This window comes from Hypanus sabinus, unplaced genomic scaffold (assembly GCF_030144855.1).
Source record: "Hypanus sabinus isolate sHypSab1 unplaced genomic scaffold, sHypSab1.hap1 scaffold_1696, whole genome shotgun sequence".
Taxonomy (NCBI): Eukaryota; Metazoa; Chordata; class Chondrichthyes; order Myliobatiformes; family Dasyatidae; genus Hypanus; species Hypanus sabinus.
The window spans coordinates 177-72,029 of record NW_026779780.1 but is presented as its reverse complement, the minus strand read 5'-3'; the positions used below and the strand labels follow the sequence as shown (position 1 = coordinate 72,029).

Here is a 71,853-nt window from a genome sequence, read left to right as displayed (position 1 = left end):
AAGATCCTACAGGAGGAAGGGGGACGGGGGAGGGAGATACCACAGGAGGAACGGGGACGGGGGAGGGGGATACCACAGGAGGAAGGGGGACGGGGGAGGGGGATCCCACTGGAGGGACGGGGGAGTGAGATCCCACAGGAGGAAGGGGGACGGGTGAGGGAGATCCCACAGGAGGAAGGGGGACGGGGGAGGGAGATACCACAGGAGGAAGGGGGACGGGGGAGGGAGAACCCACTGGAGGAAGGGGGACGGGGGAGTGAGATCCCACAGGAGGAAGGGGGACGGGGGAGGGAGATACCACAGGAGGAAGGGGGACGGGGGAGGGGGATCCCACTGGAGGAAGGGGGACGGGGGAGTGAGATCCCACAGGAGGAAGGGGGACGGGGGAGGGAGATACCACAGGAGGAAGGGGGACGGGGGAGGGAGAACCCACAGGAGGAAGAGGAATGGGGGAGGGGGATAGCACAGGAGGAAGGGGGACGGGGGAGGGGGATCCCACTGGAGGAAGGGGGACGGGGGAGGGAGATACCACAGGAGGAACGGGGACGGGGGAGGGAGATACCACAGGAGGAAGGGGGACGGGGGATGGAGATACCACAGGAGGAAGGGGGGACACGGGGTCAGATCCCACAGTGGGAAGGGGGACGGGTAAGAGAGATCCCACACGAGGAAGGGGGACGGGGGTGAGAGATCCCACAGGAGGAAGGGGGACGGGGGAGGGGGATCCCACAAGAGGAAGGGGGACGGGTGAGGGAGATCCCACAGGAGGAAGTGGAATGGGGGAGGGGGATACCACAGGAGGAAGGGGGACGGGGGAGGGGGATCCCACTGGAGGAAGGGGGACGGGGGAGTGAGATCCCACAGAAAGGGGGACGGGTTAGGGGGATACCACAGGAGGAAGGGGGACGGGGGAGGGGGATCCCACTGGAGGAAGGGGGACGGGGGAGAGGGATCACACTGGGGGAAGGGGGACGGGGGAGGGAGATCCCACAGAAGGGGGACGAGGATGGGAGATCCCACGGGGGGAAGGGGGACGGGGGAAGGGGATCCACAGGAGGAAGGGGGACGGGGGAGGGAGATCCCACAGGTGGAAGGGGGACGGGTAAGAGAGATCCCACACGAGGAAGGGGGACGGGGGTGAGAGATCCCACAGGAGGAAGGGGGACGGGGGAGGGGGATCCCACACGAGGAAGGGGGACGGGTGAGGGAGATCCCACAGGAGGAAGTGGAATGGGGGAGGGGGATACCACAGGAGGAAGGGGGACGGGGGAGGGGGATCCCACTGGAGGAAGGGGGACGGGGGAGTGAGATCCCACAGGAAGGGGGACGGGTTAGGGGGATACCACAGGAGGAAGGGGGACGGGGGAGGGGGATCCCACTGGAGGAAGGGGGACGGGGGAGAGGGATCACACTGGGGGAAGGGGGACGGGGGAGGGAGATCCCACAGGAGGAAGGGGGACGAGGATGGGAGATCCCACGGGGGGAAGGGGGACGGGGGAAGGGGATCCCACAGGAGGAAGGGGGACGGGGGAGGGAGATCCCACAGGTGGAAGGGGGACGGGGGAGGGAGATCCCACAGGAGGAAGGGGGACGAGGATGGGAGAACCCAGAGTGGGGAAGTGGGACGGGGGAGCAAGATCCCCAGGGGAAGGGGGCAGTACAGATGGATTCCACAGGGGTGATTGGGGACGGGGATCACAAAATGGGAAAGGGGAAAGGGGGAAGGATATCCCATGGGGGGGGGAAGGTGGACGGGGGGAGGGGAGATCCCACAGGAGGGGGGATGGGGGAGGGGAGATCCCACAGGGGGAAGGGGGACGGGGGAGGGAGATCCCACAGGAGGAAGGGGGACGGGGGAGGGAGATCCCACAGGTGGAAGGGGGATGAGGGAGAGAGATCCCACAGTGGGGAAGGGGGACGGGGGAGGGAGATCCCACAGGAGGAAGGGGGACACGGGGGTCAGATCCCACAGGGTGATGGGGGACGGTGGAGAAGGGATCCCAGAGGGGGGAAGGGATAGGCGGGAGGAAGAACCCACAGGGGGGGAAGGGGGACGGGGTAGCAAGATCCCACAGGAGAAAGGGGGACGGGGGAGGGGAGATATCACAGGAGGAAGGGGGACGGGGGAGGGGAGATCCCAGTGGAGGAAGCGGGACGGGGGAGGGAGATACCACAGGAGGAAGGGGGACGGGGGAGGGAGATACCACAGGGGGCAAGGGGGACGGGGAAGGGTGATACCACAGGACGAAGGGGGACGGGGGAGGGGGATCCCACTGGAGGAAGGGGGCGGGGGGAGGGAGATCCCACAGGAGGAAGGGGGACACGGGGGTCCGATCCCACAGGGGGACGGGGGACGGTGGAGAAGGGATCCCAGAGGGGGGAAGGGATAGGCGGAGGGAGAACCCACAGGGGGGAAGGGGGACGGGGGTAGCAAGATGCCACAGGAGGAAGGGGGGCGGGGGAGGGGGATCCCACACGAGGAAGGGGGATGGGGGAGGGAGATACCACAGGAGGAGGGGGACGGGGGAGGGGAGATCCCACAGGAGAAAGGGGGATGGGGGAGAGAGATCCCACAGGAGGAAGGGGAACGGGGGAGGGAGATCACACAGGAGGAAGGGGGACGGGGCAGAGAGATCCCACAACAGGAAGGGAGACGGGGGAGGGAGATCCCACAGGAGAAGGGGGGCGGGTGAGGGGAGATACCACAGGAGGAAGGGGGATGGGGGAGGGGGATCCCACAGGAGGATGGGGGACGGGGGAGTCGAGATACCACAGGAGGAAGGGGGATGGGGGAGGGAGATCCCACAGGAGGAAGGGGGACGGGGGAGGGGAGATACCACAGGAGGAAGGGGGACGGGGGAGGAAGATACCACAGGAGGAAGGGGGACGGGGAGGGAGATACCACAGGATGAAGGGGGATGGGGGAGGGAGATACCACAGGAGGAAGGGGGATGGGGGAGGGAGATCCCACAGGCAGAAGGGGGATGGGGGAGGGAGATACCACAGGAGGAAGGGGGATGTGGGAGGGGAGATCCCACAGGAGGAAGGGGGACGGGTGAGGGAGATACCACAGGAGGAAGGGGGACGGGGGAGGGAGATACCACAGGAGGAAGGGGGACGGGGAGGAGATCCCACAGGCAGAAGGGGGATGGGGGAGGGAGATACCACAGGAGGATGGGGGACGGGGAGGGAGATACCACAGGAGGAAGGGGGAGGGAGATACCACAGGAGGAAGGGGGACGGGGGAGGGGGATCCCACACGAGGAAGGGGCACGGGGGAGGGAGATACCACAGGAGGAAGGTGAATGGGGGGAGGAGATCCCACAGGAGGAAGTGGGACGGGGGAGGGAGATCCCACAGGAGGAAGGGGGACGGGGGAGGGAGATCCCACAGGAGGAAGGGGGACCGGGGAGGGAGATACCACAGGAGGAAGGGGGACGGGGCAGAGAGATCCCACAGGGGGAAGGGGGATGGGGGAGGGAGATCCCACAACAGGAAGGGAGACGGGGGAGGGAGATACCACAGGAGGAAGGGGGACGGGGGAGGGAGATCCCACAGGCAGAAGGGGGATGGGGGAGGGAGATACCACAGGAGGATGGGGGACGGGGAGGGAGATACCACAGGAGGAAGGGGGAGGGAGATACCACAGGAGGAAGGGGGACGGGGGAGGGGGATCCCACACGAGGAAGGGGCACGGGGGAGGGAGATACCACAGGAGGAAGGGGAATGGGGGAGGGAGATCCCACAGGAGGAAGTGGGACGGGGGAGGGAGATCCCACAGGAGGAAGGGGACGGGGGAGGGAGATCCCACAGGAGGAAGGGGGACCGGGGAGGGAGATACCACAGGAGGTAGGGGGACGGGGGAGGGAGATACCACAGGAGGAAGGGGGACGGGGGAGGGAGATCCACAACAGGAAGGGGGACGGGGGGAGGGAGATACCACAGGAGGAAGGGGGACCGGGGAGGGGATATCCACAGGAGGAAGGGGGACGGGGGAGGGAGATACACAGGAGGAAGGGGGACGGGGGAGTGAGATCCCACAGGAGGAAGGGGGATGGGGGAGGGGAGATCCCACAGGAGGAAGGGGGACGGGTGAGGGAGATACCACAGGAGTAAGGGGGACGGGGGAGGGGAGATCCCACAGGAGGAAGGGGGACGGGTGAGGAATATACCACAGGACGAAGGGGGACGGGGGAGGGAGATACCACAGGAGGAAGGGGGACGGTGGAGGGAGATACCACAGGAGGAAGGGGGATGGGGGAGGGAGATCCCACAGGCAGAAGGGGGATGGGGGAGGGAGATCCCACAGGAGGAAGGGGGACGGGGGATGGAGATACCACAGGAGGAAGGGGGACGGGGGAGGGGAGATCCCACAGGAGGAAGGGGGACGGGTGAGGGAGATACCACAGGAGGAAGGGGGACGGGGGAGGGAGATACCACAGGAGGAAGGGGGACGGGGGAGGGAGATACCACAGGAGGAAGGGGGACGGGGGAGGGAGATACCACAGGAGGAAGGGGGACGGGGGGGGGGAGATACCACAGGAGGAAGGGGGACGGGGGAGGGAGATCCCACAGGCAGAAGGGGGATGGGGGAGGGAGATACCACAGGAGGATGGTTGACGGGGGAGGGAGATACCACAGGAGGAAGGGGAGGGAGATACCACAGGAGGAAGGGAGACGGGGGATGGAGATACCACAGGAGGAAGGGGGACGGGGGAGGGAGATCCCACAGGAGGGTGGGGGACGGTGGAGGGAGATACCACAGGAGGAAGGGGAATGGGGGAGGGAGATCCCACAGGAGGAAGTGGGACGGGGGAGGGAGATCCCACAGGAGGAAGGGGGACGGGGGGAGGGAGATCCCACAGGAGGAAGGGGGACGGGGGAGGGAGATACCACAGGAGGAAGGGGGACGGGGGAGTGAGATCCCACAGGAGGAAGGGGGATGAGGGAGAGAGATCCCACAGGGGGGAAGGGGGACGGGGGAGGGAGATCCCACAGGAGGAAGGGGGACACGGGGGTCAGATCCCACAGGGGGATGGGGGACGGTGGAGAAGGGATCCCAGAGGGGGGAAGGGATAGGCGGGAGGGAGAACCCACAGGGGGGAAGGGGGACGGGGTAGCAAGATCCCACAGGAGGAAGGGGGGCGGGGGAGGGGGTTCCCACACGAGGAAGGGGGACGGGGGAGGGGGATCCCACACGAGGAAGGGGGACGGGGGAGGGAGATACCACAGGAGGAAGGGGGACGGGGGAGGGGAGATCCCACAGGAGAAAGGGGGATGGGGGAGAGAGATCCCACAGGAGGAAGGGGAACGGGGGAGGGAGATCACACAGGAGGAAGGGGGACGGGGCAGAGAGATCCCACAGGGGGAAGGGGGATGGGGGAGGGAGATCCCACAACAGGAAGGGAGACGGGGGTGGGAGATCCCACAGGAGGAAGGGGGACGGGGGAGGGAGATACCACAGGAGGAAGGGGGACGGGGGAGGGAGATCCCACAACAGGAAGGGGGACGGGGGAGGGAGATACCACAGGAGGAAGGGGGACGGGGGAGTGAGATCCCACAGGAGGAAGGGGGATGGGGGAGGGGAGATCCCACAGGAGGAAGGGGGACAGGTGAGGGAGATACCACAGGAGGAAGGGGGATGGGGGAGGGGAGATCCCACAGGAGGAAGGGGGACGGGGGAGGGAGATACCACAGGAGGAAGGGGGATGGGGGAGGGAGATCCCACAGGCAGAAGGGGGATGGGGGAGGGAGATACCACAGGCAGAAGGGGGATGGGGGAGGGAGATACCACAGGAGGATGGGGGACGGGGGAGGGAGATACCACAGGAGGAAGGGGGACGGGGGAGGGTGATACCACAGGAGGAAAGGGGACGGGCGAGGGGGATCCCACAGGAGGAAGGGGGATGGGGGAGGGAGATACCACAGGAGGAAGGGGGACGGGGGAGGGAGATCCCACAGGAGGGTGGGGGACGGTGGAGGGAGATACCACAGGAGGAAGGGGAATGGGGGAGGGAGATCCCACAGGAGGAAGTGGGACGGGGGAGGGAGATACCACAGGAGGAAGGGGGACGGGGGAGGGGGATCCCACTGGAGGAAGGGGGACAGGGTAGGGGGATCCCACAGGAGGAAGGGGGACGGGGGAGGGAGATCCCACAGGAGGAAGGGGGACCGGGGAGGGAGATACCACAGGAGGTAGGGGGACGGGGGAGGGAGATACCACAGGAGGAAGGGAGACGGGGGTGGGAGATACCACAGGAGGAAGGGGGAGGGAGATACCACAGGAGGAAGTGGGACGGGGGAGGGAGATCCCACAACAGGAAGGGGGACGGGGGAGGGAGATACCACAGGAGGAATGGGGGTGGGAGGAGGATCCCACTGGAGGAAGGGGGACGGGGGAGTGAGATCCCACAGGAGGAAGGGGGATGGGGGAGGGGAGATCCCACAGGAGGAAGGGGGACGGTTGAGGGAGATCCCACAGGAGGGACGGGGGAGGGAGATCCCACAGGAGGAAGGGGGACGGGCGAGGGATATCGCACAGGAGGAAGAGGGACGGGGGAGGGAGATACCACAGGAGGAAGGGGGACGGGGGAGGGGAGATCCCACAGGAGGGGCGATGGGGGAGGGGAGATCCCACGGGGAAGGGGGACGGGGGAGGGAGATCCCACAGGAGGAAGGGGGACGGGGGAGGGAGATCCCACAGGGGGAAGGGGGACGGGGTAGAGAGATCCCACAGGAGGAAGGGGGACGGGGGAGGGAGATCCCACAGGAGGAAGGGGGACGGGGGAGGGGGTTCCCACAGGAGGAAGGGGGACGGGGGAGGGAGATACCACAGGAGGAACGGGCACGGGGGAGGAAGATACCACAGGAGGAAGGGGGACGGGGGAGGGAGATACCACAGGAGGAAGGGGGACGGTGGAGGGAGATCCCACAGGAAGGGGGACGGGGGAGGGGGATCCCACAGGAGGAAGGGGGACGGGGGAGGGGAGATCCCACAGGAGGAAGGGGGACGAGGGAGGGAATCCCACTGGAGGAAGGGGGAGGGGGGAGGGAGATCCCACAGGAAGGGGGACGGGGGAGGGAGATACCACAGGAGGAAGGGGGATGGGGGAGTGAGATCCTACAGGAGGAAGTAGGACGGGGGAGGGTGATCCCACAGGAGGAAGGGGGACGGGGGAGGGAGATCCCACAGGAGGAAGGGGGATGGGGGAGGGAGATACCACAGGAGGAAGGGGGAGGGAGATACCACAGGAGGAAGGGGGACGGGGGATGGAGATACCACAGGAGGAAGGGGGACGGGGGAGGGAGATCCCACAGGGGGAAGGGGGACGGGGTAGAGAGATCCCACAGGAGGAAGGGGGACGGGGGAGGGAGATCCCACAGGAGGAAGGGGGACGGGGGAGGGGGTTCCCACAGGAGGAAGGGGGACGGGGGAGGGAGATACCACAGGAGGAAGGGGGACGGGGGAGGTAGATACCACAGGAGAAAGGGGGACGGTGGAGGGAGATCCCACAGGAAGGGGGACGGGGGAGGGGGATCCCACAGGAGGAAGGGGGACGGGGGAGGGGAGATCTCACAGGAGGAAGGGGGACGAGGGAGGGAATCCCACTGGAGGAAGGGGGAGGGGGGGAGGGAGATCCCACAGGAAGGGGGACGGGGGAGGGAGATACCACAGGAGGAAGGGGGATGGGGGAGTGTGATCCTACAGGAGGAAGTAGGACGGGGGAGGGAGATCCCACAGGAGGAAGGGGGACGGGGGAGGGACATCCCACAGGAGGAAGGGGGATGGGGGAGGGAGATACCACAGGAGGAAGGGGGACGGGGGAGGGAGATCCCACAGGAGGAAGGGGGATGGGGGTGGGAGATCCCATAGGGGGAAGGGGATCCCACAGGAGGAAGGGGGACGGGGGAGGGAGATCCCACAGGAGGAAGGGGGAGGGAGATACCACAGGAGGAAGGGGGACGGGGGATGGAGATACCACAGGAGGAAGGGGGACGGGGGAGGGAGATCCCACTGGAGGGTGGGGGACGGTGGAGGGAGATACCACAGGGGAAGGGGGACGGGGGGTGAGAGATCCCACAGGAGGAAGGGGGACGGGGGAGAGAGATCCCACAGGAGGAAGGGGGACGAGGGAGAGAGATCCCACAGGGGGGAAGGGGGATGGGGGAGGGAGATACCACAGGAGGAAGGGGGACGATGGAGAGAAATCCCACAGGGGGGAAGCTGGTCGTGGCAGAGAGATCCAAGAGGTGGACGGTTGACGGGGCAGAAAGATCCACAGGAAGAAGGGGGACGTGGGAGGGAGTTCCCACAAGGGTGAAGGGGGACATGGGAGGGAGATACCACAAGAGGGAAGATGGATGGGTTAATATCCCACAGGGAGAAGGGGACAGTGGAGAGGGATCCCACAGGGGTGAAGAGGGACGCGGGAGGAAGATCCCACAACAGGAAGCGGGACGGGGGAGGTAGATCCGACAGGAGGAAGGGGGACGGGGGAGAGGGATCCCACAGGGTGGAAGGGGGACGGGGAGAGGGATCCCAAAGGAAAAACGTGCACGGGGGAGGAAGTTGCCACAAGAGGAAGGGGGACGGGGCAGAGAGATCCCACAGGAGGAAGGGGGACTGGGGAGCAGGATCCCACAGGGTGGAAGGGGGACGGGGAGAGGGATCCCAAAGGAAAAACGTGCACGGGGGAGGAAGTTGCCACAAGAGGAAGGGGGACCGGGCAGAGAGATCCCACTGGAGGAAGGGGGACGTTGGAGAGGGATCCCACAGGGTGGAAGGGGGACGGGGAGAGGGATCCCAAAGGAAAAAGGGGCACGGGGGAGGAAGTTGCCAGAAGACGAAGGGGGACGGGGCAGAGAGATCCCACAGGAGGAAGGGGGACTGCGGAGCAGGATCCCACAGGGGGAAGGGGGCCGGTGGAGAGGGATTCCACAGGGGTGCAGGGGGACACAGGAGGGAGATCCCTCAGGGGGGAATGGGGAGGTGGGGGGTAGAACCCAGAGGGGGGAAGTGGGACGGGGGAGCAAGATCCCACAGGGGGAAGGGGGCAGTACAGATGGATTCCACAGGGGTGATTGGGGACGGGGATCACAAAATGGGAAAGGGGAAAGGGGGAAGTATATCCCATGGGGGGGGAAGGTGGACGGGGGAGGGGAGATCCCACAGGAGGGGGGACGGGGGAGGGAGATCCCACAGGGGGAAGGGAGACGGGGGAGAGAGATACCACAGGAGGAAGGGGGACGGGGGAGGGAGATACCACAGGGGCAAGGGGGACGGGGAAGGGGGATCCCACAGGACGAAGGGGGACGGGGGAGGGGGATCCCACTGGAGGAAGGGGGACGGGGGAGGGAGATCCCACAGGAGGAAGGGGGACACGGGGGTCCGATCCCACAGGGGGATGGGGGACGGTGGAGAAGGGATCCCAGAGGGGGGAAGGGATAGGCGGGAGGGAGAACCCACAGGAGGAAGGGGGACGGGGGAGGGGGATCCCACACGAGGAAGGGGGACGGGGGAGGGGGATCCCACACGAGGAAGGGGGACGGGGGAGGGAGATACCACAGGAGGAAGGGGGACGGGGGAGGGGAGATCCCACAGGAGAAAGGGGGATGGGGGAGAGAGATCCCACAGGAGGAAGGGGAACGGGGGAGTGAGATCTCACAGGAGGAAGGGGGATGCGGGAGGGGAGATCCCACAGGAGGAAGGGGGACGGGTGAGGGAGATACCACAGGAGGAAGGGGGACGGGGGAGGAAGATACCACAGGAGGAAGGGGGACGGGGGAGGGAGATACCACAGGAGGAAGGGGGACGGGGGAGGGAGATCACACAGGAGGAAGGGGGATGGGGGAGGGAGATACCACAGGAGGAAGGGGGATGGGGGAGGGAGATCCCACAGGAGGAAGGGGATGGGGGAGGGGGATCCCACAGGAGGAAGGGGGACGGGGGAGGGAGATCCCACAGGAGGAAGGGGGATGGGGGAGGGAGATCCCACAGGAGGAAGGGGGACGGGGGAGGGAGATACCACAGGAGGAAGGGGGATGGGGGAGGGAGATCCAACAGGCAGAAGGGGGATGGGGGAGGGAGATACCACAGGAGGAAGGGGGATGTGGGAGGGGAGATCCCACAGGAGGAAGGGGGACGGGTGAGGGAGATACCACAGGAGGAAGGGGGACGGGGGAGGGAGATACCACAGGAGGAAGGGGGACGGGGGAGGGAGATCCCACAGGCAGAAGGGGGATGGGGGAGGGAGATACCACAGGAGGATGGGGGATGGGGGAGGGAGATACCACAGCAGGAAGGGGGAGGGAGATACCACAGGAGGAAGGGGGACGGGGGAAGGAGATCCCACAGGAGGGTGGGGGACGGTGGAGGGAGATACCACAGGAGGAAGGGGAATGGGGGAGGGAGATCCCACAGGAGGAAGTGGGACGGGGGAGGGAGATCCCACAGGAGGAAGGGGGACCGGGGAGGGAGATACCACAGGAGGTAGGGGGACGGGGGAGGGAGATACCACAGGAGGAAGGGGGACGGGGGAGGGAGATCCCACAGGAGGAAGGGGGATGAGGGAGAGAGATCCCACAGGAGGAAGGGGGACACGGGGAGGGAGATACCACAGGAGGTAGGGGGACGGGGGAGGGAGATACCACAGGAGGTAGGGGGACGGGGCAGAGAGATCCCACAGGAGGAAGGGGGACGGGGGAGGGAGATCCCACAGGAGGAAGGGGGACACGGGTGTCAGATCCCACAGGGGGATGGGGGACGGTGGAGAAGGGATCCCAGAGGGGGGAAGGGATAGGCGGGAGGGAGAACCCACAGGGGGGAAGGGGGACGGAGTAGCAAGATCCCACAGGAGGAAGGGGGACGGGGGAGGGGGATCCCACACGAGGAAGGGGGACGGGGGAGGGGGATCCCACACGAGGAAGGGGGACGGGGGAGGGAGATACCACAGGAGGAAGGGGGACGGGGGAGGGGAGATCCCACAGGAGAAAGGGGGATGGGGGAGAGAGATCCCACAGGAGGAAGGGGAACGGGGGAGGGAGATCACACAGGAGGAAGGGGGACGGGGCAGAGAGATCCCACAACAGGACGGGAGACGGGGGAGGGAGATCCCACAGGAGGAAGGGGGACGGGGGAGGGAGATCCCACAACAGGAAGGGGGACGGGGGAGGGAGATTCCACAGGAGGAAGGGGGACGGGGGAGGGGGATCCCACAGGAGGAAGGGGGACGGGGGAGGGAGATACCACAGGAGGAAGGGGGATGGGGGAGGGAGATCCCACAGGCAGAAGGGGGATGGGGGAGGGAGATCCCACAGGAGGAAGGGGGACGGGGGATGGAGATACCACAGGAGGAAGGGGGACGGGGGAGGGGAGATCCCACAGGAGGAAGGGGGACGGGGGATGGAGATACCACAGGAGGAAGGGGGACGGGGGAGGGGAGATCCCACAGGAGGAAGGGGGACGGGGGAGGGAGATACCACAGAAGGAAGGGGGATGGGGGGGGGAGATACCACAGGAGGAAGGGGGACGGGGGAGGGAGATACCACAGGAGGAAGGGGGACGGGGGAGGGAGATACCACAGGAGGAAGGGGGACGGGGGGGGGGAGATACCACAGGAGGAAGGGGGACGGGGGAGGGAGATCCCTCAGGCAGAAGGGGGATGGGGGAGGGAGATACCACAGGAGGATGGGGTACGGGGGAGGGAGATACCACAGGAGGAAGGGGGAGGGAGATACCACAGGAGGAAGGGGGACGGGGGATGGAGATACCACAGGAGGAAGGGGGACGGGGGAGGGCGATCCCACAGGAGGGTGGGGGACGGTGGAGGGAGATACCACAGGAGGAAGGGGAATGGGGGAGGGAGATCCCACAGGAGGAAGTGGGACGGGGGAGGGAGATCCCACAGGAGGAAGGGGGACGGGGGAGGGAGATCCCACAGGAGGAAGGGGGATGAGGGAGAGAGATCCCACAGGGGGGAAGGGGGACGGGGGAGGGAGATCCCACAGGAGGAAGGGGGACACGGGGGTCAGATCCCACAGGGGGATGGGGGACGGTGGAGAAGGGATCCCAGAGGGGGGAAGGGATAGGCGGGAGCGAGAACCCACAGGGGGGAAGGGGGACGGGGTAGCAAGATCCCACAGGAGGAAGGGGGACGGGGGAGGGGGATCCCACACGAGGAAGGGGGACGGGGGAGGGGGATCCCACACGAGGAAGGGGGACGGGGGAGGGAGATACCACAGGAGGAAGGGGGACGGGGGAGGGGAGATCCCACAGGAGAAAAGGGGATGGGGGAGAGAGATCCCACAGGAGGAAGGGGAACGGGGGAGGGAGATCACACAGGAGGAAGCGGGACGGGGCAGAGAGATCCCACAACAGGAAGGGAGACGGGGGAGGGAGATCCCACAGGAGGAAGGGGGATGGGGGAGGGAGATCCCACAACAGGAAGGGGGACGGGGGAGGGAGATACCACAGGAGGAAGGGGGACGGGGGAGGGGAGATCCCACAGGAGGAAGGGGGACGGGGGAGGGGAGATCCCACTGGAGGAAGGGTGACGGGGGAGGGAGATACCACAGGAGGAAGGGGGACGGGGGAGTGAGATCCCACAGGAGGAAGGGGGATGGGGGAGGGGAGATCCCACAGGAGGAAGGGGGACGGGTGAGGGAGATACCACAGGAGGAAGGGGGACGGGGGAGGGGAGATCCCACAGGAGGAAGGGGGACGGGTGAGGAAGATACCACAGGAGGAAGGGGGACGGGGGAGGGAGATACCACAGGAGGAAGGGGGATGGGGGAGGGAGATCCCACAGGAGGAAGTGGGATGGGGCAGGGAGATCCCACAGGCAGAAGGGGGATGGGGGAGGGAGATCCCACAGGAGGAAGGGGGACGGGTGAGGGGAGATCCCACAGGAGGAAGGGGGACGGGTGAGGGAGATACCACAGGAGGAAGGGGGACGGGGGAGGGAGATCCCACAGGCAGAAGGGGGATGGGGGAGGGAGATACCACAGGCAGAAGGGGGATGGGGGAGGGAGATACCACAGGAGGATGGGGGACGGGGGAGGGAGATACCACAGGAGGAAGGGGGACGGGGGATGGAGATCCCACAGGAGGAAGGGGGACGGTGGAGGGAGATCCCACAGGAGGGTGGGGGACGGTGGAGGGAGATACCACAGGAGGAAGGGGAATGGGGGAGGGAGATCCCACAGGAGGAAGTGGGACGGGGGAGGGAGATCCCACAGGAGGAAGGGGGACGGGGGAGGGAGATCCCACAGGAGGAAGGGGGACCGGGTAGGGAGATACCACAGGAGGTAGGGGGACGGGGGAGGGAGATACCACAGGAGGAAGGGGGACGGGGGAGGGAGATACCACAGGAGGAAGGGGGAGGGAGATACCACAGGAGGAAGTGGGACGGGGGAGGGAGATCCCACAACAGGAAGGGGGACGGGGGAGGGAGATACCACAGGAGGAATGGGGAAGGGGGAGGAGGATCCCACTGGAGGAAGGGGGACGGGGGAGTGAGATCCCACAGGAGGAAGGGGGATGGGGGAGGGGAGATCCCACAGGAGGAAGGGGGACGGGTGAGGGAGATCCCACAGGAGGGAGTGGGACGGGGGAGGGAGATCCCACAGGAGGAAGGGGGACGGGGGAGGGAGATCGCACAGGAGGAAGAGGGACGGGGGAGGGAGATACCACAGGAGGAAGGGGGACGGGGGAGGGGAGATCCCACAGGAGGGGCGATGGGGGAGGGGAGATCCCACAGGGGGACGGGGGAGGGAGATCCCACAGGAGGAAGGGGGACGGGGGAGGGAGATCCCACAGGGGGAAGGGGGACGGGGTAGAGAGATCCCACAGGAGGAAGGGGGACGGGGGAGGGAGATCCCACAGGAGGAAGGGGGACGGGGGAGGGGGTTCGCACAGGAGGAAGGGGGACGGGAGAGGGAGATACCACAGGAGGAAGGGGGACGGGGGGGGGTAGATACCACAGGAGGAAGGGGGACGGTGGAGGGAGATCCCACAGGAGGAAGGGGGACGAGGGAGGGAATCCCACTGGAGGAAGGGGGAGGGGGGAGGGAGATCCCACAGGAAGGGGGACGGGGGAGGGAGATACCACAGGAGGAAGGGGGATGGGGGAGTGTGATCCTACAGGAGGAAGTAGGACGGGGGAGGGAGATCCCACAGGAGGAAGGGGGACGGGTTAGGGAGATCCCACAGGAGGAAGGGGGATGGGGGAGGGAGATACCACAGGAGGAAGGGGGACGGGGGAGGGAGATCCCACAGGAGGAAGGGGGATGGGGGTGGGAGATCCCATAGGGGGAAGGGGATCCCACAGGAGGAAGGGGGACGGGGGAGGGAGATCCCACAGGAGGAAGGGGGACGGGGGAGGGAGATACCACAGGAGGAAGGGGGACGGGGGATGGAGATACCACAGGAGGAAGGGGGACGGGGGAGGGAGATCCCACAGGAGGGTGGGGGACGGTGGAGGGAGATACCACAGGGGAAGGGGGACGGGGGGTGAGAGATCCCACAGGAGGAAGGGGGACGGGGGAGAGAGATCCCACAGGAGGAAGGGGGATGGGGGAGGGGGATCCCACAGGGGGGAAGGGGGATGGGGGAGGGAGATACCACAGGAGGAAGGGGGACGATGGAGAGAAATCCCACAGGGGGGAAGCTGGTCGTGGCAGAGAGATCCAAGAGGTGGACGGTTGACGGGGCAGAAAGATCCACAGGAAGAAGGGGGACGTGGGAGGGAGATCCCACAAGGGTGAAGGGGGACATGGGAGGGAGATACCACAGGAGGGAAGATGGATGGGTTAATATCCCACAGGGAGAAGGGGACAGTGGAGAGGGATCCCACAGGGGTGAAGAGGGACGCGGGAGGAAGATCCCACAACAGGAAGCGGGACGGGGGAGGTAGATCCGACAGGAGGAAGGGGGACTGGGGAGAGGGATCCCACAGGGTGGAAGGGGGACGGGGAGAGGGATCCCAAAGGAAAAACGTGCACGGGGGAGGAAGTTGCCACAAGAGGAAGGGGGACGGGGCAGAGAGATCCCACAGGAGGAAGGGGGACTGCGGAGCAGGATCCCACAGGGGGAAGGGGGCCGGTGGAGAGGGATTCCACAGGGGTGCAGGGGGACACAGGAGGGAGATCCCTCAGAGGGGAATGGGGAGGTGGGGGGTAGAACCCAGAGGGGGGAAGTGGGACGGGGGAGCAAGATCCCACAGGGGGAAGGGGGCAGTACAGATGGATTCCACAGGGGTGATTGGGGACGGGGATCACAAAATGGGAAAGGGGAAAGGGGGAAGTATATCCCATGGGGGGGGAAGGTGGACGGGGGAGGGGAGATCCCACAGGAGGGGGGATGGGGGAGGGGAGATCCCACAGGGGGAAGGGGGACGGGGGAGGGAGATCCCACAGGAGGAAGGGGGACGGGGGAGGGAGATCCCACAGGGGGAAGGGAGACGGGGGAGAGAGATCCCACAGGAGGAAGGGGGACGGGGGAGGGAGATCCCACAGGAGGAAGGGGGACGGGGGAGAGGGATCCCACAGGAGGAAGGGGGATGGGGCAGAGAGTTCCCACAGGAGGATGGGGGACGAGGAAGAGAGATCCCACGGTAGGAAGGGGGATGTGGCAGAGAGATCCCAGAGGAGGAAGGGGGACGGGGGAGAGTGATCCCACAGGGGGTAAGGTGGACGGGCGACGGAGAGTACGCAGGTGGGAAGGGGGAGAGAGATCCCACACGTGGATGGGGGACGGTGGAGAGGGATCCCACAGGGGGGAAGGGGGAGGCGGGAGGGAGAACCCACAGGGAGGAAGAGGGACGGGGGAGCAAGATCCCACAGGGGGAAGGGGGACGGTGGAGAGAGATTGCACAGGGGTGATAGGGGACGGGGATCACAAAATGGGAAAGGGGAAAGGGGGAGGGATATCCCACGGGGGGGATGGGGATCCCACAGGGGGGAAGGAGGACGGGGCAGAGAGATCCCACAGGAGGCAGGGAGATGGGGCAGAGAGATCCCACAGGTGGATGTGGGATGGGGATGAGAGATCCCACGGTAGGAATGGGAATGTGGCAGAGAGATCCCACAGGAGAGAAGGGGGACTTTGGTAAGGAGATCCCACAGTAGGTAAGGGGGACGGGGGAGTGGGATCCCACATGGGGGAAGGTGGACGGGGGAGGGGGATCCCACAGGGTGTAAGGGGGACGGGGAAGAGAGATCCCACAGGAGGAAGGGGGATGTGGGAAGGAGATCCCACAGGAGGAAAGGGGACACGGGGGTCAGATCCCACAGGTGGATGGGGGACGGTGGAGAGGGATCGCAGAGGGGGGAAGGGGGAGGTGGGAGGTAGAACCCACAGGGGGGAAGTTGGACGGGTGAGCAAGATCCCACAGGGGGATTGGGGACGATGGAGAGGGATTCCACAGGGGTGAAGGGGGACATGGGAGGTAGATCCCACAGGGGGAAGGCTGACGGGTTCCCAAAATGGGCAAGGGGGAAGGGGAGGGGTATCCCACAGTGGGGAAGGTGGATGGGGGAGGGGGATCCTGCAGCGGGGAAGGGGGACGGGGCAGAGTGATCCCACAGGAGCAAGGGAGACGGGGCCGAGAGATCCCACAGGTGGATGTGGGACGGGGAAGAGAGATCCCACGGTAGGAAGGGGGATGTGGCAGAGAGATCCCAGAGGAGGAAGGGGGATGGGGGAGAGGGATCCCACAGGAGGAAGGGGGACGTGGGAGGAAGATCCCAGAGGAGGAAGGGGGAAACGGGGGTCAGATCCTACTGGGGGGAAGGGGGACGGGGATCTCAAAATGGGGTAGGGGCAAGGGGAGGGTGATCCCAAAGGGGGGAAGGTGGACGGGGACGAGAGATCCCACAGGGGCAAGGAGGACGGGGGAGAGGGATCCCACAGGGGTGAAGGTGGACGGGGGACAGAGAGCCCGCAGGTGGGAAGGGGGAGAGAGATCCCACAGGAGGAAGGGGGACGAGGGAGAGGGATCCCACAGGGGGGAAGGTGGACGGGGGAGGGTGATCCCATGGGGAGAATGTGGACGGGGGAGGGGGATCCCTCGGGGGGAAGGGGGACGGCGCCGAGTGATCCCACAGGAGGAAGGGGGACGTGGGAGGGCGTTCCCACAGGAGCAAGGGGGGCACGGGAGTCAGATCCCACACTGGGATGGGGGACGTTGGAGAGGGATCCCACAGGGGGGAAGGGGGAGGCGGGAGGGAGATCCCACAGGAGGAAGGGGGACGTGGGAGGGCGATCCCACAGGAGCAAGGGGGGCACGGGAGTCAGATCCCACACGGGGATGGGGGACAGTGGAGAGGGATCCCACAGGGGGGAAGGGGGAGGCGGGAGGGAGAACCCACAGGGAGGAAGAGGGACGGGGAAGCAGGATCCCACAGGGGGAAGGGGGACGGTGGAGAGGGATTCCACAGCGGTGAAGGGGGAGGTGGGGGGGAGAACCCAGAGTGGGGAAGTGGGACGGGGGAGCAAGATCCCACAGGGGGAAGGGGTACAGTAGAGATGGATTCCACAGGGGTGATTGGTGACGGGGATCACAAAATGGGAAAGGGGAAAGGGGGAGGGATATCCCACGGGTGGAAGGTGGACGGGGGAGAGGGATCACACAGGGGTTAAGTTGATCGGGGGAGTGGGATCCCACAGGTGGATGGGGTACGGGGCAGAGAGATCCCACAGGAGGAACGGGGACATGGGAGGGAGATCCCACAGGAGGAAGGGGGACGGGGCAGAGTGATCCCACAAGGGGAAGGGGGACGGGGCAGAGAGATCCCACAGGAGGATGGGGAATGAGGAAGAGAGATCCCACAGGAGGAAGGGGGATGTGGCAGAGAGATCCCACAGGAGGAAGGGAGATGGGGCAGAGAGATCCCACAAGTGGATGTGGGACGGGGATGAGAGATCCCACGGTAGGAATGGGAATGTGGCAGAGAGATCCCACAGGAGAGAAGGGGGACTTTGGTAGGGAGATCCCACAGGAGGTAAGTGGGACAGGGGAGTGGGATCCCACATGGGGGATGGTGGACGGGGGAGGGGGATCCCACAGGGTGTAAGGGGGACGGGGAAGAGAGATCCCACAGGGGTATGGGGGAGGGGGATCCCACGGGAGTAAAGGGTTCGGGGGTGGGAGATCCCACAGGTGGAGGTGGGATGGGGCAGAGAGATCCCACAGGAGGAAGGGGGACGTGGGAGGGAGATCCCACAGTAGGAAGGGGGACGGGGGAGTGGGATCCCACATGGGGGAAGGTGGACGGGGGAGGGGGATCCCACAGGAGTAAAGGGGTCGGGGGTGGGATATCCCACAGGTGGATGGGGGACGGGGTAGAGAGATCCCACAGGAGGAAGGGGGACGTGGGAGGGAGATCCCACAGGAGGAAGGGGACACGGGGGTCAGATCCCACAGGTGGATGGGGGACGGTGGAGAGGGATCCCAGAGGGGGGAAGGGGGAGGCGGGAGGGAGAACCCACAGGGGGGAAGGTGGACGGGTGAGCAAGATCCCACAGGGGGATGGGGGACGACGGAGAGGGATTCCACAGGGGTGAAGGGGGACACGGGAGGAAGATCCCACAGGGGGAAGGCTGACAGGATCCCAAAATGGGCAAGGGGGAAGGGGAGGGGGATCCAACAGTGGGGAAGGTGGACGGGGGAAGGGGATCCCACAGCGGGGAAGGGGTACGGGGCAGAGAGATCCCACAGAAAGAAGGGGGACAGTGAAGATAGATCCCACAGGAGGAAGGGAGACGGGGCCGAGAGATCCCACAGGTGGATGTGGGACGGGGAAGAGAGATCCCACAGTAGGAAGGGGGATGTGGCATAGAGATCCCAGAGGAGGAAGTGGGATGGGGGAAAGGGTTCCCACAGGAGGAAGGGGGACGTGGGAGGAAGATCCCACAGGAAGAAGGGGGAAACAGGGGTCAGATCCCACAGGGGGGATGGGGGACGGGGATCTCAAAATGGGGAAGGTGCAAGGGGAGGGGGTCCCAAAGGGGGGAAGGTGGACGTGGGAGGGGGATCGCACACGGGGGAAGGGTGACGGGGCAGAGAGATCCCACAGGAGGTTGGGGGACGGGGACGAGAGATCCCACTGGGGCAAGGAGGACGGGGGAGAGGGATCCCACAGGGGGGAAGGTGGACGGGGGATAGAGAGCCCGCGGGTGGGAAGGGGGAGAGAGATCCCACAGGAGGAAGGGGGACGAGGGAGAGGGATCGCACAGGGGGGAACGTGGACGGGGAAGGGTGATCCCACGGGGAGAAGGTGGACGGGGGAGGGGGATCCCTCGGGGGGAAGGGGGACGGCGCCGAGGGATCCCACAGGAGGAAGTGGGACGGGGGAGGGAGATCCCACAGAAGGAAGGGGGACACGGGAGTCAGATCCCACACGGTGAAGGGGGACGGTGGAGAGGGATCCCACAGGGGGGAAGTGGGAGGCGGGAGGGAGAACCCACATGGGGGAAGGGGGACGGGGGAGGCAAGATCCCACAAGGGGAAGGGGGACGGTGGAGAGGGATTCCACATGGGGGAAGTGGGAGGCGGGAGGGAGAACCCACATGGGGGAAGGGGGACGGGGGAGGCAAGATCCCACAAGGGGAAGGGGGACGGTGGAGAGGGATTCCACATGGGTGAAGAGGGACACGGGAGTGAGATCCCACAAGGGGGAAGGGAGATGGGGCAGAGAGATCCCACAGGTGGATGTGGGACGGGGATGAGAGATCCCACTGTAGGAATGGGAATGTGGCAGAGAGATCCCACAGGAGAGAAGGGGGACTTTGGTAGGGAGATCCCACAGGAGGGAAGGTGGACGGGGGAAGGGGATCCCACAGGGTGCAAGGGGGACGGGGAAGAGAGATCCCAAAGGGGGGAAGGGGGAGGCGGGTGGGAGAACCCACAGGGAGGAAGAGGGACGGGGGAAGCAGGATCCCACAGGGGGAAGGGGGACGGTGGAGAGGGATTCCACAGGGGTGATAGGGGACGGGGATCACAAAATGGGAAAGGGGAAAGGGGGAGGGATATCCCACGGAGGGGAGGGGGGTCCCAGAGGGGGGAAGGAGGACGGGGCAGAGTGATCCCACAGGAGGAAGGGGGACGGGGCAGAGAGATCCCACAGGAGAGAAGGGGGACGGGGCAGAGAGATCCCACAGGAGAGAAGGGGGACTTTGGTAGTGAGATCCCACAGGAGGTAAGGGGGACGGGGGAGAGCGATCCCACAGGGGGAAGAGGGATGGGGGAGTGGGATCCCACATGGGGGAAGGTGGACGGGGGAGGGGGATCCCACAGGGTGTAAGGGGGACGGGGAGGAGAGATCCCACAGGGGAATGGGGGAGGGGGATCCCACGGGAGTAAAGGGGTCGGGGGTGGGAGATCCCACAGGTGGACGGGGGACGGGGCAGAGAGATCCCGCAGGAGGAAGGGGGACGTGGGAGGGAGATCCCACAGGTGGAAGGGGGACACAGGGGTCAGATCACACAGTGGGATGGGGGACGGTGGAGAGGGATCCCAGAGAGGGGAAGGGGGAGGCGGGACGGAGAACCCACAGGGGGGAAGGGGGACGGGGATCCCAAAATGGGGAAGGGGGAAGGAGGAGTTGGATCCCACAGGGGGGATTGGGTACGGGGCAGAGAGATCCCACAGGAAGAAGGGGGACGGGGAAGAGAGTTCCCACAGGAGGAAGGGGGATGGGGCAGAGAGATCCCACAGGTGGATGTGGACGGGGATGAGAGATCCCACGGTAGGAATGGGAATGTGGCAGAGAGATCCCACAGGAGAGAAGGGGTACTTTGGTAGGGAGATCCCACAGGAGGGAAGGTGGACGGGGGAGGGGGATCCCACAGGGTGCAAGGGGGACGGGGAAGAGAGATCCCACAGGGGGGAAGGGGGAGGCGGGAGGGAGAACCCACAGGGAGGAAGAGGGACGGGGGAGCAAGATCCCACAGGGGGAAGGGGGACGGTGGAGAGGGATTCCACAGGGATGAAGGGGGACACGGGAGCGAGATCCCACAGGGGGGAAGGGGGAGGTGGGGGGGGAGAACCCAGAGGGGGGAAGTGGGACGGGGGAGCAAGATCCCACAGGGGGAAGGGGGACAGTAGAGATGGATTCCACAGGGGTGATTGGGGACGGGGATCACAAAATGGGAAAGGCGAAAGGGGGAGGGATATCCCACGGGGGGGAGGGGGATCCCACAGGGGGAAGGTGGACGGGGGACGGGGATCCCACAGGGGGGAAGGGGGACGGGGCAGAGTGATCCCACAGGAGGAAGGGGGACGGGGGAGTGGAGATCCCACAGGAGGAAGGGGGATGGGGTAGAGAGATCCCACAGGAGGAAGGGGGACGGGGGATGGAGATACCACAGGAGGAAGGGGGACGAGGGAGGGAGATACCACAGGAGGAAGGTGGACGGGGGAGAGAGATCCCACAGGGGTTAAGTTGATCGGGGGAGTGGGATCCCACAGGAGGAAGGGGGACACGGGAGTCAGATCCCACACGGTGATGGGGGACGGTGGAGAGGGATTCCATAGGGGGGAAGGGGGACAGGGATCACAAACGGGGAAAGGGGGAGGGATATCCCACGGGGGGGAGGGGGATCCCACAGGGGGGAAGGAGGACGGGGCAGAGTGATCCCACAGGAGGAAGCGGGACGGGGCAGAGAGATCCCACAGGAGGATGGGGGACGAGGAAGAGAGATCCCACAGGAGGAAGGGAGATGGGGCAGAGAGATCCCACAGGTGGATGTGGGACGGGGATGAGAGATCCCACGGTAGGAATGGGAATGTGGCAGAGAGATCCCACAGGAGAGAAGGGGGACTTTGGTAGGGAGATCCCACAGGAGGTAAGGGGGACGGGGGAGAGGGATCCCACAGGGGGAAGGTTGACGGGGGAGGGGGATCCCACAAGGTGTAAGGGGGATGGGGAAGAGAGATCCCACAGGGGTATGGGGGAGGGGGATCCCACGGGAGTAAAGGTTTCGGGGGTGGGAGATCCCACAGGTGGTGGGGGGATGGGGCAGAGAGATCCCTTAGGAGGAAGGGGGACGTGGGAGGGAGATCCCACAGGAGGAAGGGGGACGGGGGAGTGGGATCCCACATGGGGGAAGGTGGACAGGGGAGGGGGATCCCACGGGAGTAAAGGGGTCGGGGCTGGGAGATCCCACAGGTGGACGGGGGACGGGGCAGAGAGATCCCACAGGAGGAAGGGGGACGTGGGAGGGAGATCCCACAGGAGGAAGGGGGACACGGGGGTCATTTGCCACAGGTGGATGGGGGACGGTGGAGAGGGATCCCAGAGGGGGGGAAGGGGGAGGCGGGAGGGAGAACCCACAGGGGGGAAGGTGGACGGGTGAGCAAGATCCCACAGGGGGATGGGGGACGATGGAGAGGGATTCCACGGGGGTGAAGGGGGACACGGGAGGGAGATCCCACAGGGGGAAGGCTGACGTGATCCCAAAATGGGCAAGGGGGAAGGGGAGGGGGATCCCACAGTGGGGAAGGTGGACGGGGGAGGGGGATCGCACACGGGGGAAGGGTGACGGGGCAGAGATATACCACAGGAGGAAGGTGGACGGGGGAGGAATATCTCACAGTTGGAAGCGGGACGGGGGAGGGAGATCCCACGGGAGGAAGGGGGACGTGGGAGGGCGTTCCCACAGGAGGAAGAGGGACACGGGAGCCAGATCCCACACTGGGATGGGGGACCGTGGAGAGGGATCCCACAGGGGGGAAGGGGGAGGCGGGAGGGAGATCCCACAGGAGGAAGGGGGACGTGGGAGGGCGATCCCACAGGAGCAAGGGGGACACGGGAGTCAGATCCCACACGGGGATGGGGGACGGTGGAGGGGGATCCCACAGGGGGGAAGGGGAGGCGGGTGGGAGAACCCACAGGGAGGAAGAGGGATGGGGGAGCAAGATCCCACAGGGGGAAGGGGTACAGTAGAGATGGATTCCACAGGGGTGATTGGTGACGGGGATCACAAAATGGGAAAGGGGAAAGGGGGAGGGATATCCCACGGGGGGGTAGGTGGACGGGGGAGGGGGATCCCACAGGGGGGAAGGGGGACGGGGCAGAGAGATCCCATAGGAGGATGGGTGACGAGGAGAGAGATCCCACGGTAGGAAGGGGGATGTGGCAGAGAGATATCACAGGAGGAAGGGGGACAGGGGAGGCAGATCCCAGAGGAGGAAGGGGGATGGGGGAGAGGGATCCCACAGGGGGTAAGGTGGACGGGGGAGAGAGATCCCACAGGGGTGAAGGTGGACGGGGGAGAGGGATCACACAGGGGTTAAGTTGATCGGGGGAGTGGGATCCCACAGGTGGATGGGGTACGGGGCAGAGAGATCCCACAGGAGGAACGGGGACATGGGAGGGAGATCCCACAGGAGGAAGGGGGACACGGGAGTCAGATCCCACACGGTGAAGGGGGACGGTGGAGAGGCATCCCAAAGGGGGGAAGTGGGAGGCGGGAGGGAGAACCCACATGGGGGAAGGGGGACGGGGGAGAGAGATCCCACAGGGGGGAAGGGGTATCCCAAAAGGGGGAAGTGAGATGGGGAAGTGTGATCACACAGGGGGGAAGGGGGACAGGGGAGCAAGATCCCACAGGGGGAAGGGGGACGGTGGAGAGGGATTCCACAGGGGTGAAGGGGGACGGGGGTGGGAGATCCCACAGGGGGAAAGGGGGACGGGGAAGTGAGATCCCATGGTAGGAAGGGGGATGTGGCAGAGAGATCCCACAGGAGGAAGGGGGACAGGGGAGGCAGATCCCACAGGGGGAAGGGGGACGGGGAAGAGAGATCCCACAGGAGGAAGGGATATGGGGCAGAGAGATCCCACAGGTGGATGTGGGACGGGGATGAGAGATCCCACGGTAGGAAGGGGGATGTGGCAGAGAGATCCCACAGGAGAGAAGGGGGACTTTGGTAGGGAGATCCCACAGGAGGGAAGGGGGAATGTGGGAGAGAGATCCCACGGGAGGGAAAGGGGTACCGGGGAGGGAGATCCCCCAGGTGGGAAGAGGGACGGGGGAGGGGGATCCCACAGGTGGGTTGGGGGACGGCCGAGGGAGATCCCACAGTTGGGAAGGGGGATGTGTTAGGAAGATCCCACTGGAGGGACGGGTGACCAGGGAGGGAGAGCCCACTGGAGGGAAGGGGTACGGGGGAGAGAGATCCCACAGGAGGGGGGATATGGGGGAGGGAGCCCCCAGGAGGGAAGGGACACAGGGGTGAGAGATCCTACGGGGGGGAAGGTGGACGGGGGAGAGGGTTCCCACAGCAGGGAAGCGGGGCGGGGGAAGAGGGATCCCACAGGGATGAAGGGGGACTGGGGTGGGAGATCCACGGGAGGGAAGGGGGACGGGGGTGTGTGAGCCCTCAGGAGGGGTAGTGGGACGGGGAAGGGAGATCCCACGGTAGGAAGGGGGACGGGGCAGAGAGATCCCACAGGAGGATGTGGGACGGGGAAGAGAGATCCCATGGTAGGAAGGGGGATGTGGCAGAGAGATATCACAGGAGGAAGGGGGACAGGGGAGGCAGATCCCACAGGGGTGAAGGTGGACGTGGAAGAGGGATCCCACAGTGGGGAAGGGGGACGGGGGAGGGAGATCCCACAGGAGGAGGAGGGACGGGGGAGAGGCATCCCACAGGGGGGATGGTGGACGGGGCAAGGGGATCCCACAGGAGGAAGGGGGACGGGGGAGGGAGATCCCACAGGAGGAAGGGGGACGGAGCAGAGAGATCCCACAGGAGGAAGGGGGATGGGGGAGAGAGATCCCACAGGGGGAAGGGGGATGGGGCAGAGAGATTCCGCAGGAGGAAGGGGGATGGGGGTGAGAGTCCGACAAGAGTAAGGGGGGAAGTGGCAGAGAGATCCCACAGGAGGAAGGGAGATGGAGAAGAGGGATCCCACAGGAGGAAGTGGGATGGGGCAAAGAGATCCCTTAGGAGGGTGGGGGAATGGGAAGAGAAATCCCACAGGAGGAAGGGGGATGGGGGAGAGATCCCACAGGAGGAAGGGGGATGGGGAAGACATCCCACAGGAGGAAGGGGGATGGGGAAGAGAGATACTACTGAAGGAAGGGGGATGGGGGAGAGAGATCCCACAGGAGGAAGGGGGATGGAGAAGAGGGATCCCACAGGAGGAAGTGGGATGGGGCAAAGAGATCCCTTAGGAGGGTGGGGGAATGGGAAGAGAAATCCCACAGGAGGGATGGGGGAGAGATCCCACAGGAGGAAGGGGGATGGGGAAGACATCCCACAGGAGGAAGGGGGATGGGGAAGAGAGATACTACTGAAGGAAGGGGGATGGGGGAGAGAGATCCCACAGGAGGAAGGGGGATGGGGCAGAGAGATCCCACAGGAGGAAGGGGGATGGGGGAGAGATCCCACAGGTGGAAAGGGGATGGGGGAGAGAGATCCCACAGGAGGAAGGGGGATGGGGGAGAGAGATCCCACAGGAGGATGGGGATGGGAAGGGAGATCCCACAAGAGGAAAGGATGAGGGAGAGAGATCCCACAGGAAGAAGGGGGATGGGGGAGAGAGATTCCGCAGGAGGAAGGGGGATGGGGGTGAGAGTCCGACAAGAGTAAGGGGGAAGTGGCAGAGAGATCCCACAGGAGGAAGGGAGATGGAGAAGAGGGATCCCACAGGTGGAAGTGGGATGGGGCAAAGAGATCCCTTAGGAGGGTGGGGGAATGGGAAGAGAAATCCCACAGGAGGAAGGGGGATGGGGGAGAGATCCCACAGGAGGAAGGGGGATGGGGAAGACATCCCACAGGAGGAAGGGGGATGGGGAAGAGAGATACTACTGAAGGAAGGGGGATGGGGGAGAGAGATCCCACAGGAGGAAGGGGGATGGGGCAGAGAGATCCCACAGGAGGAAGGGGGATGGGGGAGAGATCCCACAGGTGGAAAGGGGATGGGGGAGAGAGATCCCACAGGAGGAAGGGGGATGGGGGAGAGAGATCCCACAGGAGGATGGGGATGGGAAGGGAGATCCCACAAGAGGAAAGGATGAGGGAGAGAGATCCCACAGGAAGAAGGGGGATGGGGGAGAGAGATCCCACAGGAGGAAGAAGCATGGGGAAGTGAGATCCAACAGGAAGAGGGGGCAAAGGAGCTGAGGACTCACAGGAGGAAGGGGTTAGGAAAGAGAGATCCCTCGGAAGGAAGGGGGATGGGGGAGAGAGATCCCACAGGAGGATGGGGATGGGAAGGGAGATCCCACAAGAGGAAAGGATGAGGGAGAGAGATCCCACAGGAAGAAGGGGGATGAGGGAGAGAGATCCCACAGGAGGAAGGAGCATGGGGAAGTGAGATCCAACAGGAAGAGGGGGCAAAGGAGCTGAGGACTCACAGGAGGAAGGGGTTAGGAAAGAGAGATCCCTCGGAAGGAAGGGGGATCGGGAAGAGAGATCCCTCGGAAGGAATGGGGATTGGGAACAGAGGCCCAACAGCAGGAAGCGGGATGCGGAAGAGAGATACCCCAGGATGAATGTGTATGGAAAGGACAGATCCCACAGGCGGAAGGGGGATGCGGCAGAGAGATCCCACAGGAGGAAGGGGGATGGGGGAGAGAGATCCCACAGGAGGAAGGGGGATGGGGGAGAGAGATCCCACAGGAGGAAGGAGCATGGGGAAGTGAGATCCGACAGGAAGAGGGGGCAAAGGAGCTGAGGACTCACAGGAGGAAGGGGTTAGGAAAGAGAGATCCCTCGGAAGGAAGGGGGATCGGGAAGAGAGATCCCACTAGAGGAAGGGGGATTGGGAACAGAGGCCCAACAGCAGGAAGCGGGATGCGGAAGAGAGATACCTCAGGATGAATGTGTATGGAAAAGACAGATCCCACAGGAGGAAGGGGGATGGGGGAGAGAGATCCCACAGGAGGAAGGGGATGGGAAGGGAGATTCCACAAGAGGAAAGGATGAGGGAGAGAGATCCCACAGGATGAATGTGTATGGAAAAGACAGATCCCACAGGAGGAAGGGGGATGGGCAGAGAGATACCTCAGGATGAATGTGTATGGAAAAGACAGATCCCACTGGAGGAAGGGGGATGCGGCAGAGAGATCCCACAGGAGGAAGGGGGATGGGGGAGAGAGATCCCACAGGAGGAAGGGGATGGGAAGCGAGATTCCACAAGAGGAAAGGATGAGGGAGAGAGATCCCACAGGATGAATGTGTATGGAAAAGACAGATCCCACAGGAGGAAGGGGGACGGGGGAGAGAGATCCCGCAGGAGGAAGGGGGATGGGGGAGGGGAGATCCCACAGGAGGAAGGGGGACGGGGGAGGGAGATACCACAGGAGGAAGGGGGACGGGGGAGGGATATCCCACAGGAGGAAGGGGGACGGGGGAGTGGAGATACCACAACAGGAAGGGGGATGGGGGAGGGAGATCCCACAGGAGGAAGGGGGATGGGCAGAGAGATTCCACAGGAGGAAGGGGGATTGGGAACAGAGGCCCAAAGCAGGAAGCGGGATGCGGAAGAGAGATACCTCAGGATGAATGTGTATGGAAAAGACAGATCCCACTGGAGGAAGGGGGATGCGGCAGAGAGATCCCACAGGAGGAAGGGGGATGGGGGAGAGAGATCCCACAGGAGGAAGGGGATGGGAAGGGAGATTCCACAAGAGGAAAGGATGAGGGAGAGAGATCCCACAGGATGAATGTGTATGGAAAAGACAGATCCCACTGGAGGAAGGGGGATGCGGCAGAGAGATCCCACAGGAGGAAGGGGGATGGGGGAGAGAGATTCCACAGGAGGAAGGAGCATGGGGAAGTGAGATCCGACAGGAAGAGGGGGCAAGGAGCTGAGGACTCACAGGAGGAAGGGGTTAGGAAAGAGAGATCTCTCGGAAGGAAGGGGGATCGGGAAGAGAGATCCCACTAGAGGAAGGGGGATTGGGAACAGAGGCCCAACAGCAGGAAGCAGGATGCAGAAGAGAGATACCTCAGGATACCTCAGGAAAAGACAGATCCCAAAGGAGGAAGGGGGATGTGGAAGAGAGATCCCACAAGAGGAAGGGGGATTGGGGAGAGAGATCCCACAGGAGGAAGGGGGATGGGGGAGAGATCCCACAGGAGGAAGGGGGATGGGGAAGACATCCCACAGGAGGAAGGGGGATGGGGAAGAGAGATACTACTGAAGGAAGGGGGATGGGGGAGAGAGATCCCACAGGAGGAAGGGGGATGGAGAAGAGGGATCCCACAGGAGGAAGTGGGATGGGGCAAAGAGATCCCTTAGGAGGGTGGGGGAATGGGAAGAGAAATCCCACAGGAGGAAGGGGGATGGGGGAGAGATCCCACAGGAGGAAGGGGGATGGGGAAGACATCCCACAGGAGGAAGGGGGATGGGGAAGAGAGATACTACTGAAGGAAGGGGGATGGGGGAGAGAGATCCCACAGGAGGAAGGGGGATGGGGCAGAGAGATCCCACAGGAGGAAGGGGGATGGGGGAGAGATCCCACAGGTGGAAAGGGGATGGGGGAGAGAGATCCCACAGGAGGAAGGGGGATGGGGGAGAGAGATCCCACAGGAGGATGGGGATGGGAAGGGAGATCCCACAAGAGGAAAGGATGAGGGAGAGAGATCCCACAGGAAGAAGGGGGATGGGGGAGAGAGATTCCGCAGGAGGAAGGGGGATGGGGGTGAGAGTCCGACAAGAGTAAGGGGGAAGTGGCAGAGAGATCCCACAGGAGGAAGGGAGATGGAGAAGAGGGATCCCACAGGTGGAAGTGGGATGGGGCAAAGAGATCCCTTAGGAGGGTGGGGGAATGGGAAGAGAAATCCCACAGGAGGAAGGGGGATGGGGGAGAGATCCCACAGGAGGAAGGGGGATGGGGAAGACATCCCACAGGAGGAAGGGGGATGGGGAAGAGAGATACTACTGAAGGAAGGGGGATGGGGGAGAGAGATCCCACAGGAGGAAGGGGGATGGGGCAGAGAGATCCCACAGGAGGAAGGGGGATGGGGGAGAGATCCCACAGGTGGAAAGGGGATGGGGGAGAGAGATCCCACAGGAGGAAGGGGGATGGGGGAGAGAGATCCCACAGGAGGATGGGGATGGGAAGGGAGATCCCACAAGAGGAAAGGATGAGGGAGAGAGATCCCACAGGAAGAAGGGGGATGGGGGAGAGAGATCCCACAGGAGGAAGGAGCATGGGGAAGTGAGATCCAACAGGAAGAGGGGGCAAAGGAGCTGAGGACTCACAGGAGGAAGGGGTTAGGAAAGAGAGATCCCTCGGAAGGAAGGGGGATGGGGGAGAGAGATCCCACAGGAGGATGGGGATGGGAAGGGAGATCCCACAAGAGGAAAGGATGAGGGAGAGAGATCCCACAGGAAGAAGGGGGATGAGGGAGAGAGATCCCACAGGAGGAAGGAGCATGGGGAAGTGAGATCCAACAGGAAGAGGGGGCAAAGGAGCTGAGGACTCACAGGAGGAAGGGGTTAGGAAAGAGAGATCCCTCGGAAGGAAGGGGGATCGGGAAGAGAGATCCCTCGGAAGGAAGGGGGATTGGGAACAGAGGCCCAACAGCAGGAAGCGGGATGCGGAAGAGAGATACCCCAGGATGAATGTGTATGGAAAGGACAGATCCCACAGGCGGAAGGGGGATGCGGCAGAGAGATCCCACAGGAGGAAGGGGGATGGGGGAGAGAGATCCCACAGGAGGAAGGGGGATGGGGGAGAGAGATCCCACAGGAGGAAGGAGCATGGGGAAGTGATTTCCGACAGGAAGAGGGGGCAAAGGAGCTGAGGACTCACAGGAGGAAGGGGTTAGGAAAGAGAGATCCCTCGGAAGGAAGGGGGATCGGGAAGAGAGATCCCACTAGAGGAAGGGGGATTGGGAACAGAGGCCCAACAGCAGGAAGCGGGATGCGGAAGAGAGATACCTCAGGATGAATGTGTATGGAAAAGACAGATCCCACAGGAGGAAGGGGGATGGGGGAGAGAGATCCCACAGGAGGAAGGGGATGGGAAGGGAGATTCCACAAGAGGAAAGGATGAGGGAGAGAGATCCCACAGGATGAATGTGTATGGAAAAGACAGATCCCACAGGAGGAAGGGGGATGGGCAGAGAGATACCTCAGGATGAATGTGTATGGAAAAGACAGATCCCACTGGAGGAAGGGGGATGCGGCAGAGAGATCCCACAGGAGGAAGGGGGATGGGGGAGAGAGATCCCACAGGAGGAAGGGGATGGGAAGCGAGATTCCACAAGAGGAAAGGATGAGGGAGAGAGATCCCACAGGATGAATGTGTATGGAAAAGACAGATCCCACAGGAGGAAGGGGGACGGGGGAGAGAGATCCCGCAGGAGGAAGGGGGATGGGGGAGGGGAGATCCCACAGGAGGAAGGGGGACGGGGGAGGGAGATACCACAGGAGGAAGGGGGACGGGGGAGGGATATCCCACAGGAGGAAGGGGGACGGGGGAGTGGAGATACCACAACAGGAAGGGGGATGGGGGAGGGAGATCCCACAGGAGGAAGGGGGATGGGCAGAGAGATTCCACAGGAGGAAGGGGGATTGGGAACAGAGGCCCAAAGCAGGAAGCGGGATGCGGAAGAGAGATACCTCAGGATGAATGTGTATGGAAAAGACAGATCCCACTGGAGGAAGGGGGATGCGGCAGAGAGATCCCACAGGAGGAAGGGGGATGGGGGAGAGAGATCCCACAGGAGGAAGGGGATGGGAAGGGAGATTCCACAAGAGGAAAGGATGAGGGAGAGAGATCCCACAGGATGAATGTGTATGGAAAAGACAGATCCCACTGGAGGAAGGGGGATGCGGCAGAGAGATCCCACAGGAGGAAGGGGGATGGGGGAGAGATCCCACAGGAGGAAGGGGGATGGGGAAGACATCCCACAGGAGGAAGGGGGATGGGGAAGAGAGATACTACTGAAGGAAGGGGGATGGGGGAGAGAGATCCCACAGGAGGAAGGGGGATGGGGCAGAGAGATCCCACAGGAGGAAGGGGGATGGGGGAGAGATCCCACAGGTGGAAAGGGGATGGGGGAGAGAGATCCCACAGGAGGAAGGGGGATGGGGGAGAGAGATCCCACAGGAGGATGGGGATGGGAAGGGAGATCCCACAAGAGGAAAGGATGAGGGAGAGAGATCCCACAGGAAGAAGGGGGATGGGGGAGAGAGATCCCACAGGAGGAAGGAGCATGGGGAAGTGAGATCCAACAGGAAGAGGGGGCAAAGGAGCTGAGGACTCACAGGAGGAAGGGGTTAGGAAAGAGAGATCCCTCGGAAGGAAGGGGGATGGGGGAGAGAGATCCCACAGGAGGATGGGGATGGGAAGGGAGATCCCACAAGAGGAAAGGATGAGGGAGAGAGATCCCACAGGAAGAAGGGGGATGAGGGAGAGAGATCCCACAGGAGGAAGGAGCATGGGGAAGTGAGATCCAACAGGAAGAGGGGGCAAAGGAGCTGAGGACTCACAGGAGGAAGGGGTTAGGAAAGAGAGATCCCTCGGAAGGAAGGGGGATCGGGAAGAGAGATCCCTCGGAAGGAAGGGGGATTGGGAACAGAGGCCCAACAGCAGGAAGCGGGATGCGGAAGAGAGATACCCCAGGATGAATGTGTATGGAAAGGACAGATCCCACAGGCGGAAGGGGGATGCGGCAGAGAGATCCCACAGGAGGAAGGGGGATGGGGGAGAGAGATCCCACAGGAGGAAGGGGGATGGGGGAGAGAGATCCCACAGGAGGAAGGAGCATGGGGAAGTGAGATCCGACAGGAAGAGGGGGCAAAGGAGCTGAGGACTCACAGGAGGAAGGGGTTAGGAAAGAGAGATCCCTCGGAAGGAAGGGGGATCGGGAAGAGAGATCCCACTAGAGGAAGGGGGATTGGGAACAGAGGCCCAACAGCAGGAAGCGGGATGCGGAAGAGAGATACCTCAGGATGAATGTGTATGGAAAAGACAGATCCCACAGGAGGAAGGGGGATGGGGGAGAGAGATCCCACAGGAGGAAGGGGATGGGAAGGGAGATTCCACAAGAGGAAAGGATGAGGGAGAGAGATCCCACAGGATGAATGTGTATGGAAAAGACAGATCCCACAGGAGGAAGGGGGATGGGCAGAGAGATACCTCAGGATGAATGTGTATGGAAAAGACAGATCCCACTGGAGGAAGGGGGATGCGGCAGAGAGATCCCACAGGAGGAAGGGGGATGGGGGAGAGAGATCCCACAGGAGGAAGGGGATGGGAAGCGAGATTCCACAAGAGGAAAGGATGAGGGAGAGAGATCCCACAGGATGAATGTGTATGGAAAAGACAGATCCCACAGGAGGAAGGGGGACGGGGGAGAGAGATCCCGCAGGAGGAAGGGGGATGGGGGAGGGGAGATCCCACAGGAGGAAGGGGGACGGGGGAGGGAGATACCACAGGAGGAAGGGGGACGGGGGAGGGATATCCCACAGGAGGAAGGGGGACGGGGGAGTGGAGATACCACAACAGGAAGGGGGATGGGGGAGGGAGATCCCACAGGAGGAAGGGGGATGGGCAGAGAGATTCCACAGGAGGAAGGGGGATTGGGAACAGAGGCCCAAAGCAGGAAGCGGGATGCGGAAGAGAGATACCTCAGGATGAATGTGTATGGAAAAGACAGATCCCACTGGAGGAAGGGGGATGCGGCAGAGAGATCCCACAGGAGGAAGGGGGATGGGGGAGAGAGATCCCACAGGAGGAAGGGGATGGGAAGGGAGATTCCACAAGAGGAAAGGATGAGGGAGAGAGATCCCACAGGATGAATGTGTATGGAAAAGACAGATCCCACTGGAGGAAGGGGGATGCGGCAGAGAGATCCCACAGGAGGAAGGGGGATGGGGGAGAGAGATTCCACAGGAGGAAGGAGCATGGGGAAGTGAGATCCGACAGGAAGAGGGGGCAAGGAGCTGAGGACTCACAGGAGGAAGGGGTTAGGAAAGAGAGATCTCTCGGAAGGAAGGGGGATCGGGAAGAGAGATCCCACTAGAGGAAGGGGGATTGGGAACAGAGGCCCAACAGCAGGAAGCAGGATGCAGAAGAGAGATACCTCAGGATACCTCAGGAAAAGACAGATCCCAAAGGAGGAAGGGGGATGTGGAAGAGAGATCCCACAAGAGGAAGGGGGATTGGGGAGAGAGATCCCACAGGAGGAAGGGGGATGCTGAGGAGAGATCCAACAGCAGAAAGGGGGAGTGGAAACAGAGAGCCCAGAGAATGAATGGGGGATGGGAACGTGAGATCCCACAGGTGGTTTGCTACCCGTGCCACGTGATGGTGAGGCTAGAAATAATGCAGCTAAATACGTGGCTGAGGGGATGGTACATGATGGAGGGGTTCATGTTTCTGGACAATTGGGCTTTTTCCAGGGGAGGTGAGACCAGTTCGAATTGGGCAGTTTGCACCTGAACTGGAGGGGAACTAACATCCTTATCGGTAGGCTAGCAAGTTCTGCTCTGGGGGTTTTAAACAAGGTTGCAGGGGGACGGGGCAGAGTTTTAGAGCAGATAGTGATGTGGAGGAGGATAATGGTCTTGCGTGGACTGCCTGTTTCGATGGTTGGTACGTGATAGAAATGTTCTCAGGTGCATCTATTTCAATGCAAGGAGTATTGTGTGTAAGGCAGATGAGTTTAGGGCGTGGATTGACACATGATGATCTCGACATTATTGCTATTAGTAAGACTTGGTTTGCAGGAGGGGCAGGACTGGCAGCTTCATGTTCCGAGGTTATGTTGTTTCAGACGTGATAGAGGGGGAGGGATGAAAGGGGGAGGAGTGGCATTACTCGTCAGGGGAATCTCACAGCTGTGTGCAGACGGGACAGCCCGGAGGTCTCGTCTACAGAGGCCGTATGGGTGGAGCTGAGGAACGGGAAAGCTGTGACCACACTAATAGGGTATTATTATATAAGGCCCAATCGGAGGAGCAAGTCAGTTGAGAGTTAGCACACCAATGTAAGAAACAGAAATTTGTAATCGTAGGGGATTTTAACTTCCCACATATTGACCTGGACTCCCACTCTGTGAAAGGGTTAGATGGCGTGGAGTTTGTCAAATGTGTTCAGGAAAGTTTTCTAAATCAATATATTGAGTTACCAACAAGAGAGGGTGCAGTACCTGATCTATTAGGGAATCAGACAGGTCAGGTGACAGAAGTATGTGTCAGCGAACATTTTGGGTCCAGTGACCATAATGTCATTAGTTTTAAGATAATTATGGATAAGGATAGGACTGGTCTGCCAGTTAAGGTTTTGAATTGGAGAAGGGTCAATTTGGTGGAAATGAGAGAGGATCTGTGAAGAGTGGATTGGGATAAGTTGTTTTCTGGCAGTGATGTATTCAGTAAGTGGAGTTACTGAACTGCGCTTACATCCTGAGTTTGCATGTTCCTGCCAGGATTAAAGGCAAAGTTAACAGGGATAGGGAACCTTGTTTTTCAAGGGATATTGGCGATCTGGTTAAGTAGGTGTTTAGCAGGTACAGGCAACAAGGAACAAATGAGATACTTGAAGAGTATAGTGAATGTAAGGGAATACTAAAGAAGGAAATCAGGAAGGCAAAAAGAAGACATGAGGTTGTGTTGGCAGATAATGTGAAGGTAAACCCGAAGGGTTTCTACAAGTATATTAAGAGTAAAAGGATAGTAAAGGACAAAATTGGTCACCTAGAAGATCAGAGTGGTTGTCTATGTGTGGAGCATCACGAGATGGGGAAGATCTTAAACAGTTTTTTGCATCAGTGTCTACTTAGAAAACTGGCATAGTGGATATGGAATTAAAGGAAACAAACAGTAGTGTCATGGAACGCGGCCAGTGAGTGAGTGGGCCAGTGAAGGAGTGGAAATATGAGGCTTTGACTTGAGAGATTCTGGCAGTTTTGGCAATTGGACTGTGCAAATCAAGACTACCAAGATTTGAATAGCTCAGACTCAGCAGAAAACAGCTGATTATCCAAGCAGTTTGAAAAGCTCGAACAAATAAATAGAGGGGTAGCTCAAGCTGAGCGGCCCGTAGAAAGTGGCCAGTGAGTGAGTGGAGATTTGAGGCTTTGACAGGTCTTTACAATGCCACCTGAGACGGTGATGTGCCTCTCCTGTGAGATGAGGCAGTCTTGGGGAAATCCCCTCTTCTGCAGAGTCACATCTGCCAGAAGTGCTTGCGGCTGGGCGATCTGGAAGACCGTGTGAGGAATCCGGAGCCGCAGCTGGATGACCTTCGACTCATAAGGGAGAATGAGGCTGCCATAGATGAGAGCTACAGGGGGGTAGTCACACCTAGGCTGCCGGAAGCAGGTCGTTGGGTGACAGTCCGAGGCGGGAAAGCGAAGGAGAGTAGACAGGAGGTACAGAGCACCCGTGTAGCCATTCCCATGAATAATAAGTTTACCGTCCTGGATGCTGTTGGTGAGGACGACCGACCAGGTGTGAGCCACGGTGGCAGGGCCTCTGGCACTGAGTCTGACCCTGTGGTGTAGAAGGGTGGGACAGAGTGGAGGAGAGCTGTCGTCATTGGAGACTCTATAGTCAGGGGAGCAGAGAGGAGATTTTGTGGACGTGAGAAGGAAACCCGCATGGTTTGTTGCCTCCCGGGTGCCAGGGTCCGGGTTGTCTCTGACCGGGTACATGACATCCTGGTACGAGAGGGAAAGCAACCAGAAGTCGTGATACATGTTGGGACCAACGACATAGGCAGGAAGAGGGATGAGGTCCTGAAGTGTGAGTTTCGGGAACTCGGCAGAAGGTTGAAGAACAGGACCTCAAGGGTGGTGTTCTCAGGATTGCTGCCGGTAATGCGTGATAGTGATGGTAAGAATTGGAGGAGATGGCAGTTGAGAAGTTGGTGCAGGGGGCAGGGTTTTAGATTTTTGGACAACTGGGATCTCTTCTGGGGAAGGTGGGACCTGTACAGATTGGATGGGTTGCACCGCAACTCAAGGGGGAGCAATATCCTTGCTGGTAGGTTTGCTAGCATGGTTCGGGAGGGTTTAAACTAATTTGCAAGGGGGATGGGACCCAGAGCGATAGAGCAGTGAAGAAACTGCATGGAGTAAAGCCAGATCTGACACATAGAGAGGCTTTGAGGAAAGGGCAGCAGAATAAAGGGTATAAAGGCAGTAAGGTTGAAGGGCTAAAGTGCGTGTACTTCAATGCAAGAAGAATCTGGAACAAAAGTGATGAACTGAGAGCTTGGATACTTATATGGAATTATGATGTAGTGGCCATTACGGAGACTAGGCTGGCACCAGGACAGGAATGGATTCTCAATATTCCTGGATTTCAGTGCTTTCAAAGGGATAGAGAGGGGGGAAAAGGGCAGGACAGGTGGCATTACTGGTCAGGAATACTATTACAGCTACAGAAAGGGTGGGTAATATAGCAGGATCCTCTTTTGATTCAGTATGGGTGGAAGTCAGGTACAGGAAGCAAGCAGTTACTCTACCGGGGTATTCTACAGGCCCCCAGGTTGCAGCAGAGATACCGAGGAGCAGATTGGGAGGCAGATTTTGGAAAGGTGCAAAAATAACAGGGTTGTTATCATGGGTGACTTTAACTTCCCTAATATTGATTGGCACTTGATTAGTTCCAAGGGTTTAGATGGGGCAGAGTTTGTTAAGTGTGTCCTAGATGGATTCCTGTCTCAGTATGTTGACAAGCCGACGAGGGGGAATGCCATACCAGATCTAGTATTAGGTAACGAACCGGGTCAGGTCAGAGATCTGTCAGTGGGTGAGCATCTGGGGGACAGTGACCACCGCTCCCTGGCCTTTAGCATTATCATGAAAAAGGATAGAATCAGACAGGACAGGACAATTTTTAATTGGGGAAGGGCAAATTATGAGGCTATAAGACTAGAACTTGCGGGTGTGAATTGGGATGATGGTTTTGCAGGGAAATGTACTCTGAACATGTGGTCGATGTTTAAGGATCTCTTGCAGGATGTTAGGGATTAATTTGTCCAGCTGAGGAAGATAACGAATGGTAGGGTGAAGAAACCATGGGTTACAAGTGAAGTGGAAAATCTAGTCAGGTGGAAGAAGGCAGCGTACACGAGGTTTAGGATGCAAGGATCAGATGGGTCTATTGAGGAATATAGGGTAGCAAGAAAGGAGTTTAAGAAGGGGCTGATAAGAGCAAGAAGGGGGCATGAGAAGGCCTTGGCGAGTAGGGTAAAAGAAAACCCCGAGGCATTCTTCAATTATGTGAGGAACAATAGGATGACAGGAATGATGGTAGGACCGATTAGAGATAAAAGTGGGAAGATGTGCCTGGAGGCTGTGGAAGTGAGCGAGGTTCTCAATGAATACTTCGCTTTGGTATTCACCAATGAAAGGGAACTTGATGACGGTGAGGACAATATGACTGAGGTTGATGTTCTGGAGCATGTTGATATTAAAGGAGAGGAGGTGTTGGAGTTGTTAAAATACATTAGGACGGATAAGTCCCCGGGGCCTGCCGGAATATTCCCCAGGCTGCTCCACGAGGCAAGGGAAGAGATTGCTGAACCTCTGGCTAGGATCTTTATGTTCTCGTTGTCCAGGGGAATGGTACGGGAGGATTGGAGGGAGGCGAATGCTGTCCCCTTGTTCAAAAAAGGTAGTATGGATAGTCCAGGTAATTATAGATCAGTGAGCCTTACATCTGTGGTGGGAAAGCTGTTGAAAAGGATTCTTAGAGATAGGATCTATGGGCATTCAGAGAATCATGGTCTGATCAGGGACAGTCAGCATGGCTTTGTGAAGGGCAGATCGTGCCTAACAAGCCTGATAGAGTTTTTTGAGGAGGTGACCAGGCTTATAGATGAGGGTAGTGCAGTGGATGTGATCTATAAGGATTTTAGTAAGCATTTGACAAGGTTCCACACGGTAGGCTTATTCAGAAAGTCAGAAGGCATTGGATCCAAGGAAGTTTGGCCAGGTTGATTCAGAATTGGCTTGCCTGCAGAAGGCAGATGGTCATGGTGGAGGTAGAACAATCAGATTGGAGGGTTGTGGCTAGTGGAGTCCTGCAAGGATCTGTTCTGGGACCTCTTCTTTTTGTGATTTTTATTAACGACATGGATGTGGGGGTAGAAGGGTGGGTTGGCAAGTTTGCAGACAACACAAAGGTTGGTGGTGTTGTAGACAGTGTAGACGATTGTCGAAGATTGCAGAGAGACATTGATAGGATGCAGAAGTGGGCTGAGAAGTGGCAGATGGAGTTCAACCCAGAGAAGTGTGAGGTGGTACACTTCCGAAGGACAAACTCCAAGGCAAAGTACAAAGTAAATGGCAGGATAGTTGGTAGTGTGGAGGAGCAGAGAGATCAGGGGATACATGTCCACAGATCCCTGAAAGTTGCCTCACAGGTAGATCGGGTAGTTAAAAAAGTTTATGGGGTGTTAGCTTTCATAAGTCAAGGGATAGAGTTTTAGAGACGTAATGTAATGATGCAGCTCTATAAAACTCTAGTTAGGCCACACTTGGAGTACTGTGTCCAGTTCTGGTCACCTCGCTATAGGAAGGATGTGGAAGCATTGGAAAGGGTACAGAGGACATTTATCAGGATGCTGCCTGGTTTAGAGAGTATGGATGATGATCAGAGATTAAGGGAGCCAGGGTTTACTCTTTGTAGAGAAGGAGGATGAGAAGAGACATGATTGAGGTGTGCAAGATATTAAGAGGAATAGACAGAGTGGACAGCCAGCGCTTCTTCTCCAGGGCACCACTGCTCAGTACAAGAGGACATGGCTTTAAGATAAGGGGAGGGAAGTTCAAGGGGGATATTAGAGGAAGGTTTTTCACTCAGAGAGTGGTTGGTGCATGGAATGCACTGCCTGAGTCAGTTGTGGAGGCAGATACACTAGTGAAGATTAAGAGACAACTAGACAGGCATATCGAGGAATTTGAGGTGGGCGGTTATATGGCAGGCAGGTTTTGAGGGTCTGCACAACATTGTGGGCCGAAGGGCCTGTAATGTGCAGTACTATTCTATGTTTTATGGAGCATATAGAGATTAAAGAGGAGGAGGTGCTTACTGCCTTACAGCAAATAAAGGTAAATAAATCCCCCAGGCCTGACATGATATTTTCTCGGACCTTGAGACAGACTCGTGTAGAAATTGCAGGGGTCCTGGCAGAAATAATTAAAATGTCCTTCGCCACAAGAGCGGTGCTGGAGGATTGGAGGGTAGCTCATGTTGTTCCGTTGTTTGAAAAAGTCTCCAAAAGTGCACCAGGTAATTACAGGCCAGTGAGCCTGACATCGGTGTTAGGTAAATTATTGGAAGGTGTTCTGAGAGATCGGATTTACAAGGAGTTGGATAAGCATTGGCTGATTAAAGATAGTCAGCATGGCTTTGTTCATGGCAGATCGTGTTTAATGAATCCTGTAGAGTTTTTCAAGGAGGTTACCAAGAATGCACATGAAGGAAAAGCTGTGGATGTTGTCTACATGAACTTTAGTAAGGCTTTTGACAAGGTCCCACATGGGAGGTTAGTTCAGAAGGTTCAGACAGTAGGTATCCATGGAGAGTTTGTAGATTGGATTCAAAATTGGCTGTGTGTGAGAAGACAGAGAGTGGTGGCGGATCATTGCTGCTGAGACTGGAGGCCTGTGACTAGTGGTGTGTCTCAGGGATCTGTGCTGGGACCATTGTTGTTTGTTGTCTATATCAATGATCTAGATGATAGTGTGATAAGTTGGATCAGCAAGTTTGCTGATGACACTAAGATTGGAGGCGTTGCGGACAGCGAGGAAGGCTTTCAAAGCTTGCAGAGGGATCTGCACCAACTGGCAACATGGGCCAGAAAATGGCAGATGGAAATTAATGCAGACAAGTGTGAGGTGTTCCATTTTGTAAGGACAAATCAAGGTAGGACATAGACAGTAAATGGTAGGGCACTGAGGAATGCGCAGGAAGAAAGGGATCTGGGAGTTCAGATACATAATTCCCTGAAAGTGGCGTCACTGGTAGACAGGGTTGTAAAGAAGGCTTTTGGCATCCGGGCATTCATAAATCAAAGTTGAGTATAGGAGTTGGAAAGTTATGGTGAGGTTGTATAAGACATTGGTGAGGCCAAATTTGGAGTATTGTGTGCAATTCTGGTCACTGAACTATAGGACGGATATCAGTAAGACTGAAAGTGTGCAGAAAAGATCTGCGAGGATGTTGCCGGCTCTTCAGGAGTTGAGTTACAAGGAAGGATTGAACAGGTTAGGACTTTAATCCTTGGAGCGCAGAAGAATGAGGGGAGATTTGTTAGAAGTTTAGACAATTACGAGCGGAATAGACAGGGTAGATGCGAATGGGCTCTTTCCACACGGATTAGGAGAGATAAATTACAAAAGGACTTTGCTTCAGGGTGAAAGGGGAAAGGTTTAGGGGGAACGTCCTCACTCAGAGAGTTGTGAGAGTGTGGAACGAGCTGCCATCTGATGTGGAAAATGCGGACACACTGTTAGGTTTTAAGAATAAATCTGATAGATGCATGGATGGGAGAGGTCTGGAGGGCGATGGACTGGGTGCAGGTCAATGGGACTAGCGGAATAAAGTTTTGGCACAGAGCAGAAGGGCCGAATGGCTTGTTTTCTATGCTGTAGTGTTCTATGATTTTACGATTCTATGAAGGAATATGGGGAGGTCAGTTGCCACAGGAAGAAGGGGGATGGGGAAGAGAGATCCCACAGGTGGAAGGGGGATGGAGAAGTGAGATCCCACAAGCGGAAGGCGGATGTGGAAGTGAGATCCCACAGGAGGAAGGGGGATGGGGTAGAGAGATCCGACAGGAGGTAAGGGGATGGGAAAGATAGATCCCACAGGAGGAAAGCGGAATGGGAAGGGATACCACTGGAGGGAAGGGAATGGGGAAGAGAGAACCTTCAGGAGGAAGGGGGATGGGGAAGAGAGATCTGACAGGAGGAAGGGGGATGTGGAAGATAGATCCCACAGGATGAAATAGGAATGGGAAGGGATACCACTGGAGGGAAGGGGATGGGGAAGAGAGAACCTAGAGGTGGAAGGGGGATGGGGAAGAGAGAACCCATAGGAGGATGGGGGATGGGGAAAAGAGATCTGAGAGGAGGAAGGGGGATGAGGCAGAGAGATCCCATAGGAGGAAGGGGGATTGGAAGAGAGATCCGAAAGGAGGAAGGGGAATTTTTGTACGCGTGTGTTGGGTCTGAACAGAGACCCAGAGGAGATGCGGCCTCGCTCTCTGTGTATCTGGTAGTGAGCAAAGTCACAAACAGGAAAGGGCAGGGGAGGGCATTCTCACAATGGTATTTCTTTCCTTCTCACTGAGACAGTCTGCAGACGGCCTCTTGTCCCTCACCGGGAAGGGGGTGTGAATCTCTGACCCACCTCCTGCAGTCAGTGTCGGTCTGGGTGTCAGTAACAGTGAGAAGGAACATTGTCAATGGACGTGTCACAGGCAGCAGGAAACACGGCCATTCCTGTGATTTACTACCATTAAACCAATGGCCGTTGTTCACTGATCTGATGAAGTCTCCAACATCCCTTCACAAGGAACCACAGAACCCTCCTGTCCTTGGGGAATTGCTGACCGATCCCCTGGGCATTTGTCACAATTCTTCACAATCTGATTTATCACAGTTTAACCCAAATCTCTTTACATTGAAATGACACAATAGAACAGTTTCACAGTTCCGAGTGAGAGATAAATCAAGTTACCTCAACGCCTGGCACTTGTGCAGCCCGGGTCCCAGCCGCTGGATTCCCTCACACTGAATGTGGCAGTTCCCCAGGTCGAGGTGTTTTATTGTATCACAGAATCCGATGACATGAGACAGGACCGCGCAGTCAATCGGGGTCAGTGTCAATCTACTGAATGAAAGTGTTTCCACAGATCCCAGTGTTTCCTGAGCCAGTCCACGATTCTGAGACTCAAACAGGTAGTGCAATGTGTTCAGGAGGCTCCTTTTACCAGCTTCACTCCCTGTGTTTCCAATCTGACGTTTAACCTCCTCCTTCACCCAGTCAATCACCCGGCAGGTTGTTTCATGAGGAAATGGACCCAGAAACTCCACCAGGCCCCGAGCTGTCATTGGAGAGGAGAGACCAGCAACAAAACGGAGAAATACCTCAAATCGCCCATCTGCCGTGTTGTGGACTTTAGTGAGGAATTTCAGGATATCCCCGGGATGTGGATTCAGGAATTGTGCGACTGCAGCTACAAACTCTTGGATGGTGAGGTGTGGGAATGTGTACACCACGCTTTGGGCAGAATCCTCTCTCTCCAAAAGCTCCATCAGGAACCCGGACAGGAACTGGGAAGGCTGCAGACTGTAGTTGACCAAATCTCTATCTGTAAACACAATCTTCTTCTCGGACACTCCTCTGAATGCCATCTGACCAACCCTGAGTAACACATCACGGGGTCTCTCAATCTCACGGCTGTGGTTTTTCAGGATGTTGTAAATATAGTAGGAGTACAGTTGGGTGATGGTCTTGGGAACTCGCTGTGGGTCCCTGACTCTTTGTGTGAAGAAGGGGCCCAGTGTCAGAGCGAGGATCCAGCAGTAGGAGGGGTTGTAGGTCATGGTGTACAGGATCTCGTTCTCCTTCACATAATTGAAAACAGCTTCCGCCACCATCTGATCTTCAAAATGTCTGATGAAATATTCCTTCCGTTCCTCATCAACAAATCCCAGGATTTCAGCCCGGACACTGATATCCGCCTTTTCCAATAAATGTAACGCAGTGGGGCGGGTGGTCACCAGCACTGAACACCCTGGGAGCAGCTTGCCCTGGATTAAACTGTACACAATGTCCGACACTTCACACCTCCACTCGGGATCTGGGCACTGGTGCTTGGGTTCTGTATCTCTCCGACTGTCCGCAAAATCGATTTTGTGTTTGAATTCATCCAAACCATCGAATATAAACAGTAATCCTTCTGGATTCTTCCACACCTCTCTCAGGAAATTCCCAAAGTAAGAATACTGATCCACAATCAGTTCCTTCAGGTTTATTCGACAGTCAATACTGTTTAAATCTCGGAATTTGAAACTGAAGACAAACTGGAACTGTTGGTATATTTTCCCCATGGCCCAGTCATAAACAATCTTTTGTACCATTGTTGTTTTCCCGATCCCCGGGACTCCGGCCACTGCTGCTGAACTCCCAGATTTGGATTTACTCCGGGAAAAGCTGCTCTGGAATAACTGATCAGTACGGACTTTTTCCAGCTGACTGCGGAGTTGTTTCTCTCTATAATGCTCATGGTCTCTGCCTCTTGCCAGCAGTTCATGTTCCACCAGTGTCCGATCTCGAACAGTAGAAATGACCGTGAGCTCAGCGTATCGATCAGCCAGCTGGAAAACCTTCACCTTCTCCGTCATCAGGATCGTGTTCACTCTCAGTGTTTCAGTTTGTGCCCGCAGAGTCTCCTTGTGTTTCTGTTGAACATCTTCCATGGGGACAGAGAACATATTCAAAACGTTAAACGGCTCCTCTGACAAAGAACTTTATAATGGTATTTCAGCATTCAGTGTTTGAGATTACATGAATAAATTCAATGGTTCCATGGATATTAGGACAGAAAGTAAAATTCTGTTCACAGACACGGAATTGTCAGCAATGGATGTCCCTGAAAATGTCCAATCCTCATGTTCTGGTTCTAGTTATTTGTGAAGGTGAACATTCCCCTGATTGCACTTTCTCAGGAAGCTTAAACAAGCATCACTCCCCACTAACATCTTAACTACATTCTACAGAGGCGTGGTTGAGAATGTGCTGACCTTTTGCATCACAACCTGGTACTCCAGCTGCAGTGCTGCCGACAAAAAAGCCTTTCAGGGGGTGGTTAGGGGAGCAGAGAAAGTTATTGGGGTCTCCCCACCTTCTTCCAAGATCTCTTTCAACGTCGATGCCTCCAGAAGACACGTTACATCATTAACAACCCCTCACACCCTCTCCATGAACTGTTTGTTCTTCTGCCATCAGGTAAACGTTACAGGAGCATCAAAACTAAATCCACAAGGCTACTAAACAGCTTCCTCCCACAGGCAGTCAGACTGCTAAATAGCTGCTCTATCTGACTCTGCTTTGGACACTTTTAACTTGCACCGGACACTTATAACTTGATTTAAAGCAACATGTGGCTGTTGTGTTTTATTATTTATTGTTGTGTTTATTATTTAGTGTTGTGTTTGTTATGTTATGATTGCACTGCTCCTGGGAAACGCTGTCTCATTCTACCCTGCAGAGCTGATGTACGGTTGGAACGACAATAAAGTTTTTGAATCTTGAATATCCTATTGCATTCCTGACTGCACCTCCCGTTACAACAACATTTCACTATATTTAAAGCATTGTTTGACTCATTAACAGACGATGCTAATGTTGATCTGGTGTGGAACTATGGAGAGCAGGTCACTGTGCATTTTGGCAAGGCTGCACACTGGGGAGTCACAGGTGTCCACTGCTCTTGCATCAAAACAGGAGCAGAATACGCGGGAAATACTCAAGTCGGGCAGAGTCTGGGGGAGAATCACAGTGAAGTTGCGGATCGATAACCTATCGGAATGACAGAGATGAAAATGGGTAGTTTTCAATCGCAGTGATGGAGGATTGGTGGAAAGGAATCTCTGTTAATGGAAGAAGCCACAAGGGTCTGTCTCAGTGATGTTCATTGTGTCCGTGGGAGAGGGTGGTGAAGTCTTGGCAACTGCTACTCATCAGTCTTGCTGTGGGGGTGTGGGGCTCTGTCTAATGAGGCCTCCGTCTGTCAGAGTTGACCATGGATGTCCTGCCCCTGCAAGCCGGGACACTCCGATATGGAGAGGAAGCTTCTGCCGATGTAGCAAGCTCCCTCTCTCCATGCATCTGATGTACACAAAGGAACGACATAGACTGACACAGCTTGGCACCAGAGGTGTCGCAGGAGATGCCAGTCTGCGTTGAACACCATTTAACACTGACTCAGGGACTCAGCTCCAGGCTTTCCCACTGGGTTTACTCCCAAACTCTTCCCCATGTGGGGTTACAGTTACAAGGCAGTGGAGTTTTGAGATCAGAGTTTTCTTGTTCCTGGGTGAGCTGTCAATCACAGCCAACAAGCCCCATCTGCCCAAAGTGACTGGTTGTAAGGCACCAGTAACCCACCTCTGCCTCTTCGCCTGTCAGAAGAAACGCTTCCACCGGGATTAGTGGCTAAACCGCACGTGAAGGCCAAGAGCTGGACAGAGGCTACTCGCCACTGGGAGCATTTAATAGGTCGTGGCAGCTCATCCGCACTGTCACCCCCCCTCCCCCCCGGTTATAACAATCTTAAGCAACCGAGGGGCGATGTATTATTGACAATGAATCGGTAAATTGGTTTATTATTGTGACATGCACCACTGTAAAATGGAAAACTTTTCTGCATACGATCCAAATAGATCATTACATCACATCGGTGCAATGAGGTTGTACAAGGAATAATGGAACAGAATAGTTCAGGGAAACAGTGTTTCAGTTGCCAAGAAAATGCAGTGCAGGCAGACGATAAGGTAGAAGGCCAAAGGATGATTGGGAGGTCAGCGTTGAGTTTTTTTGGGACTATGTTCCTAAACTGTAGAATTCAACAGCTTAAACTACAGTACTGTGCAGGTCTGAGGTGTATATTAGGACTGACACATTCTGTCTTTTGTTTTCTAGTTTGCACTTTATCCCGTTGTGATGCAGTTTGAACGGCATCGTCTGGATGAAAGGTGCTTTATAAATAAGTTATTATTATTATTATTATTATTATTATTATTATTATTATTATTATTATTATTATTATTATTATTATTATTATTATTATTATTATCATTATTATCAGCCTAAACTGGTAAAACTTGAGGTACAGGCTTAGCCAAGCACATACATGTCTCAATTGATAGGAGATTTCAGACTATTCTCGTGGTGTATAGTGTTATGGGTTTTCGAAGATTTACACAAGTATCGCCGTGTGGGCCTAATTTATTAATACTATTCTGTAAAGCCTTTAGGATGATACCAGTTATCGATATTACGATTGGGATAAATAATACCCTGTTCGTGTTCCATAGTCTTTCATTTTGCCCTTTCAATTCAATATATTTCTGGTATATTTCTTTTTTACTAATTCATTTCTGTAAGTTATGTGTGTTTGGAATGGCTATATATATTTAAAAGGTTGCTTTTGCTTGTTTATCCTGTAAAATTACATCCGAACACAGATCATATATTATCCTATCTGAAATAATGATCGGACGCAGTATGATATGAAGGACTTTAACTCCAAAAGTGGAAGAGGCTTGTATATTTAGTAAATTATGGGGTTTTTCATCAGTTGTAGTTTAAGCAATGTTTTTGTGAATGTTGTTCGCCATTTTATTTTGCTTGTGCAAGTAATGAGATTCAGTTGAACTTAAAGTCGGATTGTTTGTAGTTTCTCTTATAATTTTCAGCATATATCGTCTTGGACCTATTAGTCGTTTATTCTGTATTATTGATAACTACATGTGTCAACAACCTTGTCCTGTATTGCTACAATGATCCCTTCTGTTTCTGGGAAGAAGTCTCCAACTCTGAGACAGGAGCTCGACACTTCCTTGTCGACATCTATGTCAATAGAGCTAATTGTGGATTTCAGAAAAGGCAAGATGAGGGAACACGACACACCAGTCCTCACAGAGGGATTTGATGTGGAAAGAGTGAGCAATTCCAAATTCCTGGCTGTCAATATCTCCGAGTATCTAACCTGGACCCAATATATCGATGCAGCTACAGAGAAGGCACAACAGTGGCAATATTTCATCAGGAGTTTTCAACATCACTTGAATATTTCTACAGGTGTAACTTGCAGAGCATTGTAACTGTCTGCATCACCGTCTGGTTCACGAGGAACGGAGTAAGGTGCACACTCAACGATTCAGGAGCAACTTCTCCTCTACCATGCAGCTTCCGAATGGACATTGAACCCATCGATACTGCCTCACTAATCTCTTTTTAAATTTCTATTTCTGCACTACTTATTTAGTTTAATATTTCATATAATCACACAGACATGCACAGCTATATATGTTCAACTTCCAGGCCCTGAAGCCACTTCGCTGCTCAGCCAGATCCACCGTCTGACAGGCCACATGTCTCGCATGGACAACTCCAGGTTACCGAAAGCAGTACACTACGGAGAACTCTCTCAGGGCAAGAGAGATCGTGGTGCCCCGCGCAGGAGGTACAAGGGCCAAATTAAGCAGAGGCTCTCTCAGGCAAATATGGAGGTCAATGAGTGGCAGCCGCTGATTTTGAGGAAAAGTCAAGAATTTTGAGGAACCCAGAAGAGCGAGTGCTGAAAAGAAGAGGGGATACAAGAAGATTCCAACTACCCAAGCGCCTGCATCCCAGCTGTCCCTCTGTCCCAACTGCTCCCGAGTCCACAGATTCGGAATTGGCCCCTACCGTCACCAACAATCGTGTCGTCATCCAGTACCACCAAGCCCCACTCACAGACACACACACACACACACACCTATTTCGGAAGAGAACCGGATTTAGGGTATGCTTCATGATCATTAATGCTTGGTGGAACCCCGGAATGTCCATGCCCTCAAACCCTTTTGTTCCCCGGATCTGGAGTACCTGGTGCTGCTGTGTAAACCTTTCCGGCTGCCAAGGGAGTTCCCGGATGTTATTATCACAGCTGTGTAATAACAACATCCCCCGGTTGTGTGTTATTGTCACAGAGGGGAGATGATTTCCTTCAGAAATCGGTCAGGACTGCCCAAACCACAAAATTTGTATCAACAGTTCCGTGTGAACAGCACTTGCCGTGTGACTGACTGGTTACATTGCCAGTGATCAGCAGAAGCTCAAGAAATTCAGCTCCGATCTGTGTAAAGTCATCCAGGCAGCGAAAGGACAACACAGAGATCGTATTCAGACACAGCTCTCCACCAACAACACACACAGCTTATGGCAAGCTCTGCACCCCAATGCAGACTTCAGAGCTAAGTGCAGTGGTGCTGCCAACATCGCTGCCTGTCTCCCAGAGGATCTAAGTCTCTTTACGCTCGGTTCGATATCGCCAACACTGAGACCCCGGGGAGAGCCGACAAAGCGACCTGCACATTGGTCATCTCTGAGGCTGAAGTTCGCAGGTGTTTCCAACGAGTGGACAGTCGCAAGCCTGCGGGACCGGACGGCATCCCAGGGCGGGTACTCAGGATGCGCGCGGCACAACTGGCAGGTGTATTTATGGATATTTTTAATCTCACCCTCTCCTAGTGTAGAGTTCCCTCCTGCTTCAAATCATCCACCATTGTTCCTGTACCTAAAACGACTAAGGCAACATCCCTGAACGTCTGGCGTCCTGTCGCACTCAACTCAATAATAAGCAAATGCTTTGAGAGACTGGTCAAGGACTGCATCTGCAGCTTGTTACCACCCACACTGGACCCCCTACAATTCCCCTACCGACACAACCGATCAACAGATGACACAACAGCCACTGCTCTGCACACCTCCTTAAACATCGGGAGAAGAGGGATGCTTGTGTGAGAATGATGTTATTAGACTACAGTTCAGCATTCAATACCATCATTCCCTCCAGGCTTGACAAGAAGCTCAGAGACCTCGGCCTTCACCCTGCCTTGTGCAGCTGGGTCCTGGATTTCCTGTCAGATCACCGGCAAGTGATAAGAGTGGGCTCCCTCACCTCTGCTCCTCTGACCCTCAACACAGGAGCCCCTCAGGGCTGTGTCCTAAGCTCCCTCCTTTACTCTCTGTATGCGCGTGACTGTTTCGCCACCCACAGCTCCAATCTGCTAATTAAATTTGCTGAGGATACTATATTTATTGGCCAAATCTCAAATAATAACGAGGCAGCCTACACAGAAGAAGTCACCACCCCGACACAGTGTTGACAAGAAAACAACTTCTCCCTCAATGTCGCAAAAACAAAGGAGCTGGATGCAATGTCGCAAAGACAAGAGGAATGGAGACGGGCCAACCCCTATTGACATCAATGGATCTGGGGATGAGAGAGTGAACAGCTTCAAGTTCCTCGGCATTCACATCACTGAGGACCTCACGTGGTCTGTACACATCAATTGTGTAGTGAAAAAAGGCACAACAGCACCTCTTTCACCTCAGATAGAACCATAGAACATTACAGCACAGAAACAGGCCTTTTGGCCCTTCTTGGCTGTGCTGAACCATTTTTCTGCTTAGTCCTACTGACCTGCACCTGGCCCATATCCCTCCATGCACCTCTCATCCATATACCTGTCCAGGTTTTTCTTAAATGTCAAAAGTGAGATGTCAACTTCATCTGGCAGCTCGTTCCACACTCCCACCACTCTCTGTGTGAAGAAGCACCTTCCCCAATGTACCCTTTAAAGATTTCCCCCTTCACCCTTAACCCATGGCCTCTGTTTTTTTTTCTCCCCTTGCCTCAGTGGTAAAAGCCTGCTTGTATTCCCTCTATCTATACCCATCATAGTTTTATACACCTCTCTCAAATCACCTCTCATTCTTCTACATGCCAGGGAATAAAGTACTAACCTATTCAAACTTTCCCTGTAACTCAGTTTCTCAAGTCCCGGCAACATCTTTGTAAACCTTCTCTGCACTCTTTCAACCTTATTAATATCATTCCTGTAATTAGGTGACCAAAACTGCATACAATACTCCAAATTCGGTCTCACCAATGTCTTATACAACCTCACCATTACAGTCCAACTCTTATACTCAGTACTTTGATTTATAAAGGCCAATTTACCAATAGCTCTCATTACGACCCTATCTACTAATGACGCCACTTTTAGGGAATTATGTATCTATACTCCCAGATCCCTCTGTTCTACTGCCCTCATCAGAGTCCTACCATTTACCTTGTATGTTCTAACTTCCGAAGTGCAATACCTTCCGAAGTGCAATACCTCACACTTGTCCGCATTAAACTCCATCTGCCGTTTTTCAGCCCATTCCTCCAACTGGTCCAAATCCCTCTGCAAGCTTTGAAAACTTTCCTCACTGTCCACTACACTTCCAATCTTTGTATCATCAGTGAATTTGCTGATCCAATTTGCCACATTCTCATCCAGATCATTAATATAGATGACAAATAACAATGAACCCAGCACTGATCCCCATGGCACACCACTAGTCACAGGCCTCCACTCAGAGTAGCAATCCTCCACTACCACTCTCTGGCTTCTTCCATTGAGCCAATGTCTAATCCAATCTACTACCTCTCCATGTATAGCGACTGAATCTTCCCTACTAACCTCCCGTGCGGGACCTTGCCAAAGGCCTTACTGAAGTCCATGTATACAACATCCACTGCTTTCCTTTCATCCACTTTCCTGGTAACTTCCTCGATAAATTCTAATAGATTGGTTAAACATGATCCATCACGCACAAAGCCATACAGACATTTTTTTTAATAAGTCCCTGTCCATCCAAATACCTGGAGATCCTATCTCTTAGTCCAATAATTTACCTACTATGGATGTCAAACTTACTGGCCTATTATTTCACGGCTTACTTTTTGAGCCTTTTTTAAACAACAGAACTACTTGAGCTATCCTCCAATCCTCTGGCACCCGATCCGTGGATATCGACATTGTAAATATTTTTGCCAGGGCCCCTGCAATTTCAACATTAGTCTCCTTCAAGGACCGAGGGAATACCCTATCAGCTCCTGGGGATTTATCTACTCTGATTTGCCTCAAGACAGCAAGCACCTCCTCCTCTTTAATCTGTATAAGTTCCATGATCTCCCGACTTGTTTGCCTTGTTTCCATAGACTCCTTTCTAGTTTCCTTAGTAAATACAGATGCAAAATACCTATTTAATACCTCTCCCATTTCTTTTGGTTCCATACATAGCCGACCACTTTGATCTTCAAGAGGATCAATTTTATCCCTTATTATCCTTTTGCTCTTAACATACCTGTAGAAGTTATTAAAATTATCTTTTACCCTGAGCAAGCTCATGTCCTCTTTTAGCCCTCCTGATTTCTTTCTTAAGTATTTTCTTACTCTTTTTATACTCCTCAAGCATCTTATTTCCTCGCTGTTGCCTATACATGTTATACATCTCTCTTCTTCTTTATCACAGTTCCAATATCCCTCGATAGCCAAGGCTCCTTATTCTTATTCATTTTGTCTTCAACCCTGACAGGAACATACAAACTCTGCACTCTCAAAATTTCTCCTTTGAAGGTCTCCCACTTACCAATCACATCCTTGCCAGAGAACAACCTGTCCCAATCTACGATTTTTAGATCCCTTCTCATTTCTTCAAATTTGGCCCTTTTCAGGTTTAGAACGTCAACCCGAGGACCAGATCTGTCTTTATCCATGATCAAGTTGAAACTAATGACGTTATGATCACTGGAACGAAAGTGTTCCCCAACACAGACTTCCGTCACCTGCCCTAACTCATTTCAAAATAGAAGATCTAATATTGCATCCTCCCTAACTGGTACATTTATATATTGATTTAGAAAACTTTTCTGAACACATTTTACAAACTCTAACCCATCAAGACGTTTAACAGTATGGGTGTCCCAATCAATGTGTGGAAAATTAAAATCCTCTACAATCACATATTTCTGTCTCCTGCAGATGTCTGTTATCTCTTTGCAGATTTGCTCCTCCAATTCTCCCTGACTATTGGGTAGTCCATAATACAACCCTATTAATGTGGTCGTACCATCCTGTTTCTCAGCTTCACCCATATGGCCTCAGTAGACAAGCCATCTAATCTGTCCTGCCGAAACACTGCGTTAATATATTCCCTGACTAGCAAAGCCACCACCCACCCTTCATCCCTCTGTCTCTATCACGTCTGAAACATCGGAACCCTGGAACATTGAGCTGCCAGTCCTGCCCCTCCTGTAGCCAAGTTTCAGTAATGGCTATGATGTCATAACTCCATGTGTCAATCCAGGCCCTCAGCTCGTCTGCCTTTCCCACAATACTCCACGCTTTGAAATATACACACCTCAGAAGATTATTACCAACACACACAACCTTGCTATTTGTGACTTTGCATGAACTACCAACAACATTTATTTTTACCCCCGTTCCACTATCTACTCTGGCACTCTGGTTCCCATCTAGTTTAAACCCTCCCCAATAAAACTAGCAAACCTCCCTGCAAGTATATTGGTCCCTTGTAGTTCAGGTGTAACCCGTCTCTCTTGTACAGGTCCCACCTGTAGCTGAAGAAGTCCCGATGATCTAGAAATCTGAAACCATGCCCCCTACACCAGTTTCTCAGCCACGTGTTCATCTGCCAGAGCATCGCACTCTTACCCTCACTGGCACGTGGCACAGGCAGCAATCCGGAGATTACTACCCTCTATCTCCTGTTTTTCAAGCTCTCTGTACTCACGCTTCAGGACATCCTGAATCTTTCTACCTATGTCGTTGGTACCGATGTGTACCACGACATCTGGCTGATCACCCTCCCACCTCAGAATGCTGTGCAGGCGATCAGAGACATCCCTGACCATGGCACCCGGGAGGCAACATACCATCCGGGAGTCTCTGTCACAACCACAGTATCTCCAGTCTGAACCCCTGAATATGGAGTCCCCTATCACTGCCGCTCTCCTCTTCCTCCTCCCTCCGTTCTGCACTACAGAGCCAGACTCAGTGCGAGAGATCCGGCTGCCACAGCTTGTCCTAGGTAAGCCATCCTCCCCCCGCCCCCCAACAGTATCCAAATTGGTATACCTATTTTGGAGGGGAATGGCCACAGAAGATCTCTGCATTAACTGCCCTTTCTCCTTCACTCGCCTGACGGTAACACAATTACCTGTGCCCTGTTCCTTAAGTGTAACTACCTCCTGGAAGCTACTATCTATAATCTGCTCAGTCTTTCGAATGATACGGAGGTCATCCTGCTCCTGCTCCAGTTCCCTAACGCAATCTGTTAGGAGCTGCAGCTGGATGCGCTTCTTGCAGGTATCGTTGTCAGGGACACCGGAGGTCTCCCTGACTTCCCACATCCTGCAAGAGGAGCATTCCAACATCCTGCCTGGCATATTCTCTAGTCTGAACAAAAAAAAGGAAAACAGAAAAACAGATGGTTGAGGACGTTTGGGATGGGCTCCTAAATGCTAACGATTTTCTATATGAGCACAATTTGTGCATCCTGACTGGCTGCATCACTGCCTTGCATAGGAACTGTACTTCTCTCAATCGTAGGACTCTGCAGAGAGTGGTGCGGACAGCCCAGTGCACCTGTAGGTGTGAACTTCCTACTATTCAGGTAGTTTCAGTGACGGGGTAAAAAGTGCCCGAAGGATCATTCTGGACTGAAGGCACACCAAGCACAAACTGTTCCAGCTGCTGCCATCCGGGAAATGGTACCGCAGCGGAAAAGCCAGGACCAACAGGCTCCGGAACAGCTTCTTCCACCAGGCCATCAGACTGATTAATTCACGCTGATACAATTCTATTTCCACAATTGTATACATAAATACAGACTCACTGCCCGCACTTTATCGTAATCGTGCTGCTGGAGCAGAAAAACAATTTTCACGACGTGTCCATGATATTAACCCTGATCCTGAAATTTTTTATCTGGCTGTTGTCACATTTTTTTTTTAGATCTGTTATTCATCATCCTCATACTGTCCTCGTTCATATCAATCCAAGTGCGCTCTAGTGCACATGGTGTTTTCCAGTAATTGTTATTTAAGTACTTATTTTTTTGCATATTTTCCAGATCTGTTTCAGACCAGGAGATTTTATCAAAATTATACATCAATATGGGCACAGTGAGTGTTTACTACCTTCGTTATATTTTTACTTTTCAGCTCTGTTTTGCAGATTTTCTTGATCCTTGATGTAAATTCAAAGTTTGTTCAGCCTAGCAGTAAATGCAGATTTTCTTCAGCCTTGAAGTAAATTTTGTTGGAAAGTTTTCCTTTATCACACGATGATCTATCTTCTTTGCTTATTGATATCCTAAATATCCGTTTCATATTCTGTTGCATTGCATCCTGATGCTCTGTTTGATTTTCTACCGGTTCTATTGTACCTTTCTTTATGTTTAATCATGTTCTGTACTTTTCTAGTCTAAAGTTCATGCTTGTATATATGGAAATTAGTTCCATTATTTGAATTGTTTATTTCAGCTTTACTGATGCGAGCAAATAATTTCAAATCATCAATGTATAGACGTGTCAAGGTATAATTCGTATTTTTTTTCTGATTAGATACCTGATTTTTGTCTGTTTCAGTAAATTATGAGTGGGCTTAAAGCGAGACAAAACCATAGTGGGCTCAGTGAGTCGCTGTGGAAAATCCCTCCATTTATTTTGATAGTGGTCGTTGTTCCTCTCTGGTTGTTACTAGGACGATTATTTTAAGCGAATGCTTCATCATTTCTAGAAATTTCACAAGCATTGTATGAATTTTCTATATATTTGGAACTTCTCTTAAACACACGAGGAACAGAATCAGATGTGATTTTTTTTCTGATTGACAATATAACAGTGAAAGTTTTCTGCTTTCCACTGGGATAATGGGGTAGAGAGGAATTGAAGAGCAAATTCACTGAGCCGAATGGCTTAATTCTGCTACTAGGTCTTATGGTTTTAGGGAGCATCTGGAGTATTGTGTTCTCTTCTGTTTGTCCAGCTCTTGGAAGGATTGGAGAGGGTGCAGAATGGGTTCATCAGGATGTTGCCTGGATTCGGTGGCATGTGCTACAAGTAGAGGATTGATAAACTTGGTTTGTTTATTCTGGAGTTAGAATAGAGATCTGACTGAGGTGTACAAGTTTGAGAGATATAAGTCTGGGTCGATAGCCTGTATTTTGCTTGTTGTTTTTGTTTTCATATGACTGGTGTCTAATACCAGAGGGCATTTGGTTAAGGTGAGATGGGGTAAATTTACAGCAATTGTGGGTAGTTTTTTAACAGAGTTGTGGATGCCTGGAATTTACTGTCTGGGTCAACAGGGCTTTGTGAAGCGAACATCATGCCTCACGAGGCTAATTGAGTTTTTTGACGAGGTAACAAATAGCAATTGATGAAGGTACGGTGTAATATGTGCTCTAGATGGATTTTAGCAAGGCATTTAACAAGGTCCCTTACGAGAGACTCATCCAGAAAATCATGAGGCACTGGATAAGTGGAACCTTGGCTGTTTGGATAAATAATAAATAATTGGATGAAAGCAGAGAGTCGTAGTGGAAGGAAAGTATTCTGCCTGGAGGTCGGTGACTAGTGGAGTGCTGCAGGGATCTGTCCTGGGACCCCTGCTATTTGTGATTTTTTATAAATGACCTGGATGTAGAGGTGGAAGAATGGGTGAGTGAATTTGTGGATGACATGAAGATTGGAGGAGTTGTGGATGGAGCTGGTTGTTGAAGGTTACAAGAGGATATAGACAGATTTGGGCGGAAAAGTGGCAGATGGGGTTCAATCCGGATAAGTGTGAGGTGATGCATTTTGGAAGTACAAACCAGATTGCTGAGTACAAGTTTAATCGTTGGTTACTTAAGAGTGTGAATGAACAGAGGGACATTGGGGTTCAAATCCATACATCCCTTAAGGTCGCTGCACGGGTTGATAGGATAGTTAAAAACTCCTGTGGGATTCTAGGCTTCATTAATAAGGGGATTGAGTTCAAGAGTAGAGAGGCCAAGTTACAAATCTACAAATCTCTGGTGAGACCACACTTAGAGTATTGTGTTCAATTCCAGTCACGTCATTATAGGAAGGATGTGGAAGCTATGGAGAGGGTGCAGAGGAGATTTACCAGGATGTTGCCTGGTTTGGAGAACAAGTCATGTGAAGCAAGGTTAGAAGAGCTGGGACTTTTCTCTTTGGAGCGTAGAAGGATGAGAGGGCACTTGATAGAGGTCTAAAGAATTATGAGATGCAGAGATAGGGTGGATTGCTGGAACCTGTTTCCCAGGGCACCAACAGCAAACACTAGAGGGCATATGTACAAAGTTAAGGGAGGGAAGCTTAGGGGAGACATCAGGGGTTAGTTTTTTTACAAAGGGTTGTAGGTGCCTGGAACAACTTGCCAGGGATGGTGGTGGAGGCTAAAACATTAAGGGTATTTAAGAACCTCTTGGACAGACTCATGGATGAAAGAAAAATAGATGGTCACGGTGTATTGTGGGTTTAGTACTCTTTTTAAAGGAATACATGGGTCAGCACAACATCCAGGGCGGAAGAGCCTGTACTTTGCTGTAGTATTCTAGTGTCTAGAGTGTAGTGACTAGGGTCATGTCGGAGGCAACTATGTTATAGATGCTCCTAGTTATACATGAATGTGCAGGAAATGCAAGGAAATGGTCAATAATATAAGAAAGGATACCAAAGTATTTTTCCTTTCTTTCCCGGATATATAAAGAGTGGAAAAAGGGAGAGGGTCGATATCGGACCACTAGAAACTGCTGTTGTAGTTGCAGTAACGGGTGAAAAGGAAACGCCAGACAAATTCTGTGCAAGTCACTGGCAGAATTCCAAAAGGTAAAGAACATCAGCGAACAGAATTGCGTGTAGTGCTATTACAAAGGAAAAGGGGCTTGGAAGATGAAAGGTCTGAAGATAGAAAAGTCACCTGGACTGGGTCATACAGAGTATCAGGAGCCTGCCTGGGGTGTGTTGGGATTCCCAGAGCTTGAGGACCTGGAGTGAAGGCTTCAGCAGAAACAACAGCTGGATTAATAGAAAAGTATATTGTAGAATATTCAGGCTGCAAAGAGACACTCGTTGAACTGTTACTAAAATCCAGAGATCAGCGAATGATTAATGGCGAACTTTGATTCCCAGGCTTTGCCAAGACACAGACTAACACTTGAGCTGTGGTTTGAACTGTGCATTTGATCACTCACCTATCAGCTGAGTGGGTAATTCAGATAAACCTTGGCTGATGTTGAAGTATTCTTGTGGATCAGGACCTGTTTAAATATGAAAAGAAAATCCATGGAAACAGAGCTAAAATAATTAAAATAACTAAAATGTTTATCTCAATGTGCCTTTGTGTTCGGAGCGTGGTTTTAACATACCGAGTTCCTGTATTTCCCTCAGTATTCTGTCCAACTTCGGTAACTCAGTCCTCCACATCAGAAAGGATTCCCACATCGCCCTCCGGGCCCGGGAGCCTTTGCCATTCACCAGACTGAGGAAGAGTCTGGAACTCTCTGCCCGGTTTCCCTTCTCTGTCAGTTCAGTGACTTTCTACAAAAGGAAACAATGGACTTATTGTGGAGCAGACAGACAGACATGGAGAATGTGCAGGAAAGTATCTGTTCATGGCCCCAGTAGCTTCAGAACAGATGCAGTCACTGGGCTGCTCCTCATCCTCTCTGGGTTCAGTCATTAACAGAGAAACAGTAACTGAAGGAAATTCTAAATCAATATTGTGTAAGAATAAGGATTTACTGACACCCTGCAGTAGATGCAATGTGATTAATTTCCTTGATCTGTCAATGTGCAGCATTACATCAACTAGATGTGACAACAAGAACGGGAGAGAGGGGAGAGAGAGAGCAAAAACAAATGGATGGCGGGCATCACTGAATCGTGACAGACAAAAGTTTATAGTTGGGTGCTTAAATCCAAGGATAAATATTGAATCGAAAGGATACGCAGGTAGGTGAAAGTGTTGGGTCGAAGCTGCTGTCATTAAAAATGGAAAGTCCTGAGAAAGAGGTGATGTCGGATTAGACGATGAGGATGTTAAGAAACTGCGTATGTAAAATGACCCTGATGGAAATTATATACAGGCGTGTTAACAGTAGCCAGGATGTGGGCTACAAATTACAACGGGGGAGAGAAGAGCATGGAAAATGGTCAATGCTAAAATTTTCACAGGGAATTTCAATATTCAGGTAGATTTTGGAAAATCAGGTCGGTGCTGAATCCCAAGTGTGGAAATTTATAGAATGCCTATGAGATGGCTTCTGAGAGAAGCTTATGGTTGAGCCCAATATAGGAAAGGCGGATCTGGATTCTGTGTTGTGAATTGAACCAGATTTGATTAGGGAGCTTCAGCTGAATAAACCCTTAAGAGGCAGTGATCATAAAATAGCAAAACTCAGCCAGCAGGTTGAAAGGGAGAAGGTGAAGTTAGAGGTATCAGTGCTATAGTAGAATAAAGGAAATACTTCGGCATGAGAGAGGAGCTGGGCAATAATAAATTTGAAAATGACACTAATGGGGAAAATGGCAGAGCAGGAATGGCTGAGGTTTCTCGGAGCAATTCAGAAGCTGCAGGACAAATGATCACAAAAATTAAGAATTATTCTAAAGGGAGGATGATCAACCGTGGCTGACGAGGTAGTCAAAGCAGCACAAAAGCAAAGGTGAGGGCACAGAGTATTACAAAATATAGCAGAAAGCTGGAGGACTGGGATGGTTTTACAAATCAACAGAAGGCAATTCAAAAACCGTAAGTAGAGAAAATATGAAATAGGAAGGCAGGCTAGAGAATGATGTAAAATAGCTTACCAAAATGTACGTCTGATATATGAAGATTGAAAGAGAGGAGAGTGGCTATTTGACCACTGGAAAAATTGGACCACTGTCAGGGGACAAGGAAATGCCGGAAGATATTGGTCGGCATTTTGCATTAGTCCTCACTGTAAAAACACTAGAACGTGCCAGATATTTGAGAATGTCCGGTGGCAGAAGTGAGTGTATTTGCAATTATTGAGGAGAAGGCGCTTGGTAAGCTAAAAGTTCTGAAGATAGATGAGTCCAGATCAACTCACCTGATTGCTTCTGAAAGTGGAGGCTGAAGAGATTGTGCAGACATTAGTAATGATCGCTCAAGAATCACTAGATTTTGGAATGGTTCCGGATGACTGATCATTTTAAACTATAGGCCAGTTAGTCTGATCAGCATTTGGGAAGATGTCAGCAGTCGATAATTGAGGATAGGGTTTCGGGGTATTTGGATGCACATGATAAGAAAAAGGCCAACATCCATGGAAGGGAATCCTGCCTGACAGAACTGTTGGAATTTTTTGAGAGAACAGCATGCTGGGTCGACAACAGAGAGTCAGTGCAAGTTGTTTACTTGGACTTCCCGAGGACCTTTGACCAGGTGTCCCACATGATGCCGTTTAACAAGGGCCCACAGTAGGACAAGAAAGACACTGGCATGGATAGATGATCCAAGATTTTCTCCAGACAGATTTGTCTGACTGCCAGGAAGCACAGAATGGGAACAAATAGGGCTTTCTCTGGTCGAATGTTGGTGACCAGTGGTGTTCTGCAGTGGTTGGTTTTGGGACAGTTTGTTTTTCTGTTATGTCAATGATTTGTAGGCTTTATGGCCATTATTGTGGGCATTACGAAGATATGGGGAGGGAGGGGAAGTTTTGAGGAAGCAGGGATTTCGCGGGAGGACATGGACCTATGAGAAAATGGACACGTCAGTGGCAATTGGAATGTAGTATAGTGAGGTACGTGGCCATATACTTTAGCAGAAATAATGAAGACATAGTCTATTTTTGAATCTGGGAGAAAATTCAGAAATCGGAGTTGTAAAGAGTCTCTGGAGACCTAGTGCAGGATTCCGTGCAGTTTGAGTTGGTGTTAGGAAAGGCAAACACAAAGCTAGCATTCATTTCGAGAGGATCAGAATATAAGAACAAGCTCTGGCCAGACCGCACTCGCATATTTTGATCCCCTGATCAGAGAAAATATGTGAAAATCCAGAGAGGAATCTAAACGAACAGAACCAGTGATATTAAACCAGATTTTGATAGGAATGGATCCTGGATGCACCTGTACTGGCTGGAGTGTGGAAGGATGAGTGGGAATCTAATTGCAACCTGTGGAATATCGAAAGGCATTGAGAGGACGTGGAGATGATGTTTCTAAGTGAGGGAGTCTAGAACCAGACGGAACCGCCTCAGATTAGAGGGACGTCCATTTGGATCAAAAATGAGAATAATATTTAGCCTAGGAGTAGTGAAACTGCAGAATCCATTGGAACTGACAGCTGCAGAGACCAGGTCATTGAGTATATTTAAAACAGAGGTTGGTATCTTCCTGACTAGTCTGGTCAGCAAAGTTCACTGGGGGAAGGCAGGAGAATGGGGTTGAGAGGGATAGTAAATCTCCCATCATGTAATGGCGGAGCAGAATCGATGGGCCTAATGGCCAATTGTGCTCTGATGCCTTATGGTCTCATGATGTATAAAGACAAAAGAAGATTAAGAAATGTCAGTGCGGCTATCTTATCATGGAGACGGTTACTGCCTGGCACTCATACCGTAAAATTGTAATGACTTCCTGAATGCAGGCATGGGTTTCCTGATTAACTGAGGAATTTTGAGTTAAGCATTGAATAGTCTTCAAGCAACATACACCTATGATGGAATTAAGGTAACTGAATATGGATGGTCTTAGGACATTGTTCTGAGAAATAAGAGAGGCAGCGTTTAAGGGTAAGCACAACATTGTGGGCCGAAGGGCCTGTACTGTACTGTGCTGTACTATTCTATGTTCTATGTTCTGTGTCCCGGATTTGAATGATTGATCTCCTAGAACAGATATCAGTAGGGAATAATGGACAACAATTATGAAATAAATCAGCATAATTCCCTGATGGTCCACTGCACTGTGAAATAATCCCTCAGTTTCACTGCTACCAGGTCTGAGGAGTTACAGTTGTGAAAGAAATTTAACCAGTAAAGCAGACGTCTCCAGATGATGAATTTATAGATCATATTTACACATTACCTCTTGCCTTTGGATAATGCCTGTGTGATTCATTACAGACAGCGCCAATGAACCCCAACGAGAACAGAGTTACTCACTGGTGTAACACACTTGATTTTCTAATACCACTCATGGCTGAATATGTCAGATCTAGGACAAGACGATCTCTGTTTGTGAGCTCCAAAGAGAGTGACCTGAAATGGTGAGTCCCTGTCTCTCATTCGTCAGATATTCAGCAAGTTAGCAGATTTTTTTTTTGTTTGCCCCTTCCCTTTCAGGAAATCCTATTGATCTTCTTCCCTTTCAGGACAACCTGTTGATTTTTTGGGATCATGAGATATCAGCTTGTCACCGGATTTATTTTATGTTTGTGCTTTCTTCTGCCCTTTCAGATCAAACTATTGATGTTTACAGTCATGAGATATCAGCTTTGTGCTTGATCTTTCACATCTAATCAATCTCAGAGTTTTTCGAGGAAGTTACCAGGAAAGTTGATGAAGGCAAGGTTGTGGATATTGTCTACATGGACTCCAGCACGGTATTTGACAAGGTCCCGCATAGGAGGTCGGTCTAGAAGATTCAGTTGCTTAGCATTCAAGATAAAGTAGTAAACTGGATTAGACACTAACTTTTTGGAAATAATCCGGAGTGTCACTTTAGACTGTTGCATTTCTGATTGGCGCCTGTATCTCGTGCAGTGTCACGGGGATCGGTGCTGTGCCTGTTGTTGTTTGTCATCTATATCAATGATCTGGATGAAATTACGGTTAAGAGCTTCAGCAAATTTGCTGATGACTCCAACATTGGGAAGGAGCAGTTGACAAAGAGGAAGATTACAAGAGATTGCAGTGAGGTCTGGACCAACCGGAGAATGGGTTTAAAAGGGGTCGATGCAATTTAATGCAGTCAGGTGCAAGATGTTGCACTTTGGATGGATCAATCAGGGTAGATCTTACACAGCGACCGGTAGAACAAAGTGATCGGGAATACAGGTACATAAGCCATTGAAAGTGGCAGCAAATGTTGATAGGGTCTGAAAGTAAGTTTCTTAGCGCATTATCCTTGGTAATTGAAAATATTGTGTACGATATGATGTTGTATAAGATGTTGGAGAGGCGTAATTATGTGCAGTTCTGCACACCTACCTGCAGGACAGATGGAAATAAGTTTGAAAGTGTACAGAAAAAAAATTACAAGGATCTTACCTGGACTGGAAGACCTAAATTATTAGAAAAGAGTGAACTGATTAGGACTTTATTCATTGGAACATGAAAGACTGAGTGGAGATTTGATAGAAGTGTACACAATTACATTGGGATATAGGTAGGATAAATGCAAGCAGGCATTTTGTACTGAGGTAAAGAGGTACTACAACAAGAGGTTATCACTAAAGGGTGAAAGGTGAGAAGTTCAAAGGGTACAAAGGTGAAACCGGTTTACTCAGAGGGTGGTGAGAGTGCAAAACTCGCTAGCAGGGCAAGTAGTGCAAGTGCTGAAGAGAATTCTGAATAGATGCTTGCGTAATGAGCGTATAGAGCGCCATGGCCCGGTGCAGGTCAACGGGAATAAGTAGATTCTGTAGTCTGGCATGGAATAGATGGGCCAAAAGGCCTGTTTCTGTACTGTACTTTGCTGTGACTATGACAAGTCAGCCACACATTGTTTGGGATCTCACGGAACCAAGACAAGCTGTGGTTAGCTGGTTTCCCTCCCTCAGGTACCGCAGTGAAGCCGGTTGGCCCAGTTGACAGTTTAATACTCATCCTGGATTAATGAGATGAGGTGAAGCTACCCGTCGGTTCAGCCAAGATTTGAAATGTTTCAGACCGAATGACTTTTGGAAGTCCAGATATGCAGTCACTGCTCTTACTTCACACTGATAAATACAACAGGTGACACAGGAAAAGGTGATGCTAAACCTGCAGTTCCCAGTGCTCCCCACCTTAAAAACTGAAACCAGATCTGCGAGAGGCAAGTCAGAGCTCAATGTCTCCATTCCCAAGTCGAGCTCCTAAAACGTGCAGGAGATTAATGTTGATCACTATTCCCTCTGATACCAGCAGATCAGTGACAATACACGAACTGCTCTCACCTCATTTTCTTCTCTACTGAAATGTCCCTCCTTTGTCAACATCCAACCCAGTCTCTCAACCTTTTCTTCAATTGCTTGTTTGAGTCTGTCCCTGTAGAACTTTGTCAGTTGGTACAGTCGATATTCCTCCCCCTCTGCCAGGAGGTCGGAGATTGTAAACTCTGGCTCTGTGAATATAAAAAGGAAAATGTAGGCTTGAACTCAGATATCCCTCGTCTCCACCACTCTCACCCAACTCAACAAAAAAAAGTTTCTTGAACCTGCCTACAGATACAAAACTGGATTAATTCTCCATCTCCAACACCATTACACTGAGCACGGAGTCCCCCTACGACTGTATGCACAAACCACTGCTGTTCACTCTGCTGACCCATGACTTTGCTGCAACACACAGCTCGATCCACATCATCAAGTTCGCCGATGACACGACTGTGGTGGGTCTCATCAGCAATAACAACGAGTCAGCTTACAGAGAGGAGGTGCAGCAGCTAACGGACTGGTGCAGAGCCAACAACCTGTCTCTTAATGTGAACAAAACAAAAGAAATGGTTGTTGACTTCAGGAGGGCATGGAGTGACCAATCCCCGCTGAACATCGGCGGCTCCTCGGTAGAGATTGTTAAGAGCAACTATTTTCTTGTTGTTCATCTAGCGGAGAATCTCACCTGGTCCCTCAACATCAGCTCCATAGCAAAGAAAGCCTAGCAGCGTCTCTACTTTCTGCAAAGGCTGAGGAAAGTCCATCTCCCCCCCCCCCCCCCCCATCCTCATCACATTCTACAGGGGTTGTATTGAGAGCATCCTGAGTAGCTGCACCACTGCCTGGTTCGGAAATTGCACCATCTCAGATCGCAAGACCCTGCAGCGTATAGTGAGGTTAGCTGAGAAGACCATCGGGGTCTCCTTTCTCACCATTACGGACATTTACACAACACGCTGCAGCCGTAAAGCCAGCAGGATTATGAAGGATCCATGCAGTCCTCATATAATCTCTTCTCTCTCCTGCCATCTGGGAAAATGCACCGAAGCATTCTGGATCTCACGGCTAGACTACGTAACAGTTTCTTCCCCCAAGCTATCAGAATCCACAATACCCAGAGCCTGGCATGACACCTTATTGCCCTATTGTCATGTATATTATTTATTGTAATGTCTGCACTGTTTTGTGCACTTTATGCAGTCCTAGATAGGTGTGTAGTTTAGTGTAGTTGTTGTGTGTTTTTTTTTTTCTTTTCCTCTGTGTTGTTTTTCACGTAGTTCAGTCTAGTTTGTGTAATGTGTCATGTAACACCATGGTCCTGAAAAACGACTCATTTTTACTATGTACTGTATCAGCAGTTATGGTTGAAATGGCAATATAAAAGTGACTTGACTTGACTTGAATCTAACACTTGCCTTAAAGCCTACCCAACAATGTTCTAGGCATTACGTAATAGAAGGACCACATTTAATATAAACCAGTCCATCCCCCATCCGACCCATTCACCTATTTAAGTTTGGATGGGCATAAATGTTGGGATTGTTGGTAATATTTGCTTCCCAGAGATACTCTCTCCATCCCGGCGAATACATTTCCCCGATACGCATCCCGGAAACACTCTCCTCATCTGGATAGCTGCATTTCCTCCAATTCACATCCTGGAAATCCTCAGAGCAGGTAGTACATTTCCTGTAGTGGGGTAACGGCTGCTCAGTGCACCACATGTACCACACCCACACATTTTCCCTCTCCTCTGACCAACCCTCCAACAGGGCTCCACCCTGTTTACCCTCCACCCTGCCGCACTCTGTGAGCACGTCACCCTCATATTTCACTCACCCGATCCTTCTTTGGGACTTGGCAGTCCTGTGTTCAATGAGCTTCCGAGCTGACAGGCAGTCGCCTCATTTGTGCCGGTTCCAGGGTCCTGATCGGTGTCTCTGACGTCACTGTCTCTGGGCTGACAGGCAGTCGCCTCACTTGTGCCGGTTCCAGGGTCCGGATCAGTGTCTCTGACGTCACTGTCTCTGGGCTGAATTTTCTCCTCCTTCTCTGCGGCCGGACCGGATTCCATTGGGACACCGCTCTCAATCTGTCCCTGCTTTGGTACCTTGCATCCCGTGTCCCGATCATCTTCCCTCGATGATCCGCCTGGTAAAATCCTCTTCAATACGTTCCATACTAGTTTCAATTTTCCACATGAAATAAGTGATGAATTGCAGGTTATACAAGTGTGATTTAGATCTGAGCAAAACTGATTCAGATTGCAAAGGAGCCGAGACTCTGGCTGACCAGATTTGGAGTGGAACTGTGCTGGTTAATGTGAACCGTACATCCTGTCAGGTGACCATCCCGATAAGCCGGTGACCGGACACATTTACTCCCAGTAAAATAGCAGGATAGGCACAGTAATACCAATCACAGCAGCTGAACGCACGGATGACCACGGGATCATAATGCACCGGTGTCCGGTGATACTGGGAAATATCACTGTGATTATCTTCCACAAGCTAAAATCTCCCTCGGTCACTAACTGTCCGGTAGTCTGTGTCACACAAAGACCAGCAACGGTATTACACATGGTCCAGTCTGCTGGATCACACATTCTCCAGTTGCTTTGTCACACGACGGGCTGGAGACTGGACCAGGGGACTGGAGTTGCTTTCTCCAGTCCCCTTGGTCACCGACTGACCATTCCCTTGAGACGCACGTCGTCCGGTCCCCTGTGTCGCAGGCTGACCATTCCCTTGCGATCTATGCTGACCTCTCCCCTGGGTGCCATCTTCTCCCCCACCTGCTGATCATCATGTAACAACTATGCATGTCACTGGCAAAGTCTTGGTTCTAGACCTTTGTGTGTAGTTGCAGTTGCTAATCTATAGGATGGAGGTGATGAAGCTGGAAAGTGTGAAGTGAAGAATGAACACTACGGTACTGGGCTAGGGTGTTGTTTTTTGTGTTATATGGTTGGGCTGGGACAGCTTGCCCTGGAGCTCAGGAGCTTGAAGGGAAACCTTACACAGACACACACACACACACACACACACACACACACACACACACACACACACACACACACACACACACACACACACACACACACACACACACACACACACACACACACACACTCACAGTAATCAGGTGTGCAGATAGGATAGATGGTCACAGTCTTTTTCCCCGGGTAGGGGAGTCTGAGACTCGAGGGCAGAGATTTAAAAGGGACCAAAGGGGCATTTTTTCACGTGGTGGCTGATGGGTATAAATTACATGCCGCAAACACAAATAAAATTACAAAATTGAGAGCATGTGGGCAGGAAAAAGGGGAGAAGAAGTTTACGAGGGAACTTTGGGAAAACTGCAGGAAAATGGGACATTTACATCAGCACGAATTATATGGGCCGAAGGACCCGTTTCCAGGCTGGAGCATCGTTTTTATTCCAGCTGGAATCTCAGATTTGAGCACAATCACAATGTCTACAGGGGACACAGACATCTGGTCATTGGTTATGCCGGGTTTTCCAGCCAAGATCCTGGGAATTTAAATTCAGGTAGAAGATTATATCAAGAGGGAAATATTTAGAAACTCAGGTTCACCATTTCTCCACAGCCCAGACATTCACTGGGGTGTTAAAACTCCGAAGCAGATCACAAATGTATCTACAATGAGCTGCCTCCTGATCCTCAGCCGTTCCCAGCACCGGCAATGATCTCCGCTCCGCTACAGAAAACAGATTTCGGTGACACCCCTCCTCCTTTGCGTAGCAGGCAAGGAAAACCAAGGCGGAGTTGGTAGCTTTCCTTCCAAAACCTGAAATGCTGTGTTATCATAGAATCTCTGAAATCCCGGAAATGCTCCTATCATCTGCTTCTGAATTTTATGTGAAAATTAAGGATGTCTTACATATTAGGGCCTGTCTGGAGGTGAAATGGACCCTGACCCTGAACATGGACATAAACCACAAGATCACTGTCACATTCCTGTCTCTGTTTCACTCACGACCACCTGGTTCAGGAGTCCCTGCTCCTTTCACTCAGCTGAAGCTTTGTATGATGAGCGGAGTGATTCGACCATTACTGGTGTCAGGTCCCTGTGCTGGAACTGTTGGGTTGATTAAGTACTCAAGGCCGCTTTACCAGTGGGATAAATTACACTGCTGGATGAAACTTCTATGCACTGTTAACACCTCTGTCAGTTCTTTCATCTGAACTATTGTGTACAAACGCGATAAAAGTTTAATTCAAAGACCCCTGTGATCATACCTTTGTCCATTCTGATTCTGACTGACGATTGTTGATTGTCGTCGTCTTGTTCACACTTTGGTCGCTCTGCAGGACAGCCCCACCTGCTGGTGAGGCTCTAAATTTCACAACAAGCAGACAGTGAGTCAGAGAGTACGACTGCTTTGCAAATATGACAGTATTTCCATCCCCTGTAGCATTTGGCATGGGGACCAAACATTCCCTGTTAGTAACCACTTCCACACCATACCCGTCCACTGATACCTGGCGCATCTACTGACAGAGTCACAGAGCAATAAAATGCAAATTCAGAGTGTTCAGCCCAACGAGACAATGCCAACCACAGTGCCCACTGAGATGGTCACAATTTCCTGTGATGGGGCCATCTCCCTTCTGGCCTCTTCACTCCATCTACACACCCCAACTGCTGCCATGTGACACCTTGTCAAATGCTTTGCTGAAGGCCCTTGCACAACATCCATGGGAACATAACTTTGAATTTCCACCTCTGCTTAATGTCACCTTCACAGGTTCTGACAATGTAATTAGCAGAAATGTACTTGATGAGGCCAAGGTATGTCAAGGTAAATTATGGGTTGCCATGTGCTAGTTAGGACTGAATAAAAGTCAGTGTTGGGATATTTTGCTTTATAAATGGTCTGTTCTCAGCAGAGGCCTACGCGACGATGTATTCGAGGGTCGGTATATCACTGCAGATTGCAATAGCCAATGGGATCAAAGGCATGTTGCTGCAGTTCATGGTAATTCCACATTTCTACAATCACTACAACACGACACACGTGGGACTTCTTATCAAGGGAGGAAATTGTCAACGCATTTTAAGATGATTATATTGTAACGAGGAAACATCAGAACTAATCAAAAGCTTCTTCAGATGATGCAGCACCTTCAAATGAGCAAACACTCAGAGAATGTGAGTGACTTTAAAGAGCTGGGCTTCTGAAAGCACATTACCAGACCTGGAGTGATTGCAACTTGCTCTGACCGAGGCATTCCACCTATTTCGTACCTTCCTTTGTAAAGATATGTAATGTTTACAGGACCAGTGTCCGAGTGAATGAGACTCACCAGACCTTCTCCTGACTGAATCAATGGAAACTCTGAGTCAGAGGTTTCTCTTCAGTTGGTACTCTCAGTCCTCTGGCTGGTTCACTTGTCGCTGTTCCCTCGTTCTCAGTCGTGGCTTCTTTCCAGCTGTGGGTTTTACTTCCAATAAATCTCTCACCGCAGGTCTAACTTTAACCAGAGAGATAATAAAGCACATTAACAATACAAAGGAGAAAAAAAATATTTCTGCTCATTTTTTTCAAAAGCGAATCTCACTGAAACTTAAACGCTGAAGACAAATAAAAGGATCTCATGGAACAAATCATTAATTGTCCCTCACACGTCACAAATCCGGATACGGGATACGAAGGACTCATCATTCAGTCATGATGAGATATCAGAGCAGAATGAAGTGATTCATTCCATCGAGTCTCCTCCATCATTCAATCATGGTTGATTTTTTTTTTCGCCCCAATGCCATATTCCTGCGTCCCCTTATAGTGCTGGAAACTCGGTGCAGCAGATTGCATCTGTGGAAAAAGACACTGTGGAAGACCCAGTATCAGAACTGGGATTATCCAAGATGATGCGTGATATGTTGAAAGCTTAATTGCGCAATTTGGCCCAGATCTCATCCTTGCTCATACCTATAATGGGGGTGGTACTACACACAGTGCTCTGAAAATGTAGTAAAAGTGATTATCGGGGCATTAATAGTGATCTTTCGGGAGACGAAAACGAAAAGCTCTTGAATTTATAGTAAATGGACCGTCTAGTTATTCGGGGCTCAGAATTAGTTCTATATTGTTAAGCACCTGAGCAACATTGCCTCACAGTACGCTCCCACGGACAAGGCGAAATTATTATTAATTTTTCTTGCATTATTCATTATTATTTCCTGGATAGCAGAGAGGCTCCCGGTGAAACTGTTTTGTCCACTCTATTGACTTTTAACATCTCCTCTATAACAGGAAGCACGATAATGTACCATATTCAATCGTGATTAATATGCATAGTATGTAACGTGCTTCGTCCCGAATGTTCCCTCTAATTACTATTTTTGCCGCTGCGTGGATCAACCATTGCTCTGAGCCGGGAATTTTCACACAGCCTGAAAAAAGCACAACATCGTTGATGTGTCCTCTTTTGTAAAATTCATCTATGAATATCTTAGGATGAAGACAGACGAGAAAAAAACAAACATTCTTTTGATTTTAATTACTAAATAAAGTATAGGATAAAAATGCAGTACAAAAAAGAAAAAAAAAATCAGGTTTCATAAACGTTTATCCGACAGTGTTTAATTCCATCTGCGCTACAACAAAGGCTCCGTTCGCGGGAGCATTTTGGTTATGCAGACGCGCAGTTTAGAGGGAACAGTGACGGGTCTCTCTCTCTCCAGATTATCCCCACCTTATAATTGTGTTTTGTCCACTGCCTTGCCTGAGACAGCCTGTTGTTAGAAACATGCAAATCGTCAACAATCAGGCCCTGATCTCATCCGTGTTCATATTCGAGATGGGTGAGGGTTTGCCTAAATGGGAAATGCACTAAATGGCCTCTTCGGTAGGTACAAGAGTATACCAGCTCATTAATGCGAATCTCTTAATCATCTGCTTGCAACTCAAAGCACAAACACATGCAGATACGGTCAACAGGTTCAGTTGTTATTCAGCCCAAACATCTGAAGAGGAAATAAATGTGAGGTAAGTGACGTTGACCGTGGAATGATCGCTGGTGCCAGACCGGGAGGTCTGAGTGTTACGGAAACTGATCAGCAGCTTAGATTCTCAAGTATAAATCTCTCGGTTTACTGAGAATGGTCCGGAATCAAACCAAAGGAAAATCCAGTGAACAGCGGTTCTAAAGGCCCTGTTAATGAGAAAACTCAGTGAGATTGGGCAGACTGATTGAATCCGACAGGAAAGCGGCAAGAACTCAAATAACCACGCACTCCAACAGCGGAGTGCAAGAGAGCGTCACTGAGCACCGAACATAGAATGTGGACGGGGTGCAGCCGTAGTAAACCCGAGCATTCACTCAGGGTCACATCATTAGGAACAGAGGTACATAAAAGCTGGTCCCCTGAGTGTAGACTTCCATACTTTTATCAACTGTCAGTGAGATTTATTATAGGAATTTCTATCCTAAATATCACTGCCAGATATATAAAGTATTTGTAAAAACAAAAAACACACAAACAGAATAAAACACACATATTCGTTAATCCACGCAACCCTAAGGACAATATTGAACTGACAGAAACAATAGCATTGCGAGGGCGACCAGTGGGCGTAATAAAGCACCATAGCATTTCCACTATGACCCTGTCCAGACCTGGTGCTGGACTCCAGGTCTGAACATCTGAATTTTGGGACAGGTTTAAATCACTGATTCTGACTCAGTCAGAGGGTTAGTTTTGCTGCAAGGAAGCAACATTAATCGATGAAGGCAAAGGAACGTCGTCAATTGCCAGTTGTTTAGCTGACGTGTCCAATCTGTATGTTACCTTGACAGAAACAGATATTCGCAGTGGTGACAAAGGGATTCAGTCTGGTTTATTTCACGTTGGAGAGGTGTGTGGAGTTTTGAAATCAATGCCTTGTGGTGCCACCATCTTTAATTCAGCGTGTTCGGAGTGGGGGGTCACACAGCACGGGAACAGCCTTTGGCCGGCCTTACCTGTTCTGACCATCCACTCACTCTCTACATTGGTCCCATTTATCAGTACTTGGCTCATATCCGACTGTATCTCGGCAGTTTCAATGTTCATCAGGATTATTCCCTGGATCACGTCTTGAATGACGGATCAATATGAAGTACTAGCCAGTTCTCCCGGAGTTTGCTTGTGGCTAGGCTGGTCACAAGTGTATTGGTCAAGACCCCAGCAATCTCTTCACTTGCCTCTCTCTGTAACGAGTGGTATATCCCATCAGGGCCTGGAGACTTTTACGTCTTAATGCACTCTAAGAGACCCAAGACTGTCTCCTCCCTTACGTTAAAATGCCTGTGTATACTTGTACTCTCCGCACTGGTCTCCCTATCCTCCTTGTCTGGGCGACCAGTGGGCGTAATAAAGCACCATAGCATTTCCCATCTGAACCTGTCCTTACCTGGTGCTGGACTCCTGATTCTGTTTCCAGCGAATCCGAACATCTGAGGTTTATGTCCCTGCAAGTACGTGAACACACCCTGAGCAATGTTCAGTTGATAACACGCTCATAAACCTGAACTTCAGTCTATTCAGCATGTAACGCCACACCTTGTTCCACAATGGTTGTGTTAAACCACATAAAAGCTTTATTTCCATGAACAATGTCACTTTTAACCAGAATTAATACTACAGTGCAAGCGGGGCAGTAATTTCCTCTCTCCAGAACACTTGACCTGCTCTGGAGAGGAATCACAACCCCGCATCCTGGTCCGGTTGGGTTGGCGTCGTCACTTCAATTTATTGTACCAGTTAGGACCAGTTTATTGTCAGATTATAAACTCCAGCGACAGCTCAGGGCAAAGATCACTGTGGGTTTATTGCACTGAGACAGCAGAAGGAAGGCGCTCTCAACTCTGATGGAATATTATGTATTTGGAATAATGTTCCCTCATGAACAGTAGGCATTCCTTTTCTCCAGATTTAACTGTGCCCCCTCTGCCTGGAGCAGACTTCAAGGTCACCCCGTTTATAACGAGCCATCTTTAACAGTTGTCCGCAGTTGGACCATTGCAGTAATGGGCCGACTGGAGAGCAGCTGTCCCGAGATAACCATCTCCCAGAGATAACTACCGGTCAAAGTCAACAGCGAGATAT

The 71,853-nt window shown here is 53.7% G+C and overlaps 1 protein-coding gene across 2 annotated transcripts; it reads right to left on the bottom strand.

Annotated features, from left to right (window-relative positions):
• Positions 1 to 41,367: 41,367 nt before the first annotated feature.
• On the bottom strand, positions 41,368 to 68,189 carry LOC132387281 (NACHT, LRR and PYD domains-containing protein 3-like). 2 transcript variants are annotated; one of them, XM_059959633.1, is made up of 7 exons: positions 68,067 to 68,189; positions 66,999 to 67,095; positions 64,575 to 64,916; positions 62,757 to 62,923; positions 56,998 to 57,169; positions 56,824 to 56,889; positions 41,368 to 43,405 (listed from the first exon to the last, which is right to left on the bottom strand). In XM_059959633.1, the coding sequence occupies exons 2-7, from the start codon at positions 67,006 to 67,008 to the stop codon at positions 41,664 to 41,666; spliced, it is 2,499 nt and encodes an 832-aa protein (XP_059815616.1). In that variant the 5' UTR covers positions 67,009 to 67,095; positions 68,067 to 68,189; the 3' UTR covers positions 41,368 to 41,663. The 2 variants fall into 2 exon arrangements, with proteins under 2 accessions (XP_059815616.1, XP_059815617.1); XM_059959634.1 differs by lacking the exon at positions 64,575 to 64,916 and having other exon boundaries at positions 41,371 to 43,405; positions 68,067 to 68,188.
• Between the last annotated feature and the right edge of the window lie 3,664 nt (positions 68,190 to 71,853).

What these genes read in the sequence shown, in the direction of transcription:
- LOC132387281 (XM_059959633.1), bottom strand. An exon ending in TCAGTAGAGAAGAAAATGAG is followed by an intron (nt 57,170 to 62,756) that starts GTGAGAGCAGTT and finishes TTCCTTTTGTAG; the next exon opens with AAAGTCACTGAACTGACAGA. An exon ending in ATTACCCACTCAGCTGATAG is followed by an intron (nt 43,406 to 56,823) that starts GTGAGTGATCAA and finishes TCCCCATGGAAG; the next exon opens with ATGTTCAACAGAAACACAAG.